Below are 58,909 nucleotides of genomic sequence, written 5' to 3'. Positions count from 1 at the left end.
AAGCGGTTAATCAACCAATGAAGAGGCTTTTTATTCAGAGATCGGTTGATTGATTTTTATTTTCTACTAGATCTGTGGCAAATATTACATGCACATTCTGGGTGAGAATAAAACTAATAAGCATGCAAAGCTTTGCAAAGAGCGTCGAACTCTATTAAGAATTCAAAATTTAGACTGCCACTGGAAAATGAGGGTATGTTGTTAAGGATCATAAATTTTGTTTTACAGCAGCCACCTACGGAACCATAAAAAAGTTATTTAAAGTTTGTTTTTTACTTCAGAGAGTGGTATTCTCACCACACAAGGCGTTGGATTAAACGTTCAATTCCGACCGGTCGTTGCTGTCATTAAAACATCCCGACATGTGGATGCCCCTTATGGGCAGATTTTCCTGCTCCATACCCAAGTTAACCCTTTGGATCCTCTTTTTGAATGGTGAGGATAGTTGTTAAAGATGGGTTACTTCGTTGATGAAAAACTAAACAATAACGGCATTCCCATGGGAACCAACTGTGCTCCTCTTCTTACCGACTTGTTCCTTTATTCATATGAGGCTGACTTCATACAGGAACTTCTTAGGAAGAAAGAAAAGAAGTTAGCAGTATCCTTTAACTTTACTTTCCGCTATATAGATGATGTTCTTTCACTAAATAACTCAAAATTTGGTGACTATGTTGAACGCATCTATCCCATCGGACTTGAGATAAAGGATACAACAGATACAGTTAAGTCTGCCTCATATCTTGACTTACATCTAGAAATTGACAATGAGGGCCGGTTGTAAACAAAACTGCGACAAAAGGGCTGATTTCAGCTTCCCAATTGTGAACTTTCCATTTCTATGTAGCAACATTTCAGCAGCGCCTGCATACGGAGTATATATCTCCAAGTTGATACGATATTCCAGGGATGTATTTCCTATCAAGATTTCCTTGATAGAGGGTTGCTGCTCACAAGGAGGCTATTAATCCAAGAGTTTCTAGTGGTGAAGTTGAAGTCATCCCTTCGTAAAATTTCACGGACGCCATAACGAGTTGATTGACCGTAACTACAACCCCGTCCACCAATGTGACCTAGCGAATTAGACTTATTACCGGGTTTGTACTAACATGAGCAACACGACGGGTGCCACATGTGTAGCAGGACCTGCTTACCCTTCCGAAGCACCTGAGATCACCCCCAGTTTTTGATGGGGTTCGTGTTGCTCAGTCTGTAGTTTTCTATGTTGTGTTTTGTGTACTATTGTTTGTCTGTTAGTCTTTTTCTTTTTAAGCAATGTCGTTGTCAGTTTATTTTTAACTTATGAGTTTGAATGTCCCTTTGGTATGTTTCGCCTCTCTTTCATAAAGTATATAAGATATCTTATAAAGTTTATAAGATATCTTATACAAACTAGATTATATAAGATATCTTGAAGTCAGAATAAATAGTAAAACGGCTTGCCATAGTCATATACAGAATGTGGTGTTATAAAACATGTTAATGAGCGCTCAACCCTCCCCTATCCTGTGACAGTAGTGTAATAGAACATCATAAAAATAATTGAACTGTAAAAATCAACAGGAAAAGGATCGACAATAACAACGTACAAACCCTTTTTAAAAGAAGAAAAAAAAAAGAGATACCGACCTAAGAGTACTCCAGTAAGCCAATACCAACTTATACATATTCTTTTAGATACATTAAAACTTACAATGTTTTGTTTCTAGGTGAAGTTTTATACAATTTAACACAATGCTATAAAACACATTCAATTTCAAGTTTGGTTTAAGAGTTTTTTTCTGCAAGCGGGGGTAAATTTGTTAATCTATGATTTCGAGATCAGGTTAATATAAATTAGTATATTGGTAGGCTATGTCATGTTCAATCAACGGCAGTTTAGCTGTTCTCAGGGGGCGGATCTACAACTGGCTGAAAGCTTAATTTAATGTACTGAGTCAGTACTTTTATTGATACTACACAAGTATATATAGTGGAGAAAATTTATACAGAAAGTGTTAATTTGCTTCTTCATTTCAAGTGAGAACAACAGACGTTTTTATCGTGTGATGACACACTATATTGATTGATAACGAGGTCTATGTATAAAGTTCATCAATTGAGTCTTATTTACGTTTTATTATATTATGGATTATAGCGAACACAATGTCTTTATATCTGTACATACACTTTGATCTTCAGCAATGAACAGAATCGTTTGTATATGTAATGAAAACAAAGCAACCACGTGTTCAGGTCTGTAGATTTTATGATTAATATATAAGTCTTTGGCATATTTTGCTAAGTTTTGTTAACTGTTTGGATAACTTTCCAGAAAATAAACCTCACAACAACTTTATTTTATGGTGCAGCTATTAAAGAAACATATATAATAATAATCTGTGTTTCAATTTCAAGTCACAAGTAGAAACGGAAATTTTATATTAATTAGTCTCACTTTGACTAAGAAAACCCAAGGCATTTTGGTCATAAGGAACGTAATGCATATTACCTAGATGCTTGTATACATAGTATAATTTGGTTCAAAGATAAGTTCATATCACTTATGTAACATATAATACAAATACAAATAAATGCAAGCAAAGTTGATTTTTAGCAATTTTGGCTCATGGATATTGGTTGTTCTGTTTAAATCATGCTCTTTTGAATTTGACGGTGAAAAAGTGAACGATCCATTTATTTAGCTTCCAAAACTTTTGCCCTCGACCCATTGACCAACCCACGACTATATGAAGGTTATTTTTCCTCAGAAACAACGTTAAGCCTACTGAAATTGACGTTTATTTTAAACTTCTGGCGATAAATTTATGTCACCAGTGTTTGATTCGACGGCGCTTAAATGTACTAATAAGGTTTGACAGATAAAAAACCGAGTCTCTGGTCCTTCTTACCATAGTATGTGTAGTGTGTAACATACTTTACATAGATAATGTGTAGAAGTATTTACCTTGAAGCTGTTATCGGGTGAAATATCATGTACACACAGTGTATAAGATCAAATAAATGTAAATGAATATTCTCATTAGTATGTAATTGAATGTCAAATAAGTCGGAATTCTATCCATATAGGGTAATGATTTTTTTCTCGTTAGTTTCAGTTTAATTTCAATACTTTGTATATATTTATGATAGTCAGGCTCATATAATACATCCCTAGAGACATCAAGTTATATGATGCTTCATGACTAGGATTTCCTTTTCAATGACATGCCTCAATTCTTTTCACGAGTCAACTTCGTATTTAATTTGGCCTTTTAACTTTTTTTATTCGAGCGTCACTGGTGAAGTTTAAGCCTAGTATGGAGTTCACTTTATATATATATATATTACACACCATCGTTTTAATAGTCTTAAAATTATGCCGTTTATTGGACACATGATTAAATAGGTGCTATTGAAAGCACATGTCGTTGTTTCATATATTTTGTCTCTTACTTAGGCTGTAATGTATTTTGTTGGTCGGTAACTCCCTTGGTTTGACAATGAGCTTGATTGTATAGGAAAAAAATATCATCAATATCTCCTATCACCCGGATCAAATTTTGATAATCAAATAAAATTGTAAGTTTGTATGGAAATAAAAACCACACATAAGACTACTTTTAAGCATAAAATGAATAATTTATACATTCACATCGGTACAGTAACAAGTAGTAGAATTATACTAATTAATATCATTGATTGATCAGATAGTTAACAATCCATACTTGATATTACTGTTTGAGGCATGACATCGCAAAATTGTTCTGCTCCTGTTTTTCTATTGTCCTAAACTACATTTTACAGCTCCAAAGCACTGACAGTGTACATCAAGCAATCAATACCTACACATTATCACTCTTGTTTATTTCACATGCTACATCACACACACAAGGTTCTTTCTATGTCACACATTCCCAGGTATCCACAAATATCGCTGTCCATCTCCTAAGGGATCACATGATGACTTGATACGAAGAGTAACTTTAGTACAAAAATAATTACTGTGGGACCGTAACTGTGATGGATGTATTCATATTTTCTTCTTGTAAGTGCATATTTTGCTTTATCTGTTTATATGTAGCCATTGATTTTCAATGCGTTTTTACAGGATTTTTACATGATGTGAATAAGTAACATGTGTCATACATTAAGTGTTGTAAATAGTTATTTATATATAGATGACAAATATAGGCGTGTTGTGCAGATACTTGACTGTAAAAAGTAAATGTTTGGTTGATTTTGGCTACATTAATAAGCTTAGGGTTCTGTTATTGGGGTGGTAGCTTAATTTGTACATGTTTTAGTCACTAATAAATTAATGGGGGTAGAGCCACGTGGGTACAGCACAAAACCTCCGCAGCAGGTCTTCTTACCCCCGCTCTGTAATGATCTGTAATGAGTTGTAGGGATGAGCTGCTGGAATAGAGCAATTTCAAAGCTTCATGATATATGATAATATGTATGTATATTTGTTTATTGTGTTAATACATGTTAGTCACAAACTGTAAAGTTTATACGACAATAAAATATTTGATTTGATTTGATTTGATTTGATTTGATAATGTCGAGTAATTAAGATGAGAAATGTGACACGGTTGATGATTGAATCATAAATATCTTAAACTAATCAGATGTTGATTTTCTTCGATGTGATCGAAACTAAATGCATCAGATGTTTGTTAAATTTATTTATCTCTCCTTTAAAAGGGTACGTATGATAGCTTTCATTTGTTTTTTTTCTTTTGACAAAAAATATATGATAATCGAGAATGTATTTGTGTTATTCCTAGTGTTATTCAAAATATATGAAAAGAGTAGGGTTCTCAATCTCTCAGCTTTTTACCCCTACCAAAAAAAGATGGAAGCACCCCCCCCCCCCCCCCCCCCCCCCCTCTCCTAAAAAACCCGAGCCCCAGCTCTACACTTTATTATAGCAAAGTAGAGATGAAAGAGTTGTAGAGTTGAACCGCTGAAATCTGTCACTATTTCAAAATAGATAATATATGATAAGGTAAGGAATTTAGGATGTAATATGGTTGTATCTAAATCATAAGTATCTAATCAGATTTCGATATTTTTCATATATGGGATTTAAACTGCAAACTGCAGTCGTGAATGCATCAAATATTTGTCAAATCTATTTATCTCTCTATGAAATAGCATTATCATAATAGCTATAGGTGTATTTTTGTAAAATATATATGAAAGGGTATGTATTTTTGTTATTCAAGATATATGAAAAGAGTGGGATATACTGGATGTCTTACCGCAAAGGTTTGAAATTACCCCCTTTCCCATTACGATAAGCGAATACCTCGGTATGTAAATATCAGAATACTTTTTTTATTTATTCAAGAAAACCTAAAACAGAATGTATTTCAGGAAATCAATGGATATCTGCATTCAATAACTATGATTTTGTGAATTGATCTCTAACACATTTAATGATTATTAATCTCCGTAACAGTATAAAAAGTACTTTTGATAGTTTCAGCATTGGTCTACTTACCGCGGGAAATTGATGAGACCAATTTTAATTTCGTTGGCTTACTACATATTCGTTTTTAAAGGATAAACTAAGATTGATTGATTGATTGTTGATTGCTTAACGTCCAGTGGCAAATATTTCATGCATGTTTAGGATGAGAACAAATTAAAAATAAATACAATAGGTAGTTGTTGTAATTGAGGCCGTCCGGGGTAAGGTCGGGAAAATTTCGACTGCCACTGCAATTCTGACCGGACGTGGCTGCGTACTTGATACATCCCACACAGCCAAACGGACGCCCCACTTTGGCAAGGGTTTTACTGCCGGTCGGAAGAATATGTAGTGACCATATTTCTATTCCCCAGTCATCCTTGGGGAGATAAACTAAGAATAAGCTGGTCAAATCAATTAAAATATAAACGTTCCACGTCATTATATATTGGTTCATTTATAGAATCGCAAAAGCAAATAACAACATTCATCATTATATTAAAATTTCAAAAGGTATGATCTGGTTTGGGAAGTTATAACCATAAAAAGTTTTTTTTTAATTTTCTGCTGATGGAATCATAATTTCACATTAAATCTCTATATTTGAGAAACAATTTTGTTTATGTTAATATCCCCAAGTGATTAAAATCTATGTCCGGACACATATCGTTTGATCTATCAATCACATTCAATTATCACGAGTATCAAATCTGGGTGTCACCCTTGAAGGATTGTGGCATGTAGGTTCATTACATAAGTGGTATGTTACCCTTCAAAATTTATCGACTATGACTACTACATTTTTAAACATTACAAAAATGATATTTTAATGTTAGTTCTTTCAAAAAAGAGTGTATTCCACTTGTGTCATTTGATATTCTGGCTACCCTGATTGACGTAGTCACACGGGGTAGATTATTTTATTGTTTGTTCATTCAAAAAAGAGTCTATTCAACTTCTGTCAATTGATCTTCTTCTGACTACCCCATTGGTGACTGGGGTATAGCAATATGGTCATGTTTGTCTTCTACAGACCGTCAGTAAGACCCTTGCCAAGAGTGGGGCGTCTTCTTTGTGTACATTCGCAATCACTATAGTTCAGAATGGGGACGTTAAATCCGATGCCTACTGTAGAGAGATGACCAGGATCTCTGCATGTTAAAAGTCTTAACAACAACTCTCTGAGGGGTCCATAGTTGCCCTGTTGCAAGGCAAAATATCCGTCCCAATCACATATGCCCTCATTTCCCAAAGCAATCCAAATTGACGGTGTATCCCCCAAAATATCTGATGTGATACAAAAACAATATATATGGTTATAATCTTTATTAATGAGCATATTGAGCTAAAGAGAATATTTTAAAGACAATTCTTAAACTTGTTATCTAAATGTGGATAGTAAAACCGTAAAAAGCTAGATGGGAATTCATTTTTTTTTAATTCCTGCTAGTGGAATCATACTTCCACATTAAATCTCTATATTTGAGATAAAATTTAGTATTGACCACTTATAATACTATCCTTCCTTTAAAATTTTTATAGAAAAACTTACGCTAATATTTATAGAAATCATAGACGCCACGTGCTGCAAACACGTGCATATCAAACTAAGTGAGAAGGAGAAAATGAAACATGACCACCAAGGAAAGGGAAATTAACAATTGAAAGGAAAAATTGTCCCGTTAATCATAAATATTATTGGTTTGATGATAACCATGAGAAATTCGAAAACGATATTGATCGCTATTGATGTTTGATATAGAAAGAGAGGGTTGAGCATGATGGGATGGAAAAGTTTTATTGGTTTATTTAAAAAAAAAAATCATCAAGAATAAATCGTTTAAATGTATTTTGATATATTTAGCACGTTGTGTTTATATTATTTGCATTTCATTAATCTTTGCATTAAACTGCGATTCAAAAGGAGTAAAGAAATAAATTTGAAATAAGTAGGGTGTATCTGCAAAACGACATATATATATATATATATGACTGTATGACTCTGATGTAATTACTGAACTATCGTTTCCTGTGAAATTTTAGAATTGTACCAGCTCATATTGCACATTATCTTTCTTTTGTGATACATCTATGCAGTCTCTGTTGTAGATAATTAACCTGCGTCAACTTTGAAATATTAGAATTATACTTTTTAATTTGTATATGTCTCTGGTTGAAGATTGTTTTAGATAAATCAAAATAGATTGATATGATTCATTTTACATCATCATTAGCATACTGATGAAGGATATCTGTTATCCGAAATATTTATAGATACTTATATATATTGTTTCCTTTTTTGTATTGGTGTTGTGTACACTTTATAGGCGTGTTTCCTTTTTTTATATTGGTGATGTGTACACTTTTTAGGCGTATGTATAATTCATTAATGGTGTACAGTTTCGTAGTTTCGTTACTCGTAACGATCCAGCGCCCTCGTAAAAAAGATCCAAAAAAGGAATTGTAATGACTGCATTCATTTGTTTACCCCTAAAATGTATACGAAGGACATTATTAACCAAAAGTCACAGGCACTTGTCTCTAAAAAAAATTTCCTATATACCTTAATATAACACGTGTTATATTAAGGTATAAAGGGGAATAAAATTCTGAGACAAGTGCCTGTGCCAAAAGTATCTAACTTAATGCTTAATTTTGATTTCCGGACACAAATCGTTAGATCTTTTAATCACATCCCAAGTATTATGAGTACCAAATCCGGGTGTCACCCTAGAAGAGACTTGTTACATGTAAGTTTATTACGTATTATATGTTACCGTTCAAAATTTATCGACTATAACATCTACATTTTAAAAACACACACATTACAAAAATGATATTTTATTGTTTTGTTTTGTTTTTCTTCGAAATAGAGTCTATTCAACTTATGTCATTTGATCTTCTTCTGGCTACCCCTAACGATATAGTCACAAAAGTGATATTTTATTGTTTGTTCTTTCTAAAAAGAGTTTATTCAACTTCTATCAATTGATTGGGGTATATAAATATGGTCATATTGGTCTTATAGCGACCGTCAGTAAGACCCTTGCAAAGAGTGGGGCGTATACTTTGTAAAAATTTGCAGTCACTACAGGTCATAATAGGAACGTTAAATCCGATGCCTTATTAGTGAGATGACCAGGCTCTCTGCACATAAAAATTCTTAACAACAACTCTCTAAGGGGTACATAGTTGGCCTGTTTTAAGGCAAAATATCTGTCCCAATCCAACATACCTTAATTTCCCAAGGACAGTCCAGATTTCTCGCCTTTCGCCGTATTGTCGACCCTACCTTGCGGAAATCTAATTATTGTATTTTGTTCTTGTTCTAAACATGCATGTAATATTTGCCACTGGAGTAAAGCAAACAACCATCAATCAATCAAGTTCTTCTAACGTTCACCTTTGAGCGTAAGACAAACTATTACTAGAGTCTTACCAACTAAATTAATCTATATAGTTATTTTTTAAAACGAGAGGGATATCTGCACTTTACAACGACCAGATAATATATGGATGGTGTGATATTATACATATAATACAATCTAAGAGATGATAATATTCGTATATTCTATTCGTGTATATCTTGTACATGTTGTATCGGGTTTTTAAGTGTTTCCTGTTTTGTTAGAAAGTCCCTGTAGAACCTATTATTTCCTGTGTGTTTGTGGATATTATACATGTTATGTTGATGAATTAGTCTGACTAAAAGGTTCAAGGCCTGACCATTACATTTTTAATACGCCACCACTTGATAACGCGGAAATCGCACATAAATAAGGTAGGTCAATGCAGACATTGCTTTGTTAATATTTATTCGTTTATACATAACGCATTATCTCTCGGGATACTGCATTCATATTAGTAAACTAAGGGTTTTCTTGACATCAGCGATCTCTAGCTGCGTTGTTCTTTATAAACTTTTGTATATGAAACAATTTAATTTGGCCAAAAAATAGCGTTTATTAATTAAGGTGGTACCTAACACTACAGGGAGATAACTCTGTAAAAATCAGCTAAACGTTTTAATTACGTTGTATTGTTAAGGAAATATTATGCTTCTCAATGATCAAAATTAGTGTTTGTCAAACTGCTATAAACCAATGAAATTTTTCTGATAAAGTGGTAGGTTCAAATTTTTTGAAATTTTTATATTTTTGTCAAAGGGTCAAAGTAAACATTTTGTCAAAATTTTATGAAAATTAAACGAGCCAAATTAATATTAGTCACGGTGTTGGGTACCACCTTAAGTCCCAACTGCAAGATATCGGAAGCGTTGGCTTGAGCAACAATCTCGTGGGTTAATTCAACACGACCAGTATTTTAATAACGATTGCTTTATTCTCTGTTAGCATTCAGTTAGTGTAATGTATAATAAACGTTCGCATTTTGAAACACTGTATAACAACTATACAGCTAATTAGAAAAATGTCTGTAAAGGATTGAAAATGACAGAAACTGCAAATTCAGATGATAAATTCAGAATGAGTATTAACACATACACACAACACATGCACGGTTCCATGATTTGATGATAGGCCCCTTCTGCGAATAAGGAGTTAAAGGACCATATTTTGAATTTTGAAAAAAAATGGCTGTAATATTACCCATAAATTACATTTTTTTTTAATTTTACAATGAGTTATGGTCCTTGTTTAAATAAATACCAGATGCCTTGTAAATTTTGAATATATAATATTAATCTTTTATAACCAATACTGGGGGGGAGGGGGGTTATAACAATTTTCCGTCTACGTTAACTGATGCTGATTTTAGTTTTTACACAAGCGTGACAAGATAACGTTCTTTACATCGAAATTTTATTCTAATTTTAGCTTCCAGTTTAAAGAAAGGAAATCCAGATCATTACCCAGAAAGTCTATATAAAAATAGAGAGACAAATCTGTTGTTCTGAAAAATTACCACTTTCTTGTAAGTCCATATAAAAATAAGGAGACGTGATATGATTGGCAATGAGACAACTATCCACCAGAGTTCAAATGACGTGGATGTTAGCAATTATAGGTCACCGTACGACCTTCAACAATGAAAAAAACCCATACCGTTATTCAGCTATAAAAGGCCCCGACATGAAAAATGTGAAACAAATCAAACTAGAAAACTAACGGCCTAATTCATATCAATACGAAAAAAAACAAATATGACAAACATGAAACAATGAAAACCATTGAACTACAGGCTCCTGACTTGGGACAGGCACATAAAGAATGTCGCGGTGTTAAACATGTTTGTGAGCGCTCAACCCTACCTCTAACCTGGGACAGTGGTGTAACTGCGCAACATGAACAAACTATAAAAATCAGTTGCAAATGTTTTAATTCAATAGATCGGTACGAAGCACCAAAAAAAAAATGTCTTATATTCTTGTATATAGTTTTCCGTGTGAAACTGGAATATTCAAATCTAGAAAAGGGCAATTATTGCCGACTGTATTAGATATATTTGAAGTTAGTTCCCTTGGAAAATTTTCGCTGTAAAATTAGAAAATTCTTAATTATTTAAAGCAAAAATGTCATCAAGGTAACGGTAAGTGTTTTTAAATTAATCAACTAAATGTAGTCTGATTCATAACAATACAGGAACAAGTCTGCTATTAAAGGGGCGCAATTGGTGCCTATAGGAGTGCCTACAACCTGTCGTTAAACTTTATTGTAAAACATACAAAGATGTTGTCAAGAAGAACCTAGCCTGAAGTGTTGATTATACTTCAATTAGACAGCTACCCACAAACACAAAAACTTGAGACACATCTAGAGGTCAAAAAGAGATCTTCGACAATAGAATCGTGCCTATACAATATGCAAAGCTCTTGATCGTCGATATTAAAGAGATGAAAATAATTGAAGCAGAGACATGTAAAGATCAACACGAAATTCCTGAATGACAAAATTCGACTTATTTAGATTTTGTGGTATTTTAATATGTAGTAGATCATTTGAGCTATCAACGGAGACACAGTGACAAAGGAAAGATATGCGGAAATTTTTTTTTCAACCATTGTATCAGGGCATTACTATTGAATAATTTTGCATATAAATACAATATTGTTTGAAGTTTTATTCAATGAAAAACATCAGGTATTATATAATAAATTATCACAAAATGTTATCAAACACGTAAGGTGTGCACAAGTGGTCACATTTTAACGAAAGTTGTAGATTTTGACGAACTATTGAAAGAATATATAATAATTTAACGTCGATTTATTAGACGCGGAGGATTCACAAAAAAAACTCCCATTAACAGACACTAAAAACAACAGTAAAAACATTTCTGCTCAGCAGCCGACATCCAAAGGTACGACAAAGACACCTATATTATACAAAAATATATATTTGACATAGCTTCTTTGTTTTAATGTATATAAAGTTGTACGGTTTCTGTTTCAAAGTTATCAAGATGCACATTCATAATGTACCTCAGGGGCCTCGGCGGCCGAGTGGTCTAAGTAGTTCATCTACTATCCCTAGCCTGTCAACACTGATGTTATGAGTTCGACTCGAATATTAATTGACTAATATTGCCAGTTGTCCTGTTGAAGGTCGGCGGTTCTCTCCGAACACTCCAGCATTTTCCACCAATGAAAACTGGCAAAAAGGTGCTAAAAGTGGCGTTAAACACCAAATAATCAATCAATCTATCAATCATATTGAATTATTTATACAACTCATGCATACTGTTTACATTTAAATGTCATTTTATATTAATTGACTAATTAAAGAATGCATTTTCGTATTGTAGATAAGTGAAAATAAAGAAAAAGATGTTCGAAACATTGAACAAACAGATAAACTGGTTGCAACCAAGCATAATGCGACCAGAGGATGAAGCAGAACTACCAACCGGAAGCTATGTTCCAATTCTCTCTGACATAATACTTCCGTCCTTTGCCATGGCGATTTCTATGTTTGTACTACGAAAATTGTTTGACAGGTGACTATATAATTATATATAAATATGATACTTGATTTTTATATAAAAATGAAAGGATTACAATATCAAAATGCTGAACTAATTTATTGAATATAACAACACAGTAAAATTCATGTGCGGATCTAGGATTTGATGTTAGGAGGGATGTTCTTGATGATTGGGAGTTAGAAGACCATATTTCGACAAAAAATTGGCAGTGATTTTAACTATAAATTACTTTTTATCGGGGGATGGCGCCGAGTGCGCCCCGGCTGAATCCGCGCCTGAAATTTTATTTTAATTCGGTAACTTGCTACTCTTTCGTTCAACGAAAATAATATATCTAAGACTTCTATTTTTTAAAGTTCCTGTCAGATTCTATGCATTTTGCAAAGATTGGAAACCTTGACGGCCAATAAGTTATTAAAAAAAATGTCATATGATAGAGAAAATTGGCAACTGTCATCAAATGATTAAGAAAAAAGACTTCTTTTTATTTATATATTTTTTTGTAGATAATACGTATGTGTATTGTTTATTTGCTTTATTTCATGTATTTAGTAGCAATCCGATTATTTGGATTTTACTCTAATAAATATCTTATTTTATCTGTTAACCCCTCTTATTGACGGAATAACTATAGATGCCTGATTAAGTAACGGAACTAGTGTATTTTACTGAATTCATGGAGTATATACATGAGGGTGTGGATGGGGGTTTATAGAATAGAGAATAATGGGCAAAAAAAATATAGAATAGACAAAATGACCGAAACAATAGAGAATAATGAGGTGCTAAAATATATAGAATAGAGAATAATGGGCATAAAGTATATAGAATAGAGAAAAATGGCCTTAAAAAATAAAGAATACAGAAATGAAGGACCCCATACAGACCCTCATACATTATATAATGGTCCTTGTTCATGTTTATCACTTTTCATGATTCCTCGTATTTTCTTTGGTGTTAGACATCAAAACTGAAGATTGGAAAATTTGAAAAATAAAATTAAACATTTCTCTTTTTTAAACGGATTAAACAGGATTGTATGACATTTATTCTTTTATTGATTTAAATAAAATAACAATCATTATATTAATAGAAATAGTTCTAATAATTATGAGTACTATTATTATAATAATCTATTATTAATAGTAAAATTAATAATAATCACTGACAGGTTTATCGTGTTGCCGTTTGGAGCTTACTTTGGAGTTAGTGAAACAGTCGTAAAGCAACATTATATTCGTCAACCAGTGTTAGAATCAGAATATATAATAAACAAGTCTCCTAAAGATGACGTAATTTTGGTAAGTTAATTTAACAGAGAGAATTTCTTCAGATTTCTTTGAAAGAAATTAGTTTTTAATTTTACTAGACACGGCTTTCATTTTCTGAACGGACTATTATAACATATTCATTAGACCAAAGAAAAACAGAAGAGATTATTCGTCCCTAGTCGACTTTATGGACTAAATGTAGGTATGGGGTATACGTTTATGAGACAATAGACCAACGAAATGCGAACGAACACACACACACACATAAATGTAGATGACAATTTAAGGTCTTCCACAATTAAATGTCTATACGATATTTCTAAAATAAAGAAAAGTAAAAAGTATGTTTCTGTGAAATAGTGACATACATAACATATATTTAACGGTAAAATAGTATTTGCCACTTCAAGCTCGGAATATGCAGGATAGATTTAACTTTTTTTTCAAATTGACAGCTTATGCTTCTGTAAATATTCTCAAGTGATGATTAAAGAAATGATTTTGTATTTTTATGTCAACAGATTTTATGTAAGAAAACTGGTATGACGGAAAGACAAGTACAGGTTTGGTTCAGAAAAAGACGTAAAGAAAACCAGGCCTCTGATTTAAAAAGACTAAGTGATGCTGGGTATAAAGGTTTATTATTAAAAATTGAAATATATATTTTAAATTATTCAATTTTGTACTTGTAAAGTAAAGTATTTATTTGCGTGAAAAGTACGAAAAAGATGCATTCAAAGACAGTAAATGATGAAAATGAAAATAACTCGCATGTCACACCTCCAGCTGCCTCTCTCGCCCTTGGGTGGAGGTAAAAAGGTGGCAAGTATTACAATACAAAACAAGGGGATGTGGTTGTAAAATAGACAAGTAACCAGTAGAGTACAAATGGTGTGGACTTTATCAAAATGTAGGTTAATATACAGCCTTCAACAAGGAACAAAACCCATACCGAAATAGCCAGACAAAAGAAAACGCATGATTATGACAAAACAATATACGGAAAACAAATTATTTTTTTGACAGACAGCAAGCAACAACAAAACCCTGAATTACTGGCTCCGGGCTTTGGGCAGGCATATGTCGAATGTGACAGAGTACAAGTCTATTAATACGGTCAAACGGCTGATGTGAATTTGACTCGAAACAGTAACCAGTGAAATAGTACAAATACATATGAAATAATGCCTATAGTTCTACCATAATATGGTTCTACGTAAGACGATCATCTACCCCTCAAAACATTCAATTCTAAATAACATTGAATCGATTCAAAAATAGTTAATGTATTGCCACATATAATAATAATCAACTTGGAATGACATTTTTTTTTCAGGTGGTCGTTTATTTTTTATGCTTTGTTATCATGGTATGGACTTTATGTCTTGTGGGACGTAAGTATTGCAAGATTTCTGAATAAGATTATATTAACATTATACTTCATTCGATCACTTTACTTCAGGTCTTAGTAATCGATAAAAGACAAGCTGATCATGTACTAGATCATTTGTAGATAATATGTTTTTTTTTATAAAATTTCCATAAATGATCTAGTATCAGCTTGTCTTTATGGTGCAATGACACAACAAGATAAAAAAAAGAAAACATCTTATTTGAAATTGGCTTTCAAATATTCTGCTTTGATCGTTCTCGATGAAGATAAATCTAGAAAAGCATTTCGAATGCATGAAATTTACAAAGTATTGTTGTTATTTTCACAGCAATGGGTCGATACCACTGCCTGTGGACTACACAATTTTTAAGTCTCGATGGTATCATGATCATCTCAGTAGTCAGTACTACGGTTCAGACATGATTTATAACTTATCTTTTTTAAATTGTCCGTTTATAAATTATTAAGAAACTAAGATTTCAACTCTCTCAGTCAAGGTTGATCTTGGATAGATTTTGGCTTTTATTTGTAAGTCGTTTTTGGTTATATGTAACTCTTCAATCTGTTATTAGAGACTATCTTCAGAATTATATGCACTATCTACAAAATGTAAATTAGCAATATAAAATGCATCTTCCTTACATTGAAAATCTGATATGTAGCATAAAATTACATGTACATTTTGGCAGCATAAATTACATGTTTGCATAAATGATCTAATATCTACGTTACAACATTACGTGATATTTTTGTCTGATTTTTACATTTCTAATAAAAATCAAATGTCTTAAGATGTTACTTTTATACGTTCAGCTTTTATTACAGATTCTTTCATCAATATTTTAAAGGAGGAAAATATTTGATGAATATTGCTCAGTCAACCATGAAAGTATTGTATAACTTTATCTTCCATGCTTCAACTGATTTGACTTTTAATCTGTCTACCGCCACAATCACAGATCTAATTTAAAAAGATTATGTGTGTGACTTTGATATGATAAAAGGAGATGTGGGGTTTTAATGTTTATAATCAAGACAACAACCAACCGACACACAACCAAAACGCTGCTATGTACCCTTATTAGTCACCTACCGAGGAAGTCAAAGGGGACTTTAGGTTTGCACTCCGTCCGTCCGTCTGTCCTGTCTGTCTTTCCATCCGTCAGTCCGTCAAATCAGTTTTCCACACTTTTTTTCTTCGTGTTTGTAGTTATTGATTTGAATTTTGGTATATAGTTTTATCATGAGAAGTTACAAATCAAGATCGAATTATGTTCCGGTCTGATGATTTTGTGCAGAGTTATGGTCCTTGGACTTAGAAAATTCACTCAAATAATCAGTTTTCCGCACTTTTTTTTGTCATGCTTGAAGATATTGATTTAATATTTAGTATATAGTTTTATCATGACAAGTTACAGATCAAGTTCGAATTTTGTTCCAGTCTGATGATTTTGTGCAGAGTTATGGTCCTTGGACTTAGAAAATTCACTCAAATAATCAGTTTTCCACACTTTTTTTGTCATGCTTGAAGATATTGATTTAATAATTGGTATATAGTTTTATCATGACAAGTTACAGATCAAGTTCGAATTTTGTTCCGGTCTGATGATGTTGTGCAGAGTTATGGTCCTTGGACTTTAGAAAATTCACTCAAATAATCAGTTTTCCACACTTTTTTTCGTCATGCTTGAAGATATTGACTTGATATTTGTTATATACTTTACACCATGACAAGTTATAGATTAAGTTAGCATTTTGTTCCAGTACATTGAATTCTTAACCGGTAGGGGACTAAGTATTGCCATGCAATACTCTCAAAATGCTTATTTTGTTCTCTTGTTAAGTGCTTTTTAACAATCTATTATTTTTTATAACAGAAACCATGGTTTACAAGTTCAATGGATTGCTGGATAGGATGGCCTGCACAGGTAAAATACTTTCATATATGAAATAATTGTCACTGTAGTTTCTCTTATAGGGTCTGGATGGGGTTTGAAGAATAGAGAATAATGGCCAAAAATACAGAATAAAGGACCCGCAAGATAAAGAATATTGAAAAATAGACCTCATAATATAAAGAACACAGAATAAATTGTTGCTAAGATATAAGATAGAGAATAATGGGCAAAATAATTAAAGAATACAGATTAATGGACAAAATAAATAAAGAATAGAGAAAATAGCCTAAACATTTAAAGAATATAGAAATAAAGGACCCCATCCAGAACCTCCTTTAAGGGGTTGTTATTGTCCGGTTGGCCTTGACATTTATCATAATATAGAATAATAAATATAAGCTTATAAAGCTCTCTTTGCATGATATATGATTATTCAGTGCACTTCAAATTTTAAAAAAGTGAGATTTTTTATGTAGAGAAGAATATTCCACGAAAACAAGCACGAACCCAAGAATAGTTTTAACATAAACATAAGGAGATGTGGTATGATTGTTAATTAGACAACTATCCACCCACGTGTAGCCACCAAAGTGGATGTAAGCAATTGTAGGCAACCATACCTCATTCGGCAGTTAGATAAGTTCCATATCGTATTGTCGGCTATAAAAGGCTAAAACATGAAAAATGTGAAACAATAACAGTCGTTTTGAAAGTAAATGGCTTTAAATCTTTATATCACAGGTATCTTTAAACAAATCGTCGTGTGATAATGATGTATTTTACATTTGATGATAATGGTAAAAATAAGAACACAATGCCATAAATATTTTACTGAGACATAAAAAGTTTTGTAGGAATCGAATTTACTGTACATGAAGAGAAACTCTTTGTTCGATTGTTTTTTTTAATAGACAAGCAACTTAGATAAACAAATCATCCCCTTTTTGGGAGATAGAACATTTCACTACAAACAATGTTGTTTTAGAAATGTATCCCTATATTTCCATTGGAGATAGACCATGGATTTTTAACTGTGTAATATAATATTCCCAATTCTGTACTGCTGAATATGCTAAGAATTGCTCATAGATTGAGTTTAAACCATGCATACCATTTAGTCATAGTACTACTAAGATAATTTTGATAACAATTATTTAACAGCAAAAATACATGAGAAATAGTGGAGATACAACACTATAAAAATGTGTTTTCTCAAAACAAACTAGATGAATAAACCATTATAATCAAATATGAGTGTTCAAACAGTGTAGTACTGATAAAAACTCGTAGAGTGTAGAAACCACGTATTATAGTTGTACAGGGAGATATACCATAGCCCTTGGATCTCAAATATATAGCTATCTCCATTATTATCAAAAGTGGACATATAACACTATAAGATTCACATGACAAATGTTTACCTTTTTTTTTTAATAATAAATATTTTACGAATCCATTTATCTTATTTCTAGGCAGTAACTGACGATGTTTATTGGTATTATTTGATAGAGCTTGGATTCTATATGTCGTACCTATATATGATATTTACTGACCACAAAAGAAAGGTATGGTTTGCTGCTGCTGGTATAGTTTCTCCATCATTCCATAGAAAATATCTTTGTTTCAAGAGAGGAAGTTTAAAGATTATCTAAACCACTGGTATCAAATACGAAAAATATAATTTTATAAATGATAACAATTAAAGGAACACTAAATAAATAGATTTTGCAGAAACGTTAAAAAGGACTTGGTTCTAGAATATTTACTTGAGGTTAAACAAAATCACAACACACTGAAAGTAACGGTAATTAAATGTATACTACGGAATTTATCTGACATGAAAATTAATAAAATAACACATTGCATAATACATCACAAAAATAATAAAAAACCCATAAATTTATATATGTACACATCATGCAGTTGTTGAATACACTCTCCTCAATGACCTGGACTTTTTAATAGGAGCAGCATACGGCATAACTGACGGACTTAATGATCTGGATTGTCTTGTCATTATCTGAACGTAGTCGTGAATGGTCCGGAAAGGTATGCCAAGTACTCCCGACAGTTCGGTGCGTCCCGTAACATTCAGGGAATTCAGCCGATTTTGTCTAGTCGGATTACAATCGTGACTATGTCATGACATATTCTGCTGTATCGGATCAAAATCATAACAATGTTCTGTGTTGTCTGGACGGTGTCCTCTGGAACGGGCATGATCCAGAGAAGTTTTTCATTGGAGTTTCTTGCCGATTAAGTCCTAGATCTTTCTGATCCAGCCAGATCCAGTTGGATCCAGCCGGATCCAGTCGGAAGAATTTGGACGCTGTCGGGACAGAGTCGGTCGTTTTTTACCATGCGAAAGATACAATTCGGATTGAGAACGGGATAATCGGAACAAATTCGGCTGGAAACGGCTGAATCGGGACGCTTCTTGAACAATATCCGATTGTTGTCGTGATTATATAAATGTTTTTTACGATAAAATTTGACTTTCCATTCACGAATCACAGGATCTTGATCAGAGAATAGGCACTTGCCTCTGAAAAAAAATACCTAGTTATTTTTTTCCAGAGACAAGTGTCTGTAGATCAGGCTTATGACAAATTTCAATCGGGAATAGTCCCACCAAGGACGGCAGTAAACATTCTGAATGTGTTACTGAGGAATAGTTCAATCACTTTAAAAGTTATTAATGTATATGTATCTCGGTTCTTATTTTTTTTTAGGATTTCAACATTTTTTTCTTTTATAGGATTTTATGGAATTTTTAGTTCATCACAGCGTAACAGTAGCATTAATGATATTATCTTGGTCTATAAATTGTGTACGCATCGGAACATTAGTATTAGTAATACACGATCAAGTGGATTATTTTTTAGCTGTAAGTACTGTATCGTTTAAAAGGGATTTTGTCCACTAAAAGATAACAAAAATAATAATATTTATATACGTCCGATAAACATGTATTGCTTACAAATGCACAGGAGGCGGTTGTCTTAACAATTTTTCTAGTTAATACAAATACGATAATTGTATATATAGTTTGAATGGAAAAAGTTCAAATTGTTCCAACAAGTTCTATTTATTAGTGTTCAATTCATTCGTTGTTTAATCTTTTTAGCAAGACATAACTTGAAAAAGAGGACTTAACTGCTATTAAGTTATTAACACTTATGGATAATAATATTTTGGTATTGCACAATGTCATGCTTTTCTTAGACATATAATGACTTATTTACACAAAATCCGTTGGAGGTGTACTGGAATAAATGAGTAATGTGAATAAATCAGATAGGTCATATTGATGGGCGTCGTTCATAGTACAATCTGCCTTATTTCACATGTATTTGAACTATATACACGGATTGATTTTAGGCTGGGAAGCTTGTTGAATTTGGGCTTTGAACTTGCTTTCAGTCTTTAATCTTTTTGTGCTTAGTACTGACCTGGTGAGTCAAGCTCTTTCCAACTGCTTTCTTTCAAAATAAGGTAACTTACGTTTAAAGTAGTCTAGGTTTTATTTTCAGATCTGCCTCGGATAATAAGAATGCAACGAGATATGGGGTATACGTCAATAAGATATAAACTCAACGACACAAAAACAGAGAAAGACATCTAGCGGTTAAGAGACGGTCTTCTACAATAAACTAGTGTGTATAGAATATTTCAAACTCTTAATCGCACATTCTCAATCTAGGAAAGTCGTGAATAAATTTCACAGATTTTAAAAGACCAATCATCAACACTAAATCCCCGAAAAAAACATTAACAGACGCACTTTGACGAGGCTCCTGACGTGGGACTTATTACGCATGGACACAGCGGGGTCAAATTACCTTCGGTTCGCTAAGCATCCCACCCCGATTTTGTCCTTTTCGATAAGTAATGCAACAAACATGCAAACAAAAAGAACTAAAAACAATAGTTTTTTTTCAAATAATACCATATCAATGAATGCTTGCAGTTACTGAAGGCAAGCTCAAAATCCTTTATTTTTTATAAGTACTAGTAAAGCAGTAATACTAAAAATAACGTATCTAGAATTATCACAGGTACCAAAGGAAAAACTCAAAATTTCTAAACCTGCAGATAAAGAAATAGGCACCCTATGTGCACGGTAAACCTACTGATATAGAAATAATGCCGTGTTATGCTTAACCTGCTGATAATGCCGCACAGTCAATCCAAAAAATACCTTTATACCTTAAAAAACCGCGTATATAGGTTTATTTTCAGAGACAACGACCTGTGTAATGCCGTCCTAAAATTTTAAGTTTCATATCGGTCTTTAATCTTGGGAGTACAACAACGGCATGCATGCACGTAACAGAAAGGCACGACCTTGTGCTAACTAAAGGAAAGAATATGATGACACACCTGTTACAAATATTAAATAAAGATAACAATAAGGAATTCTAATGTCAGAGAGAAGCGAAAGATACCAAAGAGATATTCAAACTCACAAGTCGAAAACAAACAGACGATGCCATGACGAATAACAATCAAACGACAAATAATAGTATACAAAACACAACATAGAAAACTTCAGTCTAAGCAACACGAAACTGGGGGCGATCTTAGGTGCTCCGGAAGGGTAAGCAGGCCCTGAACCACTTGTCAAACCTATATAAGGTTTAAAGACAAGACAACGACCATTTTATGTTATCTGTCTAAATTCAGGTGGATAAGTGCCATTGTTAGATTAAAATAATCTTGATTCTTTGGAGAGAATGTGTCACGGGTCTAAATAGCTGTCGTTTAAAATGCAAGTCCATGACGTTACGTGGGTTCTTTATGAAGGTTAACTTGAAATGGGAGTCATACATGTAAGATTAAAGGGAACACATTTTCAATGATATGGGCACCATTTGTTCCCATTGAAAAACTATTCACTTTTGTAAATATATGTTATCTCATAAACGAAAATTATATAGCAAAACAAGTAATGATTTTTTTTTTGCATGTTTGATTAAATTTGCATATTTTTCAGTTGGCAAAAATAGCTGTTTATATTAAGAAACAAACAATGGCAGACATTGTTTTTGCAATATTTCTTCCTATGTGGATAGTAACAAGACTTATGGTTTATCCATATGTGTAAGTAGATTACTAAGAGTTAGTCATATATTTAGGTTATTTAGTGAATAGTGTACCAATTTATATAACTTATGTATTAATAATTTGACCATTTGTTAAAAAAAGATTTTACCTACAAAGACTAGTGAGTTCACCGTCAAATTTCCGCCCATTTCAAAGATAAAGCAAATCATATTTTGTATAATTGTCCCACATACAAATTCCAAATGTATAAAATTTCCTCATACAATGTTAAAATAAGGAGATATATATCATGGTATGATTGCCAATGACACAACTATCCACCAGAGCTAAAATGACGAAGATAAAATCAATTACAGGTCACTGTAGGGCCTTCAACAATGAACAAATCCATACTGTATAGTCAGCTATATAAGGCCCCAGCATGAAAATTGTGAAACAATTCAAACGACAGAAACTAACAGCCTAATTTATACAAATTCAATACAATTTACGAAAAACAAATATGACAGACATGAACCAACAGCAAACACCGTACTACAGTCTCTGACTTGACAGGCACATAAACATGTACCGGTGTATAACATGTATGTGAGCTCTCAACCCTCTAGCCTGGGACAGTACAGTACAACATTAGAACAAATGCAAATGGCGTAAAGTTTGTTATAATAATAAACCTAAATTAAAATATGAACGAGACTCGATTAAAAATACAAGAGTCACTAAAGAGGTGACAAAAAATCTGATTAACTAGACTATCACTTTTTACTAATTTTTGGAATGTAAATCGAAATATTGGTGATGATAGCATTGATGTCAGATGTAAAAACATTCGTAGGCTATAACACTAATGGCATGTTCTGTCAATGTTTATTTTTATGCCCCCACCGCAGCGGAGGGGGCATTAAGTGTTACCCTTTTGTCCGTCTGTACGTCTGTCCGTCAGTACGTTCGTCTCAAGACAATATTTCTCGTCTCTTGATATTTTGTTCGTGTGTTGATTAAAGTATTGTAATAGATTTGAAAGATAAGTCAATTACAATTGGTTGTTATGCAGTTTGTGGCATTGCTTTGCTGTTTCTCTCACATTTGTATGCCCCCGTCGTCACGCCGTCACCACAGGGGCCATTAAGTGTTACCCTTGTCCGTCCGTACGAACGTACGTTCTAAAATTGGTTTCCGTTCTCTAACTTTAATTTGCTTCAACCAAATGTTATGAAACTTAAATAATGCTTATTGCATCAAAACAGATCAAGTTCGTATTTGGGTGGCGTCACTTCTACCGTTCTGGAGTTATGCCCCTTTATATATGCGTTTCCGTTCTTTAACTTTAGTTTGTCTCAACCAAATGTTATGAAAATTATACACAATGCTACATTACCACAAAACTCAGATAAAAAAATCGAATTTTGGTGATTTCACGTTCACCGTTCTCGAGTTATGCCTCTCTATAGCGTAATATGCAAGCGGGGGCATCATGTGTGTCCCATGGACACACTCTCCATTTAATTTTTTTTAATAATGCCATATACTAAATGTGTCGTTAATGTAATCGTTTTCTTCCTGTTATATTTTATTTTCTAATAATGTGATTGGCTTTAACATGTGAATGTTTGACTTGATTTCATCTTCTAAGTTTCTTATTTGCCTAACAAGGAATCGTTTATAAATTACGCTTTCTTAAAAGGTATTTGTCCATTGTTGAAGGCACAATGGTGACCTGTTGTTAGATGCATACTGTCTAGTCCTTTGGTTGTTATTGGATTGAATTGGGATAAAAGGAGATGTTGGGCGTATCAATGACATCAAACGAACATAACAAACAAATAACATGTCTCTTTATATTACTATCTGTAAATTGTGGTCCGTTGTTGAATCAAATTGAACTAATAATTTGTTATACTTCTTGTTTGCAGAGTATTATATTCTATATATATAGACCTTCCAGCTTATGCTAATGATAGTCGGCCATATATACAAATGCATGATAGAAGTACCATTGGACAAGTTTTAAAATCTTTATTGGTAGTTTTACAAATACTCCATATCATGTGGACGATAATTATTTTGAAGTCAGCAGCAACAAAATTCACAAAAGGAAAGGTAATAAAACTAACTGTACCAGTTTTACTGCACCAGTCGGGAATTTAAGGTCTCTTCACTCGACTTCAGTGATGTTGGAGGCCAAACTATTTGAAATTTCCAATTATCTTACAAACGTTGAAGAGTTTGTAAAACCAAAGCGAAACGAAAGTAAAGCCCGGTGACCCGGACAAGGAAACAGAGCTTTGCATGAGAGATACATACTTAATTAAAAAAAACCGCGTAGAGCAGTATGAAAGTTGTAATACCGTGTAAATGAACCACATTCATACATTTTGAAAAGTACCATTCATTTTTTTTTCTCATTTTCTTCTCTATTTGCTTTAAATCTTATTCAAATGTCATTTATAGTCTTAAATCAGAATTATGAACGAAAATACTATCAAAAGTAAATATAAGTTGTAGTTAAATAGTAAATTCGAAGACATGCTTCTGTTGATTTGTTTAAAAAATTGGACAACCCCACGATTACAAAACCACAGTATATTATTCAACATATGTCTTTATTTTTCGTCTAGCTGCAAGACACGCGTAGTGATACGGAAGAAGAGGATGGAAACGAGGCTAACACCGAAACAATAGACAATAAACGTAATTTTAAAATATCAAACGGAAATGCTGTAAATGGCAAAGATGGTAATATGGAAGCAAATGGAAATAGCTATAGCAATGGGAGGACTTAATTCCTCAAATCAGAATACTCTGTTATTTCATTATTTTGTATGCAACTGTAATTTTATGCCATGCAATGTTCTATGATATGCCATATAAACTACACAAAATAACTTCTTTAGAATAGAAATATTTTTTTTATAGACTAAATATCAGTTTTTGCAATTATTTTTTATTATTATTAAATTTTTATAGTTACATCATACACATGCTTTAATAATTCCAATCAAAAATTGATGTATTACTTATTTATTCAAGGGGCATTAACTACGAATTAGACAAAAAAATGAAATATGATTTTTTTTTTGGTTTCAAACATTCATAAAAGCGGAATGTTGAAATAACATTTCGCTATTAGCAGTCAACATCGCTGACATGTATTATTGACTTGCACCTCATTTAAATCCGTATTCATGCAAACTTTAATTTGACCTTCAGAGGAGATGGTATGCATATGTATTCAGCATATAGTTCATTAATTAAAAAGAAAAGAATGTGAACATTGAAAAGTGAAACAAGGGCGCATCAGAAATAACAATTTCGTAGACTTATCCGGACCACAAAAAATCATTTTGATACAGGCAATACGATGATATATATGTATTTTTAATCTATAACATGAAATCAAACAGACCTAGAAATATCGTCATTATACGATTGCTCGTACTTGACTGTCTATTTATATTTTTATTTATGTTAATATTAGGTTATTTTTTGCATTTGGATCTTTTGTAATTTGGATATACGTTTCAGTATGTTAACTTAAAACTAAAATACAAGAATTTGTCACGAGTCAAATCGGTGAACATGAATTATACAGCTAATGCCCCTTTAATAATTCCAGGCCAAAATCGTTTGAAAGACACACGTTTTGGTGTTTAATAATGATATATATTGATGTTTCACTTCTTTATTCAAAAGCAATATTTTCGACTGAAATACAACTTGGAGATTAAGGAAGACCTTTTTTTACATGTTACTATTAGAAAATGGGTGATTGGGGGATCTAATATTAGGTCCCAGTGTGACTGAAATGTATAAAAGACCTGCTTTTGATTGATGCATTTACATTTTTGCATATTCATTTTTTAATGTTATCTTTATTTTAATCATTATCAATTATTTGTTTTTTTCCATGGTGTATAAATTCCAATTGCAGTTGATTGGAAAAATATAAAATACTGAAGAAATATATTATTTTGGGTTATTATTTAACAGTTAGCAGAGAGAAGTTTCCCATAATGTAAGATGTAAGCTAAGACCACCACCAGATTTTATTGACCGAATGTGTCTTTGCTACCATTTTGTGACCTAATATGTTATATATTTAATAGCGATATAGACTATGTCTAGTGTATTAGAATTTTCTTTTGAAGTCTTGGATAACCTGCATTTAGTCAGGTTTTCTCCCATGCCAGTTATGTTTTTTTTTCTTTCTGTTTTTACAAGACATGACAGCATGTATCTACATAACTTAATATGTATATTCATCAATTCCTGCAGATATTTAAACAGCATATTCTTGTTAGTAATACATAAAATAATACATATTTTTCTTAAACAAAACCATTAGAATTTTTAATTAATCTTACTCAAACTAACATTAATAGTGGTCTTTGTCTTTTATTTTGGAACTTAAAAATTAGAACTTTCCACATTTATATTTAAGCCAAATTTTAAAGAAACGGAACATCCTAGTAACCTTTTCAATTGTAAATTCCCCGTTGAGATCTTGTTATGAAGTGACATCAGACATCTTAATATAACCAACCAGAGTGCCATTTTAAAACAACAGTTGTATAAATTTTGTGATATGCTAAAAAATGCAGAATGAATTATGAAAAATGGAAGTTATTCTGATTTATAAAAATATTGTAATGATTTTAAGACCAATTTTCTCACATTTAACTGGTACAGTGATAACATGGTTCACTCACGGATATTTCATGGAAGTCCAGTGCTTTTTAAATTCTAGGGTTCACAAGGTGAATTTTAACATGGTCCGAAATTATGTGCTAAAAACGACATGTACGATTGAGGATACAACGTTGGGTGAAACGTCAAGTACTATCCTTCAAGCGTATAACAAGATAATCATGCTTTTTGAACAAACTTGTAAAGCAAAAATACCTTCTTTAATACTATATATACATCATACAACCTGACTCGGGATTGTTAGTGAATCAATTTTTAGAGACTTTTCGTATCATGTGAAAATTTGTATTTTCCCTTTACTCAACACTGTTGAAAGCTTCAGATGGCGAATATGACTCAAACTATTCACACTTGATTTTTTTAAGAAGCCAAGTTCTCATGGTGTTCTATATAATTTCGATACATGTAGCTGATGTAAATCTTTTGGTTATCAGTTTGAACGCGTACCCCACGCATTTTATTCGAACGTTAAGCAAGCAGATTGGGACCTCCTCCCCCATATAAAACAGCTATATTAGCTATATTTATAATTTTATTATAACCTTATCACCAGAAGATGTTCAAGCATGTTTCTTATCGGACATTGACAAAGGAAAACAAATGTTACAGTAGGTGCTTGGTAGTAAGGTCACGTCAGTGATAACATTCTAGTAGATGTGATTATGGGAAGTTTAAACAGTGATAACCATATAAAAATAGTTTTAACGTATTAATATTGAGAATGATTATCAATATCAAAAGAATTGTGCAAACTTCCGCAGTTGACCCTTCATTTCTTTCCTAGAATTTCCCATCGCCACCTTCTAAAAACCTGCTTACTTAAAACACAAGTAGGGTGAAAATCTGAAAATTAATACAAAAAAATTATCATTATAGTTGAGAACGGGTTAATCTTGATGACAGTGGTACACTAGATACTAAAGATATAACATTTCTCTCGTAATTAAGATATGAAAAATCATGTGAAAAAAAAAAAACTCACCGAGAAAAAACAAAGAACACATACATTTTAAAAGTTTTCGAACCATATGTCCACACAATTCTTTTATATCTATCTAGAAAGCATGAAAAAAGCGAAAAAGATGAGAAGAAATTGAAAACTTTCAAAGATCAAAGAATTATACTTTATGTAAAAGGCGGAGCGTTAAATACTGAATAAATTAATTCAGCCATGTTTCGTGTTGATGTGCCTGTTCAATGTTAGAAATCTCTTATTGTTTTGTCTATTTGTCTCACGTTCCTTTTACTCTCTCGCTCGTTCGCGCACTTATTCTCACCCTCGTTCGCGCTAACTCTCTCACTCGTTCTCACACACACTCTCTTGTTAACACACATACACTTGTTTGCGCTCACTGTCTTGTTCGCTCCCTCTATAACTTGTTCGTTCTCTCATCATTTTAATCATTCACTCGCTGTTTTTCACTTACTTTCTCGCTCACTCTTATTCCTTGTATCGTGCACTCGATGCCTATCTCTCTCTCGTTCACTCGGTATATCTCTTGTTCCCTCAATGTCTCGCTTTCATTCACTCAATATCTTTCTCGTTCATTCACTCAATATATTTCTCTCTCTCGTTCACTTGTCAACGTATATTTGTTCCGCCTAACAGAAGTTCCACTGGAAACTTTGTTATAAACAATGTCATAATATCTGTTCCTGTTGGAACAAATATGCTATACCATTTATTCCGTTCGAGGAACATATACTGTAATATTTATTCCAGTTGAAATAATATTCCAAAATATTTCTTCCATTTGGAACTTATATTATGAAGGAACTTCCATTTCGTGACAGGCAATTTTATTTGAAATAAAGAACCCATTGTATTCTGTTTGAATAAGTTAACCGTTGGCGCTTTGCTTGTTGAGTATCCTGGTACTTTTCTTGTTCCGTTTGCTAGATATTTTTCTTATTTTGTCTCTTTAAAAAATATTTATCGCGATGAAATAAAGGGTGCTAACTGTGATTCCTTTATATATTTCATTGTAATTTAGCAACATAACAATATATGGCATCTAGAATTTAAACCGGTTCACGCGTAGTCAGTGAAGCGTTAGAATATAAACAAAACTTTAGGAGGAAATATCAAACAGAAAAGACGTCTGTTTGGGCCTCCCTCAAAACTGGGTAAGTTCATTTTTATCTAAAAAAATATATAAAATTACAAAAATACCAAACTCCAAGGAAAATTCAAAACGGAAAGTCTCTTATCAAATGGCAAAATCAAAAGCTCAAACACGTTAAACGAATGGAAAACAACTCATATTTCTGACTTAGTACAGACATTTCCTTATGTAGAAAATAGTGGATTAAACCTGGTTTTATAGCTAGATTACTTCTCACTTGTATGACAGTCGCATATAATTTCATTATATTGACACTAATGAGTGAGCAAAACAATCGGACATAATAGGTAAAAATGTCAAAAATTGGGAAACAACAGACAACATTGTTCCTTCATAATGTAAGTTCCAAATGGAAAAACTATTCTGGAATATTATTTCCACTGGAATAAATATTACAGTAAATGTTCCTAACGGAATAAATGCTATAGCATATTTGTTCCAACAGGAACAGATATCATGACATTGTTTATAACAAAGTTTCCAGTGGAACTTCTGTTAGGCGGAACAAATATACGTTGACACCCTCATATAATAAATGTTGTGAGTAGTATTGATTTAAATGGACAATAGACATCTGCAAACAATAGGTGATTTAAACTGTGTAACCATGGAATACTTCCATGGTGTAACTGAGTGGACCGTATCAAATGAAACTCATGTGTTTGTTTATTTTGCTAACTTCTGCAGACTGGGAAAAAATGCACATCAAAATCCATTTAAGTTTTTAATTTTCTGAAACATAGACTACATATAACTTTTATATATCTAGGGCCTGCCTTAAAACTTTCCTAGATGCATCAGTTTGTCTGTACACATAGTAGAGCTTGTGGTGTAAACACGGCCATATTTTTCAATTCCTTTTGATGAACCTTAATCACTATAAATGCATACAACTATGTCAACAACAACAAAAAAAAAAAACAAAATGGCATATAGACACACAGGCACTTGTCTCTGAAAAAAAAATTCCTATATACCTTAATATAACACAAGGTACTTAAGATTGCTACGGATGATTCCAAAAACAAAAGTAGGCGTGTTATTGTAACAAAAATTTGTTCCGGCGTGACATTTGTTCCGCCGGAACAAATTTCATAGAAAATATGTTCCACCGGACTTTATATTACAGAAAATATGTTCCAGCACTGTAAAATTTGTTCCGGAACTAATTTTATGGCCAAATGTGAAATAAGTTCTGGAACAAAAATCATAACTCCATGAATTTTGTTCCAATTAATATTAAGAGTTTTAAAAAGTTAAATAAGTTCCTGTGATATTTGTTTTAAACAAACGTGTACATATTTCATAGAAATCAATGTATCATAATTTGTATTTATGTTTTATGTGGTATTCCTCCTTAGTTTTTGTTAACTGTCATGGACCTGTGTTCTAGTCATACATGTACATAGGTCATAGCACAGTTTCAAAAGAGTGTGTCTTTTGTTTCTACATGTCTTTTGAGATAACTGAACAGTCATTTTTTCCTTTTCAAATAAGTACATATGTTCATCTTTAACTATACTAAGTCTTTTTTCCGAATGATTGATTTTTATTATTCTACTCTTTACTGGCTGAAAAGTGTCATTTTGATATTTTTTACGGAGTATATAATTAAACATTTGCTATACTCCACAAGATCCGAATTGGATGATTTACACTTTTTCTTTTTTTATTATTGATATAATACTTATTGAATGATACCTTTAAACTCACGGATGACAAATGCTCAGTACATAAGATAACTTGTTTAACCAGTGGAACATATTTCACAGACAAGGAACTTATTTCAAAAGGTGAGGAACAAATCTCACAAACCCAGAACTTATTTCACCAGATAAGGAACAAATCTCATAAACCGGGAACTTATTTCACCAGGTAAGGAACACATTTCACCAACCCGGTACTTATTTCACCAGGTAAATTATATAGAAATCATCTATGAAAAAAGTTCTCCCAGAACATATTTCCTGTGATATTAGTTCCACTTGAACTTTTTTCACAGGAACAAATTTTGGCTCACATTATACACCATTGTGCAGAAAAATCAATTTAGATTTACGACATAACAAGTTTTAGTGGGGTTGACAACCGAGAAATCGGCATATAACGGAATTTCGCGACCAGCTGACATTTTTCAAAAATGCGAGTTAAGTACCTTGTGTTATATATGGGTATATAGGGGGAAAAATCTGAGACAAGTGCCTGTGTATAGACACTATTGACAAAGCACATAAGCAAAAATAAAAGACAATAGCATAATAACACAATGGCGGGATGTATAAGTACCGAGCCACGCCAAAAGGAGTATTACCAAAAATGGACTAAATAGTAAAGGTTAAAAATATACAAAGACAAATAAAAAGAACACTATAACACGTAATTAAGATTATAAACAACGTCAGTACCTAGAATCTATACTTCAAGAATATCATGTATTATTTGTGAAGTTGATAATGAATATTTATCAACAAGGTCTTGGTAACTTCCGATGAACTTTTTGTAAAAAAGGGACGAGACGTTCTTTGACATAATCCTGGTTCATCAACTTTCTGCTCAGACACTGATGACGTTTTATAAAGTCTGAGTAGCAGCTGCAAACTGATATATATCTGAAAAGACCGCCTCGGTGGTTTCGTGGTAGCGTGTTCACCTCGAGTGCGGGAGGTCGTGGGTTCGAACCCCGACGGGGTCAAACCAAAGACTTTAAAATTGGTATTTGCTGCTTCTCCGCTAAAAAAAGTAAGATAACAAAAATACCGAACTCCAAGGGATATTCAAAACGGAAAGTCCTTTATAAAATGGCAAAACTAAAAGCTCAAACACATCAAACAAATGGAAAACAACTGTCATATTCTTGACTTGGTGGGGCCTCGGTGGCCGAGTGGTCTAAGTAGTTACTACTGATCATAATCACTAGCCAGTCAACACTGAGGTTGTGAGTTCGAACCCCGCTCGTGCGGGTGCACTCGACTTCAATCTTAATTGACTAGGATTGTCAGTTTACCTATCGAAGGTCGGTGGTTTTCTACGGGCACTCCGGCTTCCTCCACCAATAAAAACTGGCCGCCACGAAATAGCCCAAAAGCGGTGCTTAAAAGTGGCGTTAAAACACAAAAAAACAAAAATCAAATCTTGACTTGGTACAGGCATTTCCTAATGTAGGAAATGGTGGATTAAATCTGGTTTTATAGCTAGCTAAACCTCTCACTTGTATGACAGTCACATAGAATTCCATTATATTGACAACACTGTGTGAGCAAAACAAACAGACATAATAGGTAAAAATGTCAAAAATTGGGGTACTGCAGTCACCATTGTAATATAATCTTTATCACTATACAAATAAATAACTATTTCAACAAAGAAAAACAAAATGGCATATACGGGGCCTTTTAAAGCTGACTATGCGGTATGGGTTTTACTCATTGAATAATGCCGTAGGGTGACCTATATTTGTTAATTTCTGTGTCATTTAGTCTCTTGTGGAGAGTTGTCTCATTGGCAATCATACCACATCTTCTTAGTTTTATATATAGACACTCTGTAGACAAAGTACATAAGCAAAAATGAAAGACAAGAATACATAATTGACCATAGCACAATAACACAATGTCGGGATGTACAAGTACCAAGCCATGCCAAAAGGATATTACCAAAAACGGACTAAACAGTAAAGTAAAAATGTACAAGGAAAAATAAAAAGAATACTATAACACGTAATTATAAACAACGTCAGAACCTAGAATCTATATACTTCGAAACCATCATGTACTATTTGTGAAGTTGATACGGAATATTTATCAACAAGGTCTTGGTATCTTCCAATGAAATTTTTTAGAAAAAGGACGAGACGTTCTATGAAAAAACCTTGGCTAATCAAATTTCTGTTCAGACACTGGTGACGTTTTATAAAGTCTGAGTAGCAGCTGCATTCTCTTGAATACCGAATGAGTTGGGAAATGCATATCCCATATGCAGGTGAACTATGCACGCGGCATTACGGAGTAAGAACAAATACTGGTTGGCTCGGAGTCAGAATAATGTGTCCAGGTAAGGTGACATGTCTTCCTGCGGAGAGTTACCTTGTGAAATTGCACGTTAAAATCCGGCTCAGCGTATCGGTCTAGTACAAAGCAGGGTTACTATTCATATTGCATTAACAAGCTCCCGTCCTGAATATGCATATTAATTTGCCGCTAGACGTTAAGCAACCATCCATCATCATATTATATCTGAAAAAAATCACTGCAAGTAAGTATTGAACAACACCGCATCTGCACAAAATATAAGTAACTAACTCGCTCAAAAGCAAGCAACCAATACAACAATAAAACAAGTTGCTTTCTTTAAAAAAAGAAAAGCAATACGTGAACATAAGACCGCTGACTGGTCATCAAAAGATTGTTGCTGAATTTTTGTTTGCTTTTGAATTGAAATAATTGACTGTGAATAGAAGGAGATAATGATGAAGTTAAACTACCTTTATTAAAAATATGTAATAGTGTGTACATTCTTGCACAAGTCAGTTGAAAGCAATGCTGGATAGGTGTGAATAGAAAAGTGTATATACAGCTACTATTTGAATATACATTTTAAAGCTCGTCTTTTTCATTTATTACTTGGGATTGTACATCATTTTTTTATTATCCTATTGCAAATCCCAATTTCTACAAACCGGATGTATATTGCAAATTGCACAAGCCAATCGCAATATAAATTTAAGCGCCCAGTTTGCTTTATAATCTGGATGCATTTATTTTATCTATCACATCTTTATATTTTGTTTCCTGCATGTATGCCTACATATTCTCAACTCGTTATTGAAGTTGTCTGTACTCATGGTAGATGTTTTACAGATAAATTTAAAGTCCATTTTTCATGTGAAGTGAAACCCTGTGGCATGCAACTTATAAGAAGGTTTCGTATATTTTTCTTGAGAGTAACACACCAGCTTCATTTGGACCTCTTATATAGAGACTTATTTTGGTCTCATAAAACATCTCAAATTTTAAGGATTTCCTTATTTTACTTCAATCAATCCAAATATTTTGATTTTGAAGAATATCTTATTTTCAGAAGTTTTATGAATACCTGAACATACTCTCAAAAGAACCAATTTATATAAAAAGACATGCAGATATAAAAAAAAAATACCAGGATTTAACATGTTGTACGCCAGATGCGGAGTTAAGTCTACAAAGAATCATCAGTGTTGCTCGAATAAAAATAGTTAAACAGGCAAAATAAAGTACGAAGTTGAGTAATCTATTCCTTGGGTAGAAAATCCTTGGCATTTCGAAAATGTTAAAGTTTATAAAAGGACAGTGACTCAAAAAAGAAAACAAAAGAGAAACAGCTAGATGTCAGAATACCGTAAGCAATGATGACCGTGTTTGAAAGTCACATAGCAAGCTCTTATTGCCGTGTCCTGAATTTAGATAAGAAAAGCAAAAATTCGCATTCGCGAGTGAAATTAATATTTATGCATGAACGTGGTATTTTTGCGCAAGAAATAGTAAATAGAAAGCATACTCATATATTAATCTAATAGTTGAATTCGGATGTCAAACTACCTATTTCAAGTGTTTTTACTCCGGATTCATTGACATTTTATCCAGAATTTTTGTGACGGCAAACCGATAGTGTGCGTGTGAACAGGGTGATGTATAATGTGAATGAATCAAGATGTGTAGGATAGCTGACCAACACAATGCATACAATTTTAAAAACCGTACCATAGTACAGATATTTATGTGATATAAGGTTGAACAAATAAAAGAAAAAAAAGGAAAAAAAATAATTAACATTATGATAGTAATTAAATTTTGTTATGATTATTGTAAAATATTAATTACGTTTTATGTGAGATGCAAGGATTTAAAATCCTTGTGAATTGAAACCACGCAAGTATTTTTTCATTCACGACCGTTTAAAATTTAGATATTTAGCTAACTTTGGATACGCATCCCTGCTCATTGGTGCTCATACGTTACATATAATTTTCATAAATGTAATGACTGATCAAACCTGTGAGACATAATGCACGTATATACATTACAATTTTAATTATCATTCTATAATTATTAGGAATAAATTCAGTCTCAGTTTTACCTTAACAATGAATATTCTCTTAGTCTGGTAGTATCTATTAATGAAATTAGATATTTTTTTACATAAAAATCCTTTTGTTTGATTATCTTTCTGCTTTCCGACCACTGTGTTTCCGACCTTAGATCACCTTAGATAAATATTTTTAACAGAAATATCGTTTTCTTAATTTTCTTCATTCTTTCCGACATTTTCTCATGCTATGATTGAAATACTAAATATCAAATGAAAACGTTCAGAAATAATCAGTTTATTCTGGGTCATTGTATATCAATAAACTATTCCCAGGTTTATTAAATACAACACACACACAACGGGTAGAGGGACCGTCTCAAAGCATGAATTATATAATTGCGTTATCATTATACTTGATATTTAATAAACATTCACATTATTAAAACATATATGTTTTGTCAAAAGGCAAATAGGTTCTAACATATAAATGATTTTTAGAATGCAACCTAGTCTTTATTATTTTACTTTCAAATCTACAAATGTACCGTTTGTCGGATTGTTGAAATATACAATGTCACGTTGTAGCCTATCCATAGAGGGACCGTATCAAAGACATAAATAACTACCTATATAAATGATGGAAAATATTCGAGAATCGAGTCAGAGTGGCCCATAGACACTTCCAAAACTCGCCAATATATAATCGTGAACCCAATTAGGGGGGTCACGCAAAAACATAAACCACGACTATGTATGGCCTTCTCGTTTCAGTTACAAAATTGGGATAATACTGATATTCATTTTCGCCATCTCAGAACACCGTCTCAGATACCTATCATTAGGTCATTAACAGATAAACCATATAATACGCAGCTTCTTTAGTACAGGCAATCTTGATGTATATCGGTTAAAATGCATATATTATAAACAATACATTCGTAAAGATCTATATAAACTATACATTTGTTGAGATGCATATAAACTATAGATTCGTAAAGATGTATATAAACTATACATTTGTTGAGATGCAAACGGACTGTGCATCTGTTAAGATGTATATAATATGAACTCTACATTTGTAAAGATATATAAATTGACTGTGTATATACATCTTTACAGATATACAGTTTTAAAGATGTAAAGCTTATATGCATCTCAACGGGTGTACATTTCATATAAATGTGTACTAAAGTAACTGTGTAAAAGGTTCCAACATGACAAAATGTGAAACAACTCAAAAGAGAATTTCCAACCAACAGCCTGATTTATGATAACCCCCCCCCCCCCCCAAAAAAAAAAAAAAAAAAAAAAACCAAATAAGGCAGACAGCAACCAACGACAGCCACTGAATTACACTGAATGTCACAGTGAAGTAAAAAAAAAAACTGCCGACCCTTCCGGAATATATGAGTTCGCCACAGATTTTAGGTGAAGCTCACTTGAGTAATTTGACTAGTGCTTTTTGTGGACTGATGGTTGTCTGTTCACCATTTTGTTTGGCCGTCTTTCTTCGACTCGTGGTTTTTGATTGACGGTTCTCTTGATAATTTCATTCTTTTTGTACTATAAAATATTTTCAATCTTTTGTACAGCAAAAGTTGTTTTATCAAACCTTTGAACAGTATACTTTTGTTTAACCAGTTTTTCCGGAAATATGAAGGTAGAACTTTTAAGAAAATTGAGATTTTTGACATGTCGTAAATCTTTAGTGCAACCAATTAACATTACAAAGTCTAAGTTCCTTTTTAAAACAGTCAATGGAGGACAAGGGACTCTTGATTAACTGATAGTTAAAAAAGTTAAAAATTGAGCTTTTGACATGTCGCACATCGTTAGTGCAACTAAATCAACATTACAAAGTCTAGGTTCCTGTTTAAAACAGTCAATGGAACTGAGGACAACGGACTCTTGAATAACTGATTGTTACAAGATTTGTTGACTATATGTTGTAATTTGTATTTTGTTTTGTCACTATCTTATATGCTTTACGACAATTGATATATATATGTCTTTGTCGCAAACATGTTTAATTTGTTTAATATATGACAAAACAGATTATTATTATTAAATGATCTTTCTTAAAATCATAGCATAGTAACATTGAGGTATCAAAATAGGCTAGATAAACCACATTACATCTAAATTTGATAAAGTTGTCCGAAGTAAAATCAATAGACATGATAGACGGCTGTTTACATTACAGCACACTAACTCACACAATTTTTACCTGGACGGATACAGCTACACCCGTAGACATCTGTAAAACAAAGGTAGGTTTCATCTCTAAAATAAAGGTAGGTTTCTGTTGCATCAAACTTATAATTCATAATGTATGTGTATTTGTGTATGAAAACCAAGTTCTACATTTCACAAATGTTGTAAATGCGGGCGACAAAATCATTGTCTGTCCTTAACGCGTATCAGGAAATACATTACAAGAAAACAGCATCGATTTATCTATCCCTCTTCTAGTGGCTTCGTCATACACACGGTTGCCGAGGAACCGTAATAGCAACTTAATTATAATTTTCAAACAAACAGTAAGCATTGTTAAATTATATTAGACATTTTATTGTGATATATACATGGCAGTACACAGAATAATAAATATGATAATTTTCTTTTATAATTATACGTGTTAAGACAATGTATTATGATAATGAAAACAGAACATCGTTCAATTTTTATCAGTTCTAATTTTGGGTAATTGAATATATAAATGGGATTGGAGAGATCGCTTCAAATTTATATGACCCAAGATATATATTTTTACAACGTTTATTTTCATTATCTCTAATATATGGTCTCTATATATTCTCCAACTAACTCGAACGTTTATCATGCATATTCATGATCAAACACAAAGTCAATACACACACTTTGAACAGTGAATAAAGCAGTACGTTTTATCTGTAGATTTTCTTTTCTTCAGTCACGTACGAGGAACTTTGTATATTTTTTTCTAGTGTAATTTTGTTGTACTTCAAGGTAAGTGACGTCTACATCTGTGCTGCATGATTGGGAATGATCAGGGAAAGAAACTCAAACTAAACGGGGTTCGTGGGAGATAACGGGGACTCCGTTTCAACTAAAATAAACAAAAATCTGGATTTCGATAAATGATCATAAATTGGTTGATGGTAGAAATTTAGTATGGTGGGGTTAAAGGAAGACAGTCTAATGGGAAGTAGGAAATTCACTGTAAACAATGCATTTGTGTTTCGCAGCCCTTGTACTGGTTGTATAGTACTTGACAACTACATACCTTTATTGATTTGCATCGTCCTTCTAAGAGATGTTGAACTATCGTACTTGTTAAATATACATTCAACTATATAATATCGTATTGGAAATGGTGTACCAAACTTTGAAACCCCAAGGATTGACTGCGGTATAGACATATGATCATCCCTAGGTCTTCTTCCGACTAGAAGCTAAATTTGCCAAAGTGGTGTGTCCGTTTGGCTGTGCGGGATGTATAATTTTGCAGCCACGTCCGGTAAGGATGGCCCGGGACGTAAAATTCAATGCCTCGCGTAGAGAGAGTGTCACATGCTCTCTACACGTTAAGAAACCTTGCAACGTCTCTTTGAGGGGTCCAAATGTAGATGGCCTGATGCAAGGCTAAAAATCTATCCCTTTCAATTTGCCTTCATTTTCTAGTGGCATTCCAAATTTTTAGTCCACCATCCCGGTCGATCCCTTATTGCGGTACCTATCTTTTGCATTTATTGTTTATTTGTTCTCGTCCTGATATGCATGATTTTTTTTTGACACTTGACGGAAAGTAAGCAACGATCATTCAAATAAACTTTTTGAATTACATTTACGCTGGGACTATTATACTAAGTTTTAGTATAGTAGTCCCAGGTTTACGCTGTTCATTTGGCAATTTAGACTCTGATCAGGTTCTCAAATAGAGTTTTTGTTCATAAAAATCTGTTGATAAACTTTATGTACTGTTTTCATGACTTCATATCTCTTTTTCTCATGACGCAGACTTCCTTTCTATTGCCTCTATCCTTATCTGTCACATTGATGTTCAGCATTCTGATTTTCTTTGCATTTCAATCGTTTTTGCACTACTCCAGTATTCCTTTCAAGCTGTCTTCCAATGGTTTCTTCTGAAACTGACTATTGACCATGTACCATTCGATATACTAAGTACAGTAAAACATATTAAACAAGTCTCTGTTACTTTTCTTAGATAAAAGCTTAAACTATAATACATCTATATTTATATAGTATTAATCCTTAATATTTTTATCAACCCTTAAGTGCGTTAGCATGCACGGAAACCGAAAATGTTGGATTTGATTTTTCTACACTTAAACAAAAAGATGATGACGGGGTCTCGGGGCTTTTTGGCGCTTGTGTAAAAATGATGTGCACTTAACTATATTTAAATATTTTTGACAGATTAAATATATGAAAATGATTACCTGGCTGAATAAAAAGATAGACCATCTTCTACAACCGGAACTTCTCCGACCAGAAAATCTAGGACAGTTGCCGCCTGGTGAATATGTGCCAATTCCATCAGATATTGTTCTCCCGTCAATAATTACAGCATTTGCGTTTGTTTTAATACGTCACATATTTGATAGGTAATGTAATGCAGTACTTATAAATTATGATGTCAATTTTAAAACTAGATATAATCTAACAATTGAATGCTAACAATAAAAGATATTTTGGGATGCCATTATGATATTAAGCGAGCAACCAGTGAAAACCTTCCACATAAATATGTTTCGGTCAATATGTATGTTCACAACTTACTAGGTATGAAAACGTCACCATTTTCAAGGAACTTCTTGTTTGGTTGCCATTCTGATAAAATATATATTCCTTAGTTAAATCAAACGACCACACTTTGAAATGTAACACTGCATATTTTACTTAAGGGTTTAAAAAACACGCATTCCTTTTGCATAGACTTGTTGTATATCCAATTGGAACCTATTTTGGACTTAAAGAGAGCACTCCTAGGAAGACCACTTTTGACCATCCAGTTTTGGAACATGAATACAAGAACAGTAAAAGTCCAAGTTCTGATGTTATAATGGTAAGTGACGTAGACCATTAGATAACTTGGCTTTTTATATCAATAAATAAAACACCATGGACATTTATAATACATTTTGATTACTATTAATTACTTTTATTATAGTGTTAATTCTTCTTTTGTCCCTATCCAGCAATTTTTGTATATAATATCTTATTTCAATTTCACTTCACAGAGACATATATACACATGTGTATATATGTCTCTGCACTTCATTGAGAATTCGGTTTTCAGCTCCAGAATCGTAAAATTTATCTTCGAAGTGGTTTCTTATTGCATAAATCTGGTATATATGAGTCTGCTACGTTCAAAACTAGTATTATCGACCGTACGAGACCCTATGAGTAGTCAAGGTCGTTAAACACTCCCCTAGTAGTAATACTAGAATGATGGCTATTGATTCAGTGATAAATTTGCTAAGGGATAGATAGAGTAGTAATACTAGTATGATGGCTATTGATGCAATGATAGATTTGCTAAGGGATGGATAGACCCATAATATGACGTTCAACCTTTTCCATAACTCAATGACAATTGTACGATTTGTTTTACAAATTTTCAGGTTTTATCCAAGAAAACCGGTATATCGGAAAGAACCATACAGTTTTGGTTCAAAAAAAGGAAAAAGCAGGACAAAGTTTCTGGAATCAAACGATTAAGTGACAGCAGGTCTGTTGTAAACACCTTATAGTTTACTTTATGCATTTGTGACAGTATATTGAAATATTCTTGATCAGAAACCATGCATGTACACGGAAAACAAAACAGAGATAAACAAAGGCTGACGTTTAACTTTTCAAACATTGCAGACTTGTAAACATTCCCTGGTGAATTATCGGTGTCTAATTCAGCATTCTTTTGGCAAATGGTAAAACATACTACTGACTATAACTCAACATTAGTTGTGCTATTTTTTTTTAATCAATTAAATATATACATACCATATCGTTAGTCTCGTTGTAACATGGTTGCCTTGTGTGTTGGAAGTCGTTGGTTCTATCCCCAGTTGGGTCAAACCTTAGACTTTGGTATTTGCTGCATCTTATGTCAAATTTATAGTAGTAAGAGCAAAGACTGGTCGGCTAGGAGTCTGAATAAAATGGCTGAGTACGTTGAAAATGTCTTCTGATGAACTTTTTGTTACCTTGTGAGCTAGCACGTAAAAATTAACTCAGTGCGTGGATTTAGTAAGCTGAGGATATTCATATCTCATTAATAATTATCGTCCTGAATATTGAGTAGCGATTAACTGAGTTACTCGAATGATTCAGCGCCCTGTATCGGTCAGTGTCCTCTCGAGTTAATGTAGCGATCGATAGTGAGTCGGAATATCGGATTGTAGCGATCAATAAATCAACTTACCAATTATTATCAAATAGAGTTGATTCAATGAATTTTCCATGAGTAACTGATCTTTGAATGAGACTTAAAAGGTACACATCTTAAAATCAACTAGTTTATGCAACTGCCAAATTTGGCATGTACTAAAACTGTTAATACATTCCTACTTTTTCAGTTGGTCCTTTGCATTTTACTTTGTGTTATCTTGGTATGGAATCTATGTTTTATCCAATGTAAGTATACAGTAATAATGTTCAATAATAATAATTCACAAAATTTGCGTTATTAGTATTGGTTAATTATACCGAGAAAATGTTATAGCAAAAGTAAAAGTTCATTTGTGTGATGTCGTTACTTTTTTTAAATTGACAATGTATGTAATCACATTATTTTATTTTTTTATATATATACTAAAATATATAATATCTTTTTTCGTTAAATTATCAAGAATTCTCGAAATATACTGCCGAAATTTATCCAAAGGAACTTACTTTAAACAAATGAAATATTAACAGCAATAAATGTTCATTTCTAGATTTATATATTTCAGTTTTACACGAAAAAAAAACTCTACACAAAAATTACGACAAAAGGGACGATTTTTATTTCCCTATTGTTAATTTTCCTTTTTTGGACAGCGATGTTCCATTGGCACCGTCTTACGGTGTATCACAAATCGTTCGCTATGCCCGTGTCTGTAGTGACGTTTTGGATTTCAATGAGCGTAATCTATGTATTACCAGAGACTTATATACACATATATATATATATGTGTATGTATGTCTCTGGTATTACTGGTAAATTATTAAGTCATATCGTTACCACAAATTACTAAAAACCTTTACTATATTCTTTCATAGATATAAAGATTTGGTTTGCAAGTTTGGCTGTTCCTGTAAAAACCTTATTTCAAACGGGATAGCACATCCTAATTCTTACGGGGATGTTGTTTACCGAGCCCGGAAATCCGGATAAATTTATCAATCCTTTAAAATATCTTATTCTAAAAGGTTACCACTTTAACATTGTAATTAGATCTTTGAATATTGATTGTATTGGTATAAATATTGATTTTGTTATCAGTAAATTAAAACCATACTAAGTATTATTGTTATACACATAGCGGCACATTCGAGGTACTACAATCTGTCGATACCTACATTTTGACATTGCACAAGGTCATGTTTTTCTGACTGTAAATGACGTCTTTACACTAAATCCATTGGATGTTGGAAGTGTACTGATTGGTATTTTAGTCTTAGATACATGAGTTTATTATTAGTTGTTATTGGCTTTGAACTATCTGGCAGTAATTGCGGGCACTCTCAGATCTTCACTTAGTGTCTTTTTTGTTGTGGGATGTAAAGATACGCTGCCACGTCCGGTCTGTGTTTTCGTTAGATGTTTTATGCTTTGTATCGATCTGATGAGTGAAGCCCTTCAAGTGATTTTTAACCGGATTTCCAAAGGAAAATATTAATTTGGTTATGTACGGCAGTCGGGCGGTCGGGCGGGCGACTGCCAAACAATGTCCGAGTAAAACTTTAAAACGCTTTAATGAAATCTATTCAAATTTAGACATGTTGTTTGCTGTGACTAAATGAAGGTCAGGTTCGATTTTTCACTAGTTTAGCTTTTATCATTGATGAGTTGTAGACCTTTAAGTAGCGAAAATTGATACTTAAATTGATTCTTGGTGTTTCCATTTCTGAACCCTACAAAAAATCATTTATTTTTTTACTTGATCCTGTTTGGGGGTCCAGAATTGCATATATCGTTACATCACTGTCCCAGATTAGGGGAAGAGTTTGGCGCCAGCAAACTAGTTCTATATGTGCCTGTCCCAAGTCAGGAGCCTGTAGTTCAGTCACAGGGGTTTGTTACAATTTGCCGGGTTTACTATCCATACGAACCCGTGTTTTTTCGGGGTTCTTATGAATAGTAAACCCGGCAAATCATTGTAACAAACCCCTGTGGTTCAGTGGTTGTCGTTGGTTTGGGTCTGTCATATTTGAATTTCGCAAATTCAACGGTTATGTTATGAATTAGGCTGTTAGTTTTCTCAATTGAATTGTTTCATATTTTTCATGTCGGGGCATTTTATAGCCGACTATACAGTATGGGGGTTTCTTTTTGTTGAAGGCCGTACTGTCATGTGCCTATAATTGCTTACATCCACTTCATTTGAACTTTGGTGGATAGTTGCAATTGTCTCATTGGCAATCATACCACATCTCCTTTTTTTTTTATAAGACAATTAATATACCAACAAAATGAACATCAAAAACTAACAAAGATGGGAAAGCAATAATCAGTGTAAAAATTCACCTCCCCCGAAAGAAAATCACGAACATTTAGTAATGTTTGTCAAGTGTCAAAGAGAGGCGAGAGATACCAAAGGGACATTCAAACTCATTAGCCGAAAACAAACTGACAATGCCATGGCAAAAAAATGAAAAATGATCAAAAGGCAAACAACAGTATACAAAACACAACATAGAAAACCAAAGACTGAGCAACACGAACCCCACCAAAAACCGGGGTGTAACAAGCGTTCTAAAAGTATCCATTGATACCGTTTCACCGAAACATCATATCACGTGAAGAGAAATTTCTATCTGTGTCTTATATAGTTACACTTATTAATCAAAACGTATAATGATTATCATTCGCAAATTTGAGATTGCTTTTAAGGGGTGTTCAAAGCCATAATTAAAGTAAGAATGAAATTATAACATACCAACCAGAAGTGATCAGCATTTTGTTTTATCATATTGTAGAAACAATGGAGCACAAAAACAGAAGACTGCTGGAAAGGTTGGCCATTGTTGGTAAGACTTACTGTTGAAAATTATATGTAAGGCTTACTATGATACGGTAAGCAGGAAGAAAAAATGACCTTTTATGAAGTACTAGTACATTGTTTGTATCTTTTGTTTTGTTTTGTATTATTGTTAAGCTTTTTTTTGTGAATTTTTATTTTTTTACTTCTCGGCTGACTTGAACATTGACACCATGAAAACATTGATTTATAAAGAGGATAGATATCTTCCAAAAGGATCAAGAGTCACTGACACACACTGTTAAAAAGAAATCTGAACACATTGTTTATTTATGTAAATGTGTTAAATGCTGAGGGCACATCATCTTACAAAAATATTATTTTCGACCCAATTAAACATACATTCAGGATCACAAACTCCCACAACAGTATTTGGATAATTTCACATTTGAACGGATAAATTTAAATTCAATTTAAAATGTTGCTCAATATAAAAATAAGGAGATGTGGTATAATTGCCAATATGACAATTATGTATAATTTATTCAATAGAGTTGTGAACACCTATAGGTCCCCGTACTGCCTTAAAAAATTAGCAAAACTCAGACTCATAGTAAGCTATAAAAAGTCCTGACATGATGAAATGTGATTTTTGTAACAAACAAACGAAAAACAATTAAGTCAAACAGCAATCAGCAACTACCACTGAATTAGAGGCTCCTGACTTGGGACAGGCACATATAGAATATGGAGCAGTTGAACATGTTTGTGAATGCTCAACCATCCCCCTAAATTGAGACATTGGCATAACAACACACAACATAAAAAAAAAAAATAATATGTAAAGGGTTTGTTTTATCAGATCGGCACGAAAAATAAAAACTTACATAAAGACAAATTCACAGAATCTAAAAGTGCTCACAATTACTGAAAGATAGTTCAAAGCCAATTACTTCTTTCATTTTTCTTTTCAATTTTGAATACATATATTTTTGTTTCAGACAGTGTCTAACGATATGTATTACTACTACCTCTTAGAATTAGGATATTACATTTCATATATTTATATGCTGTTCACTGACCATAAAAGAAAAGTAAGTGGCTTCAATTATAAATATTTCTTTTTAATTCAAGGTTGAATGATAAAGTTATTTTTGTGTTAAACAATTAGTTCCCTACCAGAGGCAGAATAGGACTAATATATCATTCCAAATGTTTATCAGTACATCAGTCTGTTTGACCTATAAATTGTTTGCACTTATTTTTATACGACCGCAAAAAAATTTCGCAGTCATATATTGGTATCACGTCGTCGTCCGAAGACACTTGGTTTCCAGACAATAACTTTAGTATTAATAGAAATCTATGAAATTAAAACACAAGGTTTATAACCACAAAAGAAAGGTTGGGATTGATTTTGGGGGTTATGGTCCTAACAGTTTAGGAATAAGGGGCCAAAAAAGGGGCCCAAATAAGCATTATTCTAGTTTTCCGACTATAACTTGTGGAAGGGTGTATGGATCTCTCTGAAATTGTACAACAAGTTTCCATACCTCAAAGGGATGGTTAGAATTGGCTTGGGGGGTAATGGCTCAAACCGTTTAGGAATTAGGGGCAAAAAAGGGGGAAAAAACAAGGGTTTCCTTGTTAATGGACAATCACTTTTAAGTTCAATGTTAAATTTGGATTACCTCCCTTACACTGCTTTAAAATTATATATAGAAATCTTTTATTGTCTTGAGGTGATTAGCTGTCAATTTATTTTTAGAAGTTACTAATAAAAATGCTGATTAAAGATATATTATTTTTAGACATGATTATGTATGTCATTTTCTATTTTAAGACTTTTATGATGTATTTAAATGGGTAATTATGGTTGCAAACTCCATTGGAAATTTGAATTGAGATAATGACCATATCTTGAGGGAAAGATTTTTTTTTTTTTGGTAAAAGGGGAGGGGGAGGTGAAAAAAAATTTGGGGGGGGGACAATTTTTTTTTCTTATTACAGGTTTCGGAAATTAAAAAGAAAATTTCTTCAAATATTATTTATTTTGTAAAAAAAAAAAAAGGGGGCGGGGTGAAAAAAAAAAATTTGCCAAAAAAAAAGGGGGGGGGGGGGGGGGGGGGGGGGGTGTTAATTCGCAACAGCATAATGTATTGCACAAAATAAAAAAAAAAGGGGGGTAATTTTTTTTTTGGGGGGGGGGGGGGGGGGGTGCAATTTGCACCAGCATAGTGTATTGCACAATGGCAAAAAATTGAATATAAATTCAAATCATATAACCAATTCTAAGTTCTTTGACTACAGTTATTCTGTGTCAGAAACCTATTATGTGTCAAACATTTAATTTCAATCCAAATTCAGACCTGTATCAAGCATGAATATTGTGTACATTTTTGCCCCAACTGTTCAGGGTTGGACCTCTGCGGTCGTATCCAGCTGTGCTTGGCGAAGCAATTTATTGTAATGCTTCAATCGATTGATTAGATAGTTGGCATATAGTTTTATCATAAGAAGTTAAAGATTGAGATTGAGTATAGTTTTTTACAGAGGTAAGACATAGAAAATTGCTTAACCATATCCGCTTTCCACACTTCTCTGTAATAACTGAATCACTGATTAGATATTTGGCATACAGTCATTATATTATAGGAAGTTACATATTGAGTATGAGATTTGTCCCGGTTGAGCAATGTTGACATTGTGGACATGGACCATATAAAATAGCTTGAAACTATCAGTTTTCACACTTCGTTTTATAATGCCTTACCCAGGAGATATTTGATATACAGTCATTATAAGAATTTACAATTTATTATGGTTGGGCGGTTTTTGCAGGATTTGTCAATGGCGTAGCTAGACAAATGTTAAAGGTGAAGCCCAAATTGGCAGGGGGTCTGGGGGCCCCTCAAGGCCCCCCTTGGGTCCAGGGCAAAACCCTGGTAGGGGGCCAGGGCTGAAGCTCCTGGATTTTAGGGTTTTAAACCCACAAATATTAAATGAAAATATTGAATGTTAAGGTGTAGATAAAAGCATTTTTGTTTGATACAAGTCAGATAATTTTGTGAAAAGATATATATTGTTCCTCGAAGAAAAAGGAAAAACCAGGAGATTCGAGAGGGGTAAATAAGTTATATTTACTTAGACCAGTATAATAAGAAAAATTTAGGGTCCCGCGGAACCCAGCGTCTTTCCTACTTTAAGAATCTAATAAATTTTTTAAGAACTTTAACTGTAGACTGTATGTAATGTTAACTGCAAGAAAAACTAATTCCATATATAATTAATATACGGAAAAACAGGAAATATATTTTTACAAAATTTCCGTCTAGATACTAGCTTTTGATCCGGCATAATCAAGCTTCTGTCCAAGTTTGATAAAGATCCATGATAGTTTAAGAAAGTTATTAAAATTTTAAAAACTTAAAACACAGAGTGAATGTACTGTTAACAGGCAGAAACGGAATGTAGGATCACTATGTCTCGCTTTTGTGACAAAAGTCGCAGGCTCGACAAAAACCACACCATTATATATTGCTTGGAGATAAAATGTAAAAAATATATTAAGTTTAATATAGTGGGTACCCAGATTAGGGCAGGATGGCGCCTTCAAATTAGTTTTAGCCCAGCCACATTAGGTATATGCCTGTTCCAAGTCAGGAGCATGTAATTCAGTGTTATGGTTGTCGTTTGTTGCTGTGTATCGTATTTGTTTTTCAATCATTATTTTGTACATAAATCAGGCCGTTAGTTTTCTCGTTTGAATTGTTTTCGGGGCCTTGTATAGCTGACTATGCTGTATGGACTTTTGTCATTGTTGAAGGCCGTACGGTGATCTATAGTTGTTAATTTCTGTGTCATTTGGTCTCTTGTAAAGAGTTGTCTCATTGGCAATCATTACCACATCTTATTTTTTTTTATATTTTGATAGGCAGCGGAATACAACTTACGAGGTCAACTAAATGAAAATAAACAAATGTGATGGCTCATCCTTGCCTTTTGCTGTATTGGGCAAAGTTTAACATCGTTCAAAAGCTGAGCAAAATTTATGATACAACATTATATATGATTCAGAATTTCCTGCCATGTTTGTCAGTGAATGAACTAAAAAAATGTCTTGTTTTATTTCAAAAATACAAACACTGTAGTAGGGTAATTGTTCAAGGAATATTTCACTAAGTAGATACAGCCAGTCGAAACCTCTGTGTGGATATGCATTATTAAAAGAGTCAGACTCAATCTCTCACACCAGTGACTTAAAACAAAAAAGCAAACCTGCTGTCATTGTTGGTTGCAAAACAGTCAGTTACTTTATCAATGGGCGTCTCCTTGTTCGCATGAAGGATTCATAGCCCCGAAAGTTGTTCGGTTGTCATCATAGAACGCAGACATGTTTTACAACACTGAAACTGCGTTGATTCAGCGGTGGTATTGGTCACAGGCATTGCCAATTCTGTGTTGCATTGTAACAAACAGAGCACCCCGCAGACACAATATTCGTCTGCTATGAAAAGAGAGGAAATAAAGCGCTGGTGGTGGGAACGAACACAGGGAGTCTGAGAAGTGATATCGACTTGTTGACTTCTACAATTTTTTTTTATATTTAACCGCACAGTGCCCATTTATCTTCCCCTTTACTCTCTCTCACTCGGAGTCTTCTCCTCTCTCTCATACCTCTAGCTCATTTTTATTTTAATTTTCAATTTTTTAATTTATTTTTTTTTTTGACAAAACGATGTTGAAGCCTTGGCTTCCGAGCTTCCGCCTAGCTACACCACTGTTTGTGGTCCTTGGACATAGACTTTTAAATTGCTTTAAGATGTAAAATTGCCTTAAGATATAAACTTTCAACGTTTTTTACAATCAATACGGCATGCATTGATAGTATAAACAATCGATCAATCCACATTGATAATAAAAAAAATAAATGTGGAATGTGTCCATGGAACACAGATGATGCCCCCGCTTGCATATCATATAAAATTATAAACGGACATAACTGAAACAATAAAAGTGACCCTACCCAAATTTGAACTTGATCTGAGTTTTGTGGTAATAAGTATTGTGTATAAGTTTCATAAAATTTGGTTGAGGCAAACTTAAGTTAGAGAACAGAAACGAAAAATTCTGCAATTTTTCCATTTGTAAAGGGGCATAACTCTAGAACGGTTAAAGTGACACCACCATAATTCAAACTTGATCTGTATTTTGTGTTAATAAGCATTGTGTATAAGTTTCATAGCATTTGGTTGAAGCAAACTAAAGTTAGAGAACGGAAACGAAAAATTCATCAATTTTTCCATTTGTAAAGGGGCATAACTCTAGAACGACATCACCATAATTCAAACTTGATCTGTATTTTATGATAATAAGCATTGTGTATAAGTTTCATAGCATTTGGATGAGGCGAACTAAAGTTTGAGAAAAAGAAAACGAAAAATTCAGCAATTTTTCCCTTTGTAAAGGGGTATAACTCTAGAACGGTTAAAGTGACGCCACAAAATTCAAACTTGATCTGTGTTTTGGGGTTATAAGCATTGTGTATAAGTTTCATAACATTTGGTTGAGGCAAACTTAAGTTAGAGAACGGAAACTTACTTTTGGACGTACGTACGGACGTACTGACGGACGTACGTACAGATGGACAAGGGTAAAACTTAATGCCCCCTCGGCTAAAAACGTTGAAAACAAACGATATGGACCTACAAAGACTTATATTATTGAACTACATGGGTCGGGTTGGGCCTGCAGTTGTTGACAATATCTCCATCTTTGAATAAATCTTCTGAGCCAAATAATGATAATATCGAAATTCCAAACTACACCAGTAACAATGTATACTTGTCTCATTATAAATGTAAACTCATCCAACGTTAACATTACAGCCGGTGAGGGACATTGTATTGCATATACAATACCCTCAAAATGGTTGTTTAAAATGCATTTTGAAAAAAAAAGATGATTAGTTTTAGTGAATTTTAAATACAATCTTTATAATTTATATATGTGTATTTCGTAGTTGAACAAGTACTGTTTGTTTAACAAATCTTCTTTGTATTTTAGGATTTCTTAGAATTTTTTATCCATCATAATGTGACAGTTATACTTCTGATTTTATCATGGTCTGTCAATGTTGTACGTATTGGTGCATTGGTTCTATGTATACACGATCCAGTGGATTATCTTCTAACGGTAAGTCATATTCAAACATGCTGGTTTATATTTAAAGATAAGTAGATGAGGTACGTTGCTAATGTCCACGTCACTTGGTGTTTGGTGGATAGTAGTCTCATTGTCAATCATGCCACATCTCCTTAATTTATATGGTTGGCAATGAGAATCTCCTTATCTCATATGGTTGCCAATAAGACAACTATCCATAAAGGATATAGACCAAAGTTCAAAGGTGTAGACAATTGCAGGTCACTGTAAGGCAATGAACAAATCCAATGCCATATAGAAAGCTATTATTCAAGGCCTCAGGGGTGACAAGATGTATAAATTTTGAGGTTATATATATATATAAATAAATGCTGTTTGTGCTGTATTTAGACCCCTCTAACAAGAAATTTGTTTTGCATGCACACATATAAAAATTGCGGTTTTTATCCAACGCAATCATAGGTTTGAACGTTGTTTTCAATTTAGACTTATTTATATTTTTTCGTTTGGGCTTGTATTATATTTGCCTTCTGGTTAATATGATCCGTTCATCCTATTTCGACTCTTCAAAATTCAAGAGTCTATCCTAAATTGAGGTAAATTATATGGCCTTCAAAATATCGTTTCGATTCCTAACATCACTGAAGAGACATTAATTGTCGAAATCCGGATATGGTGTACAAATTTTTGCACCTCATGCTTACGGTATACCATCTTTTCCTCAAGTTTGTTGTTTTCTGTTTGGTATTCAATTAATAATAGAGATCCATTTTGTTACATCTTGTGATCTGTTTATTTGGCAATCGCCAATGGCAGTCAGCAGGGTTTAAGAACATCTGTTGTTCGACCTGTTAGTCAAATGCGTTTTGTTTAAATATACTTTTTCACTTTTTTGGTCGTTTGGAAAAAGGTGTTTGTGCTGTATTGAGACCCCTCTACCAAGAAATTTGTTTTGCATGCACACGTATAAAAATTGCAGTTTTTATCCAACGCAATCATAGGTTTAAACAATGTTTTCAATTTAGACTTATTTATATTTTTTCGTTTGGGCTTGTATTATATTTGGCTTAGGGTTTATATGATCCGTTCATCCTATTTCGACTCTTCAAAATTCAAGAGTCTATCCTAAATTGAGGTAAAATTAAATGGCCTTTCAAATATCGTTTCGATTCCTAACGTCACTGAAGAGACATTAATTGTTGAAATCCGGATATGGTGTACAAATTGTTGCACCTCATGTTTGCAGTATACCATCTTTTCTGCAAGTTTATTGTTTTCTGTTTGGTATTAAATTAATAATGAAGATCCATTTTGTTACATCTTGTGATCCGTTTATTTGGCAATCGCCAATGGCAGTCAGCAGGGTTTAAGAACATCCGTTGTTCGACCTGTTAGTCAAATGCATTTTTGTTTAAATATACTTTTTCACTTTTTTGGTCTTTTGGAAAATGTTGTTTGTGCTGTATTTAGACCCCTCTACCAAGAAATTTGTTTTGCATCCACACGTATAAAAATTGCGGTTTTTATGCAACACAATCATAGGCTTGAATGTTGTTTTCAATTTAGAATTATATATATATTTCATAGGTTTGAACGTTGTTTTCAATTTAGACTTGTTTATATTTTTTCGTTTGGGCTTGTATTATATTTGCCTTCGGGTTTATATGATCCTTTCATCCTATTTTGACTCTTCAAAATTCAAGAGTCTATCCTAACTTGAGGTAAATTGTAAGGCTTTCCAAATACCGTTTCGATTCCTGACATCACTGAAGAGACATTAATTGTCGAAATCTGGATATGGTGTACAAAAACCTTTGCACCTTTTGTTTGCGGTATATCATCTTTTCCGCAAGTTTATTGTTTTCTGTTTAGTATTAAATTTTTAATTAAGATCCATTTATTACATTGGTGATCTGTTTATTTGTTTATTTGGCAATTGCCAATGGCAGTCAGCAGGGTTTAAGAACATCCGTTGTTCGACCTGTTAGTCAAATGCGTTTTGTTTAAATATACTTTTTCACTTTTTTGGTCTTTTGGATGTAGTTTGTGCTGTATTTAGACCCCTCTACCATGAAATTTGTTTTGCATGCACACGTATAAAAATTGTGGTTTTTATCCAACACAAGGTTTGAAAGTTGTTTTCAATTTAGACTTATATATATATTACATATATATATACATGTATAAGCTTTATAACTAAGACTGTGTCCTAACTATACCAAAATAGAGGAACACAATTCTTCTCTTTCATCATCTGTCTATTCTGTGCACCCTTCTGCCCTTATAGTTATATATATATATATCAATATATGCATATCATTTGAGTAAAGACCATATAATGCAAATAAAAACTTCTATTTTAGGACCTATACCGTTCAAACTAAAATGTCATTTTGTTTCAAAACTTTCTGGAAAATAATTAGGATGACTGTATTAGTTTTTTTCTAATAAAAAAAAAGGCAGAAGATATCAAAAGTGATAATTAAACTCATAAATCAATTAAAAAAAAGGACAACACCATGGCAAAAAACAAAACACGAAGAACAGACAGACAGTCTACAAATCACAACATTGGGGATGATCTGAGGTGCTCAGGAAGGGTTAGCAGATCCTGCCCCACATGTGACAACTTAAGTATGGTTTTGGCAAATGGTCCCGATTTGTTGAGAATTAGTGATGTATTCATTACCAGTTAATATGTATTAAAATTTACAGTAATTTTTCTTTTCAGTTTGCCAAATCAGCTGTTTACTGTAAAAAGCACCGTGTAGCAGACATTTGCTTTGTTGTATTTTTGTTTTTGTGGATTTTTACAAGACTTTTCGTTTACCCATATGTGTAAGTTTATAGCATCCTATTGGAAAAGAAAATACAAAAAACTAAACTTTAGTAATTTTGATTGAAATATTAGCAATAACGCACACACTTACACGTAGATCCCTTTGTTAATAACTGAAATTTTTGTTATTATTTAAAAATTCAAAAATTTCAAGACACTGTCAGTATTTCAAAATTTGAAATTCATTTCCCATGTTAAGGGATAAAAACTTCTTACCATGATTAAAGATAGAAACGTCTTGCCCATGATAAAAGATTGAAACTTCTTATCCGCGATCAAAGAAAGAAAATTCTAACTTTTAATAATAGATTGATTGTTAAGGTTAATTTTGACGTCTATATGGTATAATGAAAGTAAAATTTTACAGTATTAAAGCTAAGTCCTATTAGGCATCACGTAAAAGTATCAAACGAACATTATAAAGATCAACTTTTAAACTGCAAATAGATACACAGCATGATGTAATAACATATTAGGCTTACAAGAAATGTATCAAAATTGTTACACTTGCTTGAATTTTAGATCATGGCACGTTTATGAATTGCAGCATTTAAAAACTTTTTTTCAGAGTCCTATATTCGGTTTATGTAGAACTTCCAGCATTAGCAGAGAATAACAGTAATATACAAATATTGGACAGAAGTTTTGTTATACAGTTTCTGAAGGCATTGCTAGTTGTTTTACAAATACTTCATGTTCTGTGGACGATTTTAATTTTTAAGTCTGCGGCAACAAAATTTACACGCGGGGAGGTAAGAGTATTGGTATTACGTTCAAAACATTGTTTTATTACCCCTTTTTACTCTTTTTAAACTTTGAAAATATGTATGTATCAAAATTTAATCAAATGAACAAGTAAGTTCTCGGAATGAATGTTAATATCTCAAAATATAAAATTGTGAATTATGATATTAATATCGTGATTTCTTTAAGTCAAATTAGTATTATCATGTCTTTCCCTTGTCAATCACAAGTACCATATTTAACACTGACAAAAGTCTTGTCTATATTTCATGAAAAATGAAACAGAATTGGCATATATTTCAAATAATGATAGATTGCAACTGTATGTTTGATTATCTATGGTATTATCGAAATCTACTTTTGCTTGCAATTTTCTACTTTTCTGTTTCATTTTTCATTTAAACATATGAACTCTGTGGATAGCACGACTTCACCGTCCAACTTAGAGCATTAAGTTGTGTAGGAAACGTTAAAACATCACAGCTACTGCTAACATAGTTTTGGGTTCCCTCCAAGTTATCCTCGTAAAAATACCTATGAGGATTAACTGCCTTGGGTAATGTATAAGAACATAAACTCTATAACTAAGACTGTGTCCTAGCTATCCCAAAATAGTGGAACACAATTCTTCTCTTTTATCATCTGTCTTTTCTGTGCAACCTTCTGCCCTTATATTCCTGCTCTATGCATTTGTTTTCCGATAATTTTCAATGTGAACAAATAATTTTTACTACTGGAAAAAGCTTTTTACAACCCCAAATTACCATAAATCTAGCACAAATACATCAGTTTGGTTATTTTTTGTTATATATAAAAATGATCAAGTTGTCACTTTTTAAACAAGAAATTGTGCTAATACACCCTCATCATAAAACTGTGCCACTCCGCTATTAAATGCTAGCTGGAACACTGTAAGATATTTTATAAATTTGTGAAAACCAAGTACAACGCAAATTTCTTAAAATTAAAGTTATTACATTTGGAACACAAAACTTACTTTGCCTTACATGCAGACAATAATTGGAAACTATAAAGACACCTTAGGAGCTGAATAAGGAAACTGAAAAACAAAGAGTATAAGTTATGATGTTATTAGTCCCCTACGGATGAAGTCGAAGTGGACTTTAGGTTTGCACTCCGTCTGTCTGTCTGTCTGTCTGGCTGTCTGGCTGTCTGTCTGTCCATCCATCAGTCCGGCAAATCTGTTATCCACATGTTTTTTCTTCATGCTTGAAGATATTGATTTGATATCTGGTATATTGTTTTATCATGACAAGTAACAGATCAGGTTCGAATTTTGTTCCGGTCTGATAATTTTGTGCAGAGTTATGGTCCTTGGACTTAGAAAATTCACTCATATAATCAGTTTTCCGCACTTTTTTTCGTCATGCTTGAAGAAATTGATTTAATAATTGGTACAATGTTTTATCATGACAAGTTACAGATCAAGGTCGAATTTTGTTCCGGTCTGATGATTTTATACAGATTATGGTCTTGGACTTTAAAAATTCACTCAAATAATCAGTTTTCCACACTTTTTTTTCGTCATGCTTGAAGATATTGATTTGATAATTGGTATATAGTTTTATCATGACAAGTTACAGACCAAGTTCAAATTTTCTTTAGGTCTGATGATTTTGTGCAGAGTTATGGTCCTTGGGCTTAGAAAATTCACTCAAATAATCAGTTTTCCACACTTTTTGTCATCATGCTTGAAGATATTGACTTGATATTTATTATATAGTTTACACCATGATAAGTTAAAGATCAAGTTAGCATATTGTTCTAGAACAATTAATTTTTAACCGGTAGGGGACTATGTATTGCCATGCAATACTCTAAGAATGCTTGTTTTTTTTGGTACGTATACACATTTACTAATTTTCACCACAGCTTCAAGATGCTAGAAGTGACACAGAAGATGACGAAAAGGATGATGATGATGATGATGATGTGATTTCTGATGAAAACTTCAAAGAAATGTTCAACAATAATACAGGAACCAATGGTATTGGCCAATAAATTTGCAATATTACCTCAAAAGGCAGCCTTTTTAAAACGTGACTTTATTATACCGTATCTATATATTTTGTGTTTGTAATTTTTGTAAACTGAATATTGTCATCAGATTTATAAAACATATATATAATATATGTTTTATATATAATATGTTTTATATGCTATAAATATGCTGAATAGTAAAGAGTTTGTAAAAATATATACTGTTGCAAGTAGCCAAGGCTCTGTGTTGAAGGCCGTACTTTGACCTATAATGGTTTACTTTTACAAATTGTGACTTGGATGGAGAGTTGTCTCAAAAACAGTCAAGTACTGGTCTATTATGACACCTCTTGTTTGTAAAAAATATGCAAAGGGGATATTCAAAGGTAAACTGACAACACCACGACGAAAACACAAACAAGAACACAAAACAAAACATAAAAAAACTAAGGACTGATCAACATGAACCCCACCGAAAAGTTTGGATAATCTCAGGTGAAGGGTAATACTAATGTTTTATACGAACTCTGAAAGTTTAGGTGTATCCCGATTTGCAGGGATGATTGAACTATAGTTTGTAAGGACTACATGTGACATCATGTCCTAATTGCAGCACTCTTAGTTTTTAACTCTTTTTTAAAATGAACAGCACTCATAAATCCAATTACTAGATACATCTGAATGTTTATACTAAAGAATCTAAAATAAATTTAAATAAATGAAAGGTAAAAAGTTTTACTAAGAAGGGTGATAAATGTAAAACAATTGTCATTGATGGTCTACAATACATAATACTTAATTTTCTGGTATTTGTGGCTTATATTTAAAAAAAACCCCGGTATACACATGATAGGTAATGTTGCAAAAACAGTGTTCTTATTTACATATTTACAATAGTCCAGTAGTATGTATAAAGATACCCTAAAAGTGAGTCTAATTACAGCTTTTAGAATTTCATTTTTTATTCCTATTCTATGAAAATATCTAAATCATAAATATAATCCAACTAACCCTAACTAAGGTTGTTTTGCGACAAGTCAGCATGTTCTACACTTGTGTCCTCTTCCTGGTCGACGCTGGTGATCTTTGAAAATATGTAAACAAGCTTTAGGATGACAATGCATGATAATTTTTTACGTGTTCTTGAATTACAAATAGAAAGAAACAGTTGAGGTGCTTTAACTTTGTTACTTTGCCCATTTGATCTTCTGAAATTGCTTCAGTGAACGTAAAAGTGTTCATTTTTAGAACACCGGTAACATAAAACAAAAATATAAAAATAGCTACTCTGTGAAATAAAGCAGTACAATCTCTTACATTTTTTACAGTTTATACATGTCCTTGCTTTGTGCTAGTGGGTCCTAATAAGGTGCTTGCAATTTTTGACAAGACGTTGATTTTTTTCGAATCAAACGTTGCATGCACAATAAATTGTATTGGCTAAATGATTGTATTTATTCGGATTTTTGACACCTATTTGAACTTTGGACATGCACTATGGTTGTATAATTAACCCATTGTTTTAAATTATCGCAACAACATATACTTACTACATAAGTAATACATGCCTTTAAAATGATTATTTTCATAAATATAGGATGCTTCCTTAAACATATTTTAAAAACATATTGTTTATAAAGTAGATCCTGGTGAAATAAGATGATCATAACTATACCAATTGTTGACAAAGCCTTCTCCATGGGATAGGAAGAATCTTAAGTTTCACCCATGGGTTTCGTCACCCAGAGTTCATCTATGTTTTATACCAAAATTGGCACCTATTATGTAAATGCACTTTGTCGTAGAAAGTTTTCACAGAAAATTAGTAAGAGCCTATTTGTGGACAAGCCTTCACAGTTTGCATGAACCTCATATGTATTAAAGTCAATACAGTGGCAATGACAAAAAAAACACAAATTACCAATAGCCTTTATTATTAGCTGTCAGTTTTACTAAAATTGAGAATGGAAATGGGGAATGTGTCAAAGAGACAACAACCCGACCATAGAGCAGACAACAGCCGAAGGCCACCAATGGGTCTTCAATGTAGCGAGAAACTCCCGCACCCGAAGGCGTCCTTCAGCTGGCCCCTAAACGAATATGTATACTAGTTCAGTGATAATGGACGTCATACTAAACTCCAAATTATACACAGGAAACTAAAATAAAAATGATACAAGACTAACAAAGGCCAGAGGTTCCTGACTTGGGAAAGGCGCAAAAATGCGGCGGGGTTAAACATGTTTTTTGAGATCTCAACCCTCCCCCTATACCTCTAGCCAATGTAGAAAAAAAAAACAAACGCACAACAGTACGTACAGTAAAACTCAGTATAAGAGAAGTCCGAGTCCGATGTCAGAATAGGAAACAAAAGAAAATAAACAAAATGACAATAATACATAAATAACAACAGACTACTAGCAGTTACTGACATGCCAGCTCCAGACCTCAATTAAACTGATTAAAAGATTATGTCTTCATCATATTAATATCAGGCACAATCCCTCATGTTAGGGGTTTAGTATTATACCGTCATAAAATATATGAGAAGAACATAACCCTTGTCATGCCAACAACTGGTTTTAGAATAAATGTGTTTAATTCCGATGCAAAGATCCTATAAGTGAATTAATATTAAAGCCAAAATATGCAATCTTTAATGACCTGACAACAGTATCGTAACTATATTCCTTCTTAATAAGTCTGTTTAAAGGTTTTGTTAGCTTTTGAGGTGAATACTGACATTTTTGTGCTTTGTAAAGAATATTACCATAAAAGATTGGATGTGAAATACCCGAACGTATAAGATATCTGCATGTTGAGTTATATTTACGAATGATGTCCTTATACCGATGATAAAATTTAGTAAATGTTTTGACTAGTTTATGATATCGAAAACCCTGGTGTAATAATTTTTCAGTAATACATAAATTTCTCTCGCTAAAATCTAATACGTTGTTACATACACGAGCGAATCGTACAAGTTGATATATATATAAACACCATAAGATGGTGACAAGGGAACGTCACCATCTAAAAAT

General features: G+C 32.9%; 2 protein-coding genes across 5 annotated transcripts; both read left to right on the top strand.

Annotated features, from left to right (window-relative positions):
- Positions 1-2,088: 2,088 nt before the first annotated feature.
- Positions 2,089-25,998, top strand: LOC127730227 (ceramide synthase 5-like). 4 transcript variants are annotated; one of them, XM_052238516.1, is made up of 12 exons: positions 2,089-2,235; positions 10,297-10,393; positions 12,224-12,415; positions 13,575-13,704; positions 14,196-14,302; positions 15,011-15,068; positions 16,945-16,995; positions 18,438-18,530; positions 19,724-19,852; positions 21,962-22,068; positions 23,946-24,132; positions 24,651-25,998. In XM_052238516.1, exons 3-12 carry the CDS (start codon positions 12,246-12,248, stop codon positions 24,813-24,815), a joined length of 1,197 nt encoding a protein of 398 aa, XP_052094476.1. In that variant the 5' UTR covers positions 2,089-2,235; positions 10,297-10,393; positions 12,224-12,245; the 3' UTR covers positions 24,816-25,998. The 4 variants fall into 4 exon arrangements, with proteins under 4 accessions (XP_052094476.1, XP_052094477.1, XP_052094478.1 ...); XM_052238517.1 differs by lacking the exon at positions 2,089-2,235 and adding an exon at positions 3,543-4,027; XM_052238515.1 differs by lacking the exon at positions 2,089-2,235 and adding an exon at positions 8,867-9,242.
- A 2,773-nt stretch (positions 25,999-28,771) lies between these two features.
- On the top strand, positions 28,772-57,035 carry LOC127730229 (ceramide synthase 2-like). Its single transcript, XM_052238522.1, has 12 exons — positions 28,772-28,866; positions 37,132-37,198; positions 39,348-39,535; positions 39,867-39,996; positions 40,559-40,665; positions 41,513-41,570; positions 44,118-44,168; positions 45,121-45,213; positions 50,186-50,314; positions 53,016-53,122; positions 53,692-53,875; positions 55,761-57,035. The coding sequence occupies exons 3-12, from the start codon at positions 39,357-39,359 to the stop codon at positions 55,887-55,889; spliced, it is 1,167 nt and encodes a 388-aa protein (XP_052094482.1). The 5' UTR covers positions 28,772-28,866; positions 37,132-37,198; positions 39,348-39,356; the 3' UTR covers positions 55,890-57,035.
- Positions 57,036-58,909: the final 1,874 nt, after the last annotated feature.

Source organism: Mytilus californianus, unplaced genomic scaffold (assembly GCF_021869535.1).
Source record: "Mytilus californianus isolate M0D057914Y unplaced genomic scaffold, xbMytCali1.0.p SCAF_2, whole genome shotgun sequence".
NCBI lineage: Eukaryota > Metazoa > Mollusca > Bivalvia > Mytilida > Mytilidae > Mytilus > Mytilus californianus.
The sequence above is the reverse complement of the archived record's forward strand: the minus strand, read 5'-3'. Positions and strand labels throughout refer to the sequence as shown.

Bases quoted from the DNA above. Each gene is read 5' to 3' on its own strand.
- LOC127730227 (XM_052238516.1), top strand. From the start codon at position 12,246: ATGTTCGAAACATTGAACAAACAGATAAACTGGTTGCAACCAAGCATA. The intron at 22,069-23,945 runs GTAAGTAGATTA...TCTTGTTTGCAG, and splicing joins CTTATGGTTTATCCATATGT to AGTATTATATTCTATATATA. The intron at 24,133-24,650 runs GTAATAAAACTA...TTTTTCGTCTAG, and splicing joins CAAAATTCACAAAAGGAAAG to CTGCAAGACACGCGTAGTGA.
- LOC127730229 (XM_052238522.1), top strand. From the start codon at position 39,357: ATGAAAATGATTACCTGGCTGAATAAAAAGATAGACCATCTTCTACAA. The intron at 41,571-44,117 runs GTAAGTATACAG...ATCATATTGTAG, and splicing joins GAATCTATGTTTTATCCAAT to AAACAATGGAGCACAAAAAC. The intron at 53,876-55,760 runs GTAAGAGTATTG...TTTTCACCACAG, and splicing joins CAAAATTTACACGCGGGGAG to CTTCAAGATGCTAGAAGTGA.